This window comes from Capsicum annuum, chromosome 3, assembly GCF_002878395.1.
Source record: "Capsicum annuum cultivar UCD-10X-F1 chromosome 3, UCD10Xv1.1, whole genome shotgun sequence".
In the NCBI taxonomy this organism is placed as follows: Eukaryota; Viridiplantae; Streptophyta; class Magnoliopsida; order Solanales; family Solanaceae; genus Capsicum; species Capsicum annuum.
The window spans coordinates 27,370,010-27,430,957 of NC_061113.1; the positions used below are offsets into that span (position 1 = coordinate 27,370,010).

Below are 60,948 nucleotides of genomic sequence, written 5' to 3' on the forward strand. Positions count from 1 at the left end.
TATATATAGTATCCACTGAGATATAATCTAATCAATACAAGGATGTTCTATTTAATTACTTAGAATTTTTTAAAGAAGTTACTTACACACTTCAATAATATTTATCTTGTATATTAATACTAGATATCGATGGCCCGTGCCAGCATGGGCCCAATATATATTTTTTTAATCTTAATTTAAATTATTAAAATAATTTATATTTTTAAGTATTATGATTTATAATATTTTTTCTTCTGTTTCAATTTAAATAATGTTGGTATAATTTCGAGAGTCAGTCAAATATTTTATACTTTTTAAATTTCTAAAGTTGTTAATTAAGCGATTTACAATGTCTTTTACATTATTTTTCAATAATATATGAATATTCTCCCTGTCTCAATTTATGTGGCACAAATAAAATTTTGACTGTCAATCAAATTTGTTTTATATATATACTTTTATATTAAGTTCTTAATTATTGTGATTTATAATACTTTTTATTTTATTTTCAAATAATATACGTTATTTTGTGTCTTGTTCTGTCCCATCCCAATTTATGTGCACTAATATAATTTCAATAGTCAATCAAATTTTTTATGTTAACATATCATTTTATGTCTCTTTTATTTTTTTTTTATGAAATATTATCAATTTTTCAATACTTAGACGATCATAATAATTAATTAGGGGTGATATAGTAAAATTCCAATGAAAGCAATGAAACACATATGTCTTAAATGACTTGTAATAACTAATTAGAAGCGACATAGCAAAATTACTATAAAAATGTATAATAATTAATTAGCAATGGTATGGTAAAATTACGATTGAAACAGACATACATGTCTATTTTACTTTTTTTCTAATTAAATATTATTAATTTTTTAATATATAAATGATTTATAATATTTAATTAGGGATATAATAATTAATTAGAGATGATATAATAAAATTACGATTGAAGCAACTGAAGCAGACATGTCATAAATGTTTATTTTAATTTTTTATTAAATATTATTAATTTTCCAATAAATAAATGACTTGTAATAATTAATTAGGGATGATATAGTAAAACTAAAGTTGAAGCAGCTGAAGCAAGCATGTAGACCTCATGCTTGCTTTGCTGATATGGTAAAATTACGATTGAAATAGCTAAAATAGTCATAAATGTTCATTTTACTTTTTTCTAATTAAATATTATTAATTTTGTAATACGTAAATGAATTACAATATTTAATTAGGGATACAATAATTAATTAGGAGTAATATAGTTAAATTACGGTTGAAGTAGCTAAAGGAGATATGTCATAAACGTCTATTTTAATTTTCTTTATTAAATATTATTAATTTTATAATACATATATGACTTATAATAATTAATTAGGGGTGATATAGTAAAATTAGTTGAAGCAGCTGAAGCAGGCATGTCGACCTCATGCCTGCTTCAGCTGTTCAACTCCCTCTTACAGTTAAATTACGATTGAAGCAGCTGAAACAGTCATAAATGTGTATTTTTACCTTTTTCTTAATTAAATATTATTAATTTTGTAATACATAATTGACTTACAATATTTAATTAAAGATACAATAATTAATTATGGGTAATATAGTAAAATTACGGTTGAACTAGCTGAAGCAGATATATCATAAATGTCTATTTTAATTTTTTATTAAATATTATTAATTTTTTAATACATACATAATTTATAATAATTAATTGAGGGGTGATATAGTAAAATTGCAGTTGAAGCAGTTGAAGCAGGCATGTCGACCTCCTGTCTGCGTTAGCTGCTCAACTACCTCTTATAAATAAGAGAAAATGATAATCTGACGATCTCCCTAGTTAACTTTTGTTTTTTTTACTTTTCTTAATAATAATTTTATTCCTTGTTAAAAAACTTTGTAATAGACAAAAGTATTTTTTAACTATTTTATCAAATTATTATTTAACTATTTTTTATTTAAAAAAAAAACACATGTCACCTCAAAAAGGAAAAAGAAAACTAAATAGTGCGAGGTTGTAGTTAGTATACGATCAAGGAAGAAAAAAAAAAAAAACAAGTAGGGTGATTGATTCTAGGAGTCCTTAATTTTTTTTTCTTTTAAGTTTCCTTTGCCTTGATTTTCTACCATAGTTAGTTTTTTATGAAAAAGATTTTCCTAATTAGATTAGATTTATTTCATGTTTAGATTTATTTCATGTTTGATCAACTCTTATAGGAAAAATTTGAATTTCTTTATATTGAGCATTCTTTTTTTTTTTACAAATAATAAAATAACATTCACAGTTTAATTATTAAATGGTGTATTCAAGAGAAGATCAATTTTGTGTGTTTTAATATTAGTTTTAATTTGTAAGTTAATTATATTAAATATTATGCATCTTTTATTATCGCTTTCTTTATCGTATGATATATAATATATTATAATTTCAATTGTTGGCTTTTCATTATATGAAGGTAAAGAAAAATTGTGTGTGTGATTGAGACTTCGTGCCAATTATAAGAGGATTTGAAGGCATGTTTTTTTAAAATTTTATTTTTAGTACGATTTATATTATTAAGGTGTTGATTAGGAGTGCATCTTTTGTTCTTTGATTCGATTTTATCAAATTTCGATTCAATTCTTTGATTTATGATCTTAAAAAGTAGACATCGAACATTGAGTTGAACTATTTCAGTTTCATTCATTTTCTTTCAAATTCGTTTCTATTTGATTTGTTGTTTAGACGAAATAAAATGACCTAATTTTCTTGAAGTGCTTTCGGATCTACGAGTCTTGACATTGAGAATTGTAGTGGATGAAGAAGGGGAAGTAGAAAATAAAAATGTTGTATGATTCTTCCATATCTACATCTCGAGTACTTTTGAGTATTTTAATATTAATTTTGTGTATTTTAATGTTGACTTGAATTCGATTAGGTTTAGGGTCTTCCACTAAAAATTGCTGCATTTTTTTTTTGGTGGAGGGGTGGTTTAAACTTAGAACTTTTAAAATTCTTTTATACCAACAAATTTTATACTAACATTGTGTTTTTGTTTAGACTTTTAGAACAGTCACTTGAGCTACCTTAAATTTGTTCTTGAAGTTGTAGAATAATAAACAATGGTATATTTTTTATAGACAATTCAACATATACATAAAATCAATGCACCATGTAGGAATGAATTCTGATGCTTTAGAATACATTATTTTGATTTGAAATATTTTTTTGTCATCTATATGATACTAAGTTCAACTTATTCGATGGAATTTTAATTCCTAACGAAGAAATATATATTATATCATTTAGCTAGAAATGACATAGTCGGTTTGAAACTCACATGAATTCTTAAAATTGGGTAAATTACAGCACGAAGGAATGAAAGTCTTGAATAAAGGATGATATATGCTATTTTTAGGTACAATTTTTACCATAAAGGTTTGCACTATTTTTTTTAACATTAATTGGTACTTAATTTAATGTTATATATATCTATATCTATAATCTATATCTATATCTATATCCACATCTATATCTATATCTATATCTATATCTATAATCTATATCTATAATCTATAATATATTAAAAGTGTGAAAGGCCTTAGAAATATTATTTGAATTTTTTGCCCTTCATTAAAAGTCCCTGTTTTAGACTTATTTTTCCTAATATTTAAGAGCTAAAAATTAATTAAATATATTTACGATAAACCTTTTCTTATTAGAAATCATTAGAATTTAAATATTTTTTTCCTAATTTAAGATTTAAAAATTAATTAAATATATTTATGTAAAAAAATTTCCTTATTAGAAATCATCAAAATTAATGACAACTGATACTTTTAAAAATTCTAAATAAACTAAATTTGGTTTTAATAAGATTTGAAAAATCTAAAAATAAATATTTATCTCTAATCTCTAATCTATATCTATAATCTATCTATAATTTATATCTATAATCTATATCTATAATATATAATATATTAAAAGTGTGAAGACCCTTAGAAAAATGATTTGAACTTTTTACCCTTCATTAAAAGATTTTTCTTTAAACAAAACTGTCTTCTCACTATTTTTTAATTTATTATTTAATTATTTTTTATTATATTAACTAGACTTCCTAAAATATATGGGACTCCTAAAATATATGATAGGAGAATTAATTAACATTTTTCTTTCTACTAGACTTCCTAAAATATATGAGACTCCTAAAATATATGGTAGGAGAATTAATTAATATTTTTCCTTCTACTGTTCAATTAGAAAAAATACTTCTAAAATATGACTCTATTAAGAAAATACTTCTATAAATATTGAAATGTACGTTAAACTAGAGAACAAATCAATTTTCCTGTGGGAGAATATGATTGATATTCTAACTTGATTCGATTGCATGTCTAGATGGTGGATGCTTGATTTTCTGACGCTCAACTTCTTCATTGTTTTTGTCAGCATAATAGAATTTAATATGTGTGTATATATCTTCTTTGTTTTCATTCAAAATCATTCTTTAGGGTCAAAATTTTCGTTCAGACAAGAATTAATTGGATCAAAATTAAAGCTTTGTGATCGCTATTATATTTTATTTTTTTATAGTTTATAGGTCGTAGATGAATGTCAGTTGACTTTAAAGAATTTTCTGTGTAAAAGTTAGGTTTAATTATATTGTTTTGATATATTTATTATCTTATTATTTTATTTTAATTTACAGATGCTAGAGAAATGTAGGTTGATTTTGAAATTTTTTTTAAACAAAGGTTAGGTTTAATTGTATTATCGTAATATCTCTATTAGTTAGTTATTTTATGGTAGTTTACAGTTCGTAGATGAATCTCTATCGGCTTTGAAAATTTTTGTGTGTAAAATTTATGTTTAATTGTATTGTTTTGATATCAATTTTATTGTATTATTTTGCTTTAGTTTACAGGTGATAGATAAATGTTGGTCGACTTTGAAAAAAATTTTATGTAAAGGTTAGGTTTAGTTGTATTATTTTGATATCTCTATTATCGTATTATTTTGTTATTGTTTACATGAGGTAGGTGAATGTGGGATGACTTTGAAAATTTTTTTGGTGCAAAGATTAGATTTAATTGTATTATTTTGATATCATTATCATTGTATTATTTTGTTGCAATTTACAGATGGTAGATGAATGTCAATCGACTTTTAAAAATATTTTTGGTAAAAATTAATAAATAAATTCTCCATCTTTACATACTCAAAAGATATTAAATTTAATTATTATACTCATATTTATTATTTAAAAAAATATTCTATTTAATGTAATGTTTGAAATCATTAAAGGGAGGTACACGCGCAAGGCGCATACACCAAACTAGTTATATTAAAAGCGTGAAGGGTCTTAAAAATATTGTTTGAACTTTTTGTTTTTCATTAAAATTCTCTGTTTTAGACAAAATCGTCTTTTCACTATTTTCCAAATATTTAAGAATTGAAAATTAATTAAATATTTATAATAAAAAAAATTTCTTATTCGAAGTTATCAAAATTAATGATAACTAATACCTTTTTCATTAGTTTAAAAATTCTAAATCAGCTAAAGTTGATTTTAAGAAGATTTAAAAAGTTTAGAAATAAATATGAAAGCATTAGAATAAGAATAATATTAGAAGTGCCAATTTTTTAAAAGTTTTAAGTAAGTAATCAAGATTTTTTAAAGATTTAACTTTACAAATAAGAAAAGATTTTAAATATAAAAAAATAATCGTACTACAAATATGATTCAAATCGATGTGTCTCTCTTAGCTTCTAGCAGCAAGAAAAAGAAGTACTGCATGATAGGCGCAAAAGTGATGATCCATTAACCACTTAAAACTCCTGGTGGTAAACTATATAGCTGTTTATAATAAAATATATGTTATATTTATATTATTATATTAAAATGTGCAGGATCTTTGAGAAATGATTTAAACTTTTTAAACTTCATTAAAAAAATTTGCAATAAACAAAATTATCTAATTTTAAATAATAAAAAATTACACGTGTGATTTAACTAGTTTTAAAAAATATTTGGCTATAAAAATTTTGAATACTGCATTTGGAAAAGGCCAAAAGTGAATATCCATTTTCACTTTTTCCAGCCAACTGCTATTACAAAATTTCAAATCGATTCAAATTTATTTTTAGAGAGAAGATATAAAATCATCCTTCAACTTGTTTGACTTTTTCAAAAAGACATCTAAACTTTGCAGGCGGCCTATTATCCCACAAAACTAATGCAGACCATTATAAATACATCATTTTGACCGATTTTATCTTCCATCTTGATCTAATTTTAGGCGCGTGCAGATCACTTTTTTTGAAAAAAAATTGATTAATTTAATTTAATTATCTTCTCTTTCATTTTTCTCCTCCAACCTCCATGGTCATTAACACCATGCACTGCCATTAACACCCAAAATAACAATCACCAATCCCCAACACCTAAACTTCGATCACCGCACTATCTTCAACTCCCTCCGTTTCTATCTCGCTGGAAAATTTCACGAACAAACATATCTCAATTCAATAACTACCTCAATTCCCCAATGACAACACCCAACAAAAGCAACTTCGAGAACAATTATTTCAGTCGATCAAGTGATATAGGTTGAGATTTAAATTTGGAGTTTAATTGAGGTCGTCGATCGTTGTTTGATTTTAAGACTTCGGGCTCAGATTTTTTGTTTGAGTTTGATTATTCATCTAATTTTAGTTTCGAATTTTTGTTGAAAGGTTGTAGTTGCAACAAACCTTTGAAGAATCTACTAAATTTGATGTCCATCTCTAATCCGACCTACCCATTAAATAAATACTCCGTATTTTCTTTCTTTCTTAATTATGTATTTTTCGTTCATGCATTTGTGAATTTTGGCAAAAAATACATTTATAGTGATTTGTAAGCGTAATTCTTGACATATTTATTGACAAGCATTATGAAGTCGATTTTATTGAGAAGAGTAGCTTTTTTTTTTAAAGCTCCATAATTATTTTAATGGTGGAAATTGGAGATGATGTGATTTTCAAAGAGAAAGATGGGTTTTTAAAATAATTAAAAAAATAAATTAGACGTGGCAATTTTTAATTGGAAGTTGCAGTAAAAATTTACAGATTCATGCATTTTATTGGCGAGAATGCAAACACCGGCTCAAAATTAATTAAAATGACCCATTTATAACAGTCTATTTAACTTTTGAGGGGTAACAAGTTGTCCTCAAAATTTATGCATCTTTTTAAAAAAATTAAACAAATTATGAAATGACTTTTATTTTTTTAATTTTTACGATGAAACGCCAACTTAACACAGAGAAAGTGCACTTGCTATAGCCGAAAAAGAGATTGCATGGCGCAAGTGATTTTCATTTTTATTTTATTTTTTAGAGATTGCATGGCGCATGTGATTTTCATTTTTATTTTATTTTTTCAAACAGAAGTTCAATAACGAATTCTAATGAGGAACGGCAATTAATTCTCATAGCACACAAAAAAGTTAAAACTTTTGTCAACTTAAACTTTTTTAACCTATTATTTATTTTTCACTTAATTCTTTTACGTTATTTTAGTTCGGGACTCTGCCTGGAACCCCTTTGTTGGGATGGATATATGTGAGTTGGTAATAACAACAATGGGAAAGGTATAAATATATTTTCGAACTTTAATAAATGATATAAATATATTTTCTGTTATACTTTGGATATAAATATACTTTTATTGTTAATAAAAAGGTTCAAATATACTCCCGAACATTAATAAATGATACAACTGTACCCTTCATCATACTTTGAGTACAAATATATCCTTGTCGTTAATGAAAAGGTACAAATATATCATTCTCATTAACAACGGGACATGTGTTAGCATCGTATTGGTTGCCCCTTTTTAATTTATTTTATCTATCCTAAATTATAACTCATGATATCCGATCCAAATAATCCGATCTGACCCGTGTAATAGAGAAGCTTCAAGAGATATATCACGCGTCTTTATTCACGCATGCTTCTTTCTTTCACTCTCTCACACACACTCTCTCACTAACCCAAAAAGCTCTTACAAACGCATTAATTCGATTCATGTTTCGACCCATTTACCATCTAGAATCGAGTAGAGATTTGTTTAATATTGTGTTATTGGTTAATGTTTTGATGTTAGATTAATATTCTGATGTTGTTTGATGTTCCTCATAAACGACTGTTGTTTGTTTTTTCTGATTCATGAACGTCGATGAATCAGAAATTATTTCTAATTCATGGTTATTGTTACCTGCTTTAAATCCATTGTTACACCATTATTCACCAACTTCAAAGAGTGAACAAGAAGACAACATTTTAAGAACAAAAACATGAGAAAAACTTGCAAAGTTTGGACATTCCTTGGCCAAATCAAGGTCCTCATTGTATCACAGGTCGGGTCTGATTATTTGGATCGAATATGGGTTATAATTTAAGATGGATTAAATTATTTACAGATAAAATAAATTAAAAATGGTCAAACAATATGATGCTGACACGTGTCTCATCGTTAATGAGAAGAGCATATGTGTACCTTTTTATTAACGATAAGGGTATATTCGTACTTAAAATATAATAGGAGATATATTTATACCATTTATTAAAGTTTGAGGGTATATTTATATCTTTTTATTAACCGTAAAGGTATATTTATATTCAAAATATGACGAAGAATATATTTATACTATTTATTAATGTTCAGGATATATTTAAATTTTTTCCGTAAAAACAAAATTTTGAAGTTGGTTAGGCAGGCAGTACAATTACATTTTTAGGAATCAGAACCCCCACAAGGCGTTACAACTTGCAAGTACATAAAAGCAAGGTGCGCTGCCTTGGATTTACAACAAAACCGCCAGCGCCGTAGTTTTCACCCTGTGGCCATCTGTTTTGAAAAACAAGGACAATTTTGAGTTTAATTTGCATCATCAACTTGCTAATTTTCAAATTGAGAAGTAATAAATGACAGTAATTTTTTTGGCCTAAATTTGATCATAATTATGAAAAGACTTATATAATTTTATGAGTTTTTTCTTAAATAAATTTTTACATCGGGTAAAGATATCAAAAGGTGAAATAATTTACAACGTGAATCTAACTTTTTTTTATTATGGACAAACTGTGGCTAAAAGAATTTTTCCTTCCAAATTATTTCTCTCTACAGAAGTTTCTGTCTTGCTCGCCACGTATCAAAAAGTTGCTGACATCTAAGACGACCTTTTCCCCAACTCTAAAGACCTTTAATTTCTTGTAACTTGGCTGGATTCAACATCCAAAGATACAGTCTTGAGTTGAATTAGTAGTATAATTTAATTACTAATGGTAAATAATTTAACAATATTATTTGCAAACTGTTAATTGGTTAAATTACTACAATTTGAGATTAGTGGAAATATATCAACAAATGATTAACAATTGCAAGTTGCAACGAGGATTATCCGATGTTTCAATTGAAAATTCTAGAAACAAAGTTCTAGATTTTTTTTTTCTTTTGATTGTCAAAAGGGACGCAAGCATTGCATATATATCTTTATTGTCTATCCCGCGTTGTCTAGTCCTCGCAAGATTTTTTATACAATGTGGTACCAAGTTTACCAATAATTTCTTTGATAAAGACACATAAAAGTGATTACAAGAAAACCTTTCTTAATAACAGGGAAATATATCGGTATTTCTTTATAAAACATATAAATGGAGTAATAAGATTCTCTCTAATCATTTCTCTTGTAAAAAGTACTGCTACTAACTTCATGACTAACGTAAACAACTTTATTTTTTTTCAGTATTACTGTATTAAACTAGAAAGGTTGAAATCTTCACAATAATTCTACTAAACCTTTCTTCTGCAGTCGGAGATGCCAAGTATATTCTGCTTAAAGTACCATGAAAGAAGCAGGTCTAACAAAAACATGAACAAAGCCAAAACTTTAGGACAAATTTTAATAACAGCATAATTTGCACAATTTTGAAAGTGGAGTCTGAAAGGATGAAATATATACAAAGCTTATCCCAACTTGGAGAGATAAAAGGAGATTGTTCCCAATATACCTTCCACTCAAAGGGCAATCATATCAAAACATATCGAATTAGCACGAAAAACTACTGTACTAATTGACGACAAAATAGAGCAATGAACTAGAGACAATAGTTTTACACAATTGCTTAAACATTGAAAATTACAAGAAACCCATTCTCCTAAACCGAAAAATAAAAACATACAACAATGTAAACAAACAATAATCAAACTACATTATAACTAGGTTGTTGACGACTAACATCATCAAAACTCCAAAGCTCCATCAAGCCACCACCCAAGACAGCCTCCGCCGCTGGATTCGCCATCGCCGCCACTGATTGCCCATCAACATAAGGGATCTCATAAAACTTCATCAATGACTCATAAGCCATCAGTTCCTCAGAGAGTTTCTGCACTTGAATCTCTGTTTTTTCCTCCTCCTCCACGACCCTTCCATTCATATTTTCCACCTCTTTAATCAGCCCATTTTGATCATTGTTGTTAGCTATTGCATATTCGATAACGGGTTCATTGTTCTCGAACGCATAGCAATTATTATAAAAAGTAGTATCATTGTAAGCAGCGAGAGGAGGAGGCTCTGGATAACTGCAGTGATCATCTTCATTTGGGAAATTAACTTTAGCTTTCTCTCCCCGGATTTTACGAGCTTCTTTGTCATAAGCTCTAGCAGCTTCTTCAGCAGTGTTGAAAGTACCTAACCAGACTCTGACCCCTTTTCTTGGGTCACGAATTTCAGCTGCCCATTTACCCCATGGACGCTGGCGGATTCCCCTGTATAGATTCTTCCTTTGCCTTTTCTTGGCTTTCTGGATTTGCTCATTACCTGTGTAGCAGAAATGCATAAATGAGCACAGAAATAAACTCAAAAAATAAATAAATGGCGGAGCCAGAATTTTCACGTTCAAAATGTATAAGGTAATCACACGAAGAAGCGAAAGGGGCTAAACAGCTAGTGTATATACATAAAGATTAATGATGAGAAGACGGCAAAGGGGTTAATATCTACTATATTTGTAGATAAAAAATATTTTCATAATGTATAAATAGTGTAATTTTTCGACGAAAGAATGTTTAATAAATTACCTGCAGAGGGTTGAGTTCGTTTGGGCTTTGCAGGGGAAACATTTTGGGTGGAAAATGGCTTGGAAAATGAAGAATTTGGCCAGAAATCATCAGAACAAATTGACCATAAGTCTGTGGATGACAGACGACGGTCACGACGAGGAATGATATCAGCAAGAATTGCTCCACCACACATTTTGCAGTGTAGTTAAAGTACTCTTCTTCTTCTTTTTTTTTTCAAAATGAATGAAACAACAAGATTGAATCAGAAATGAAAAATTATTTTTGAGAATTTGTAAAATGGTGTTTTTCTTTTTTTTTTTTTTGGTGTGAGAGAAGTTTTGGTTTTGTTGTGAGTGGGAGAAATGGAAGGGTGGAGGCGTATTTGTAGTGCGGTAGGGAGGGGAGCTCTGTAGGCCTTGTGGTTGGTGACAGTTTCCAAGTGGTGAACTTTCGTGGCGTATTGGGTTCTTTGAATGCTTCTCACATCTATACTACCTACTAGTAATATCTAGTACCTAGTGCCTGTTCTTTTTTTATTGGGGGTACCTAACTACATGTACTTAGGAATACTTTGGTTTCAATGCAGGTTACAGGAGATTCTTCTTTTGTTTTTTTATGAGTGTTCGGTATCTACATTAAAATCCAACTAATTCAAATTTGTATTGGGTAGGATCCATTTCAAGGTAGCGCTCACTATCAAATTTTTTTTCATATCTATGACTCGAACTCAAAATCGTTGATTAAGGGAGAAGCAGTCTCATCAACCGCACCACATTCTTTGATGGTTATAGGAGATTGATTATGATGTGATTAGTTATACTGAAATCTCCTGAATTTAATTACTCCCTTCATTTTAAGAAAATGAACTACTTCCTTTTCTATTTTGTTTTAAAAGGACTTTTCTTTTTTGGTAGTATTTAAATTTTAACTTTTCACGTGGCATGTTTAAGATCATAAGATTAAAGAATATTTTGATATATTTGTTATAACTTTAATTTAAGTTCACGTGATTCAAAAATCTTATTTATTTTTTAAAATTCTATGTCAAGTCAATGTTATTTAAAAAAAAAAAAAAACTAGAATTTCTGGTTCTACCATAACTTATCTCAAAATTAATAAATAAATAAGGGATAAGACCTTTACTATTTTTATTTTTATTTTTGGAATTAATTTTACAATAAGCTTTTTCATGTTTGGTTGAGATACAATGCATGAGATAACTCATTTTGAAATTAGTCATTTCGGAAGTGTAATATTATTTTTATCTCATCTTGAAGGTGGAATAACTAATACCTAAATAACCTGTTCTTCAACTATCAAATTCTTACCTTAGGTGTAAAATTCATGAAAGCTAAGCTTCCATATCGTGTACTCAATCATAGAATCACATAGAGAATATTGAAAAAGAGAAGAGAATCAAAAATTTTATTATAAGCTCATACATGTAAAATATCTACATGAGTGCTTATATAGTAGGTATATGTGTACAGTTGGCAACTAACCTACAACTGACAATTCTAACCAACTAACTGCAACATCCACTAACCTGTAGCTGACAACTCTAACCAACTAACCACAACATCCACTAATTAAGCAAGCTAAGAGTCCGACAACCAACTAACCATCCATTCACAATACTCCCCTTCAACCTGTTGTCTGCGTAAACATCAAAGTTTCAAGCTTGTTGAGTAAAGTATGATGAGGACCAACACTTACATTTTTTGTAAGCAAGTCTGCAAATTGTAGTTTGGTATTGATATATGTAGGTAGAATTAGTCCACTCTTGATTCTTTAATCAAAGTAGCCGCCAATCTCAATATGCTTTGTCCTTTCATGAAAAATAAGATTGCCAAAAATCTACATAGTTGTTTTGTTATCACAGTGTAACACTACAGGAGTGTTGACATCCACATTTAGTTCCTTCAAAACACCTATTAAACACATAATCTCCACAACAACACTCGCCATACTCCTATATTTTGCTTTAGCTAAATTTTTGCTGACTGTGTATTGTTTTTTTTACTTAAGATATAGGAAAATCTCCAAATTTAATGACATAACCAGTCACAAACCTTCTGGTGTTAGGGATCCATCCAATCAGAATCACAAAAGGCTTTTAGCAGCAGGCTTACTTGACTACTTAGTAGTGTCTCTTAATCTGGACATCTCTTTATATACCTAACCAACCTTAAAGAAACTTTCCAATGAGACACTTTGGATTGATGCATGACCTGGGACAAGACATTAACAACAAAACTAATATTAGGTCTTGTTATTGTGAGATATAATAACCTACCAATGAGTCGTTGATAGGGACTACATGTTGAATAAGGAATCAATAGTAGACCATGTCACCTGATCATAATCCAACGAAGTAAGCTTAGCATGAGGCTCCAAAGAAGTATTTGTTGTCTTGGATCCACGAAGTCCAGTGTTTGATATCAATTCCAGAATATATTTTCTTTGAATGAGCAAGATACCATACTTAGAACTCAATACCTTAGACCTTAGTACTTACAATTTCAAGAAAATACTTTAAATTACCAAGGTACATCTTGAACTTGTTATGTTGAGAAGATTTCAATTCTTGAAGTAACTTGATGTTGTGTCTGGAAATAATAAGTCATCAACATAGATCAAAATCACTTCAATTTTATTTCCCTATCTTTTGATGGAGAGAGAATAATCATAAGAGCTCTGAATATCTTGTAGTCAGTAGAGCCTCTGTTAATTTGAGATTTCATTACTTGAAAGCCTGTTTTAGGCTATATAAGGACTTAACTTGTTGCATACTTTGTGCTCCCACTGTCTTTGAAACCTTTGAGGCAATGCAATATAAATATTCAGCTAGATTACCTTATAAAGAAACATTATTGATACAAGTACGATCATGATCGGGGACCAATACGTCAAGACTCGAGCCCAGGGGCTGCCCAACCAAGACGACAAGCCTTGAAGTATCAAGAAGGCCTTCTAAACACTCCAAGGCCATCCAAGATCCCACTCTAAATCCACCCCTATGTATTGGCTCATTAAGGGCTTTTTAGTCATTTTGTGTAATAAGTGTAACCTAGGCTATAAATAGAGCATGTTAGGTCTTTTGTCCATGAGATTTTTAGATGATATTTTAAGAGCTCTTTGAGAGTGTTCATACAGGTGTGGATATCACTTGTGATAAGTGTGGAATCACTTGTGTTGGTTGCTTGTTTTGAAACGTTGGTTGCTTGGGGATTCCGTTCCCTTGAGGTCACCCTAAGAACTTGATGTTATTTGTATGAATTCTTGGGTCTTAGTGTTCAATATACACTTTGGTTCATAGTGTCTGTGCATTGTGTGTCAAGTTATCTATCATTCTATCTTATTATTGTTGTTGTGTTCATTCTCGGTTTTGGGTGTCCAAACCCGACACCTTGTTATGTCATTTTTGTTTTCTTGTCGATCTTATATTATTTGGTATTAGAGCACGGCTTGATTTTGTTCCCATAAGATCAATCTTGGGCTAGCTTGCTTGAAAATACAAAAAAAAAAGGGTAGTGTTCTTGAGTTTGGATCTTGACTGAAAGTTTGATGTGATCTTGTTGTCTTGGCCGAGATTTATTTGTTGTGTGTCTAGATCTAGTAGTGTTTTTGTTGTGTTTATTTGTTTCTAAGTGTTGGCCTTCTTGTTCACTAACACTTTGAGTCAAAAATCTAAACTTGAGCTTGAACTTGTTGAAAGTTGTTGTTGTGAACATTGTTGTGGCCGTGTGATATTGTTGTTGTTCAAGCTTGGACATGTGTTGTATTGTGGATTTGAGGTTGAACATGTGTTGTTGATGTTTGGTGTCCAACTTGAGTCTTATAACTTCAAGATTCAAAAGGTTTGTTCTTGGTGTTCTTTACATCTTCATCTATTGTTGAAGAAAAGTGGATGTTTGATCTTTGAAGTTGAAGAAAAAGGGTGTGTATTGTGTTAGTCTTGAAAAACAAAGTTCCAAAATTTAAGACCTCTCAAGACTTTTACAACCAAATCTCATCACTCAAAGACTTTAACAACCACTTTTCCAACAACCTTCTATGATTCAAGGATACATGTTTTAAGGAAAAGTACCAAGAAAGTCAAGTCTTCTCTTTTAAATTTGAAAAGGGATTACAAGACTAATATTTCCCTCCTAAAACCCAGTCCACCAAAGTTCAAATTGAAAAATTGACCAAGACTTAAAATTGGACAACAAAAGTAGTGTGAGATCGAGACCAATACGTGGCTGCTACGTCATCACGTTTTACTGTTCACGCAATATACTTAAGCTCAAATTTCAGATTTTGTAGTTTTCTTTTGTTGTTCCTTAGTTTCAATTTCGTTGGTTCCAATACTAATTGACAAACTAGTACTCATCTACTAGATTGTTAGTTAGTCTTTGTGTTCGTTTATTCGTGTTTAGCTTTTATTGTGTGCTTTTCTCATTTTTGAGTTGTAGTATCTTTTTTGGTTCAAGTTCATACATTATTTTTTTTCAAATAAGAATTCAATCCGTCCTCGAGCCACAATTGGAACCAAGTGATCTCATTGGAGTATAAACAAGTTATCAACACTTGTGAGGCCAATAGAGTGAAAACTTCAAAAAGTGTGAGCTTGAGAGTGTGAGGACTATTTTGATACATCGTGCGAACTGATTTTTGCTAACCTTAACTACTTGTTGTTATGTTTTGTTTAGCAATTCTTTGTCAGGTACTATGCCAATGGGAGAAGTGACCATGAATGATTTGATGGCAGCCATAATAAGCATGGAACATGATCTTAATAGCCGAATGGATAGAATGGAAATAATGATGGATAGAATGGAAGGACGAATAGAAAGGACGGAAAGCTCTATTTGTAAGAAGTTGGATAACTTGATAGAGCATCCAAGCTTTCCTAATCCAATTCCCTTGAGTGTCCATGCTCCAAACGAGCTACAAGGTAATCAAACTAACTCTTGCACTCTACTAAATGAGGATAATAACCAGCTAAGTGCGAATAATAGTTTGTCTTTAAGTGAGCCGAATGTGCCTTTATTTTGTGATGATAATTTACAACTTGAAATTGTGGATATACTAGTTGATCCTCCTAGTGTTGAATCCATTGTGGCAAGTGATAGTACATTGTATTATAAAAGTCATGAAGACCAACTTGTGTCTGAAAATGGTGATGTTGAACATATTGGTCGGTTGACTAAGGATGACCCTCTAGTTGTTTTTGTTGTTGACCATACTAGTATAGATAGGACATATGATTGTACTAGTGATAGAGTTGGTTTTTATGACTTTTATAATACAATGTACTATCACTTGCCACAATGGATTCAACACTAGGTTATGTTTGTACTAGTGATAGAGTTGGGGGAACGAAGTGTGTCCTAAAACTGTGCTCATGGGCACTCCACCCATTTGATCCCGGTGATCATTTGAAACATGGTGATGTTGATGTCTTTGGGAATTACTTGAATGTGCACGGAATGTATGGACTTCCTATCTCAGTTTTCAAGTCTATTTGTTGTTCCAAGAATAGCCTAGTTGATTCTTTCTTGGGAAGGTATTCGGGTAAGAGGGATGTTTGGGTATATGTGAAGTTCGAGCCACCTTGGCAAAATGCTATGATCCTATTCCTTAAAGTCCCACGACATGTGAAGTATGTACATTGGTGGTTGATACTTTTGTTGATTTTGCTAACATTAACCCTCATGTCATGACGAATATGTGTTCTTTTGTCTCCTCTATTATTTTACAAGGTTCGGATTTGAGGTCGAATTCTTTTCAGGAAGGGAAGGATGATACAAGTACGATCATTATCGGGGACCAATACGTTAAGACTCGAGCCCGGGGGCTGCCCAACCAAGACGACAAGCCTTGAAGTATCAAGAAGGTCTTCTAAACACTCCAAGGCCATCCAAGATCCCACTCCAAAGCCACCCCTATGTATTGGCTCATTAAGGGCTTTTTAGTTATTTTGTGTAATAAGTGTAACCTAGGCTATAAATAGAACATGTTAGGTCTTTTGTCCATGAGATTTTTAGATGATATTTTGAGAGCTCTTTGAGAGTGTTCATACAAGTGTGGATATCACTTGTGACAAGTATGGAATCACTTGTGTTGGTTGCTTATTTTGAAACGTTGGTTGCTTGGAAATTTCGTTCCCTTGAGGTCACCGTAAGAACTTGATGTTATTTGTATGAATTCTTGGGTCTTAGTGTTCAATATACACTTTGGTTCATAGTGTTTGTGCATTGTGTGTCAAGTTATCTATCATTCTATCTTATTATTGTTGTTGTGTTCATTCTCGATTTTGGGTGTCCAAACTTGACACCTTATTGTGTCATTTGTGTTTCCTTGTCAATCTTGTATAAATTATGTACATTTATTTGGAAAAGAGACCAGTTGAGAGAAGTTGTTGCACTTATAACAGTTCTTATTGTTACTATCTTAGTAGCAAGAAAAGGTTTCATGATAGTGTAATTCCTCATATCCTTTTGTAATCAACCTTTCTTTGTATCTTTCTATCTCTCTATTAGCCTTGAGCTTTATCCTATTCACCCATTTAGATCTAACTGCCCCGTACCAGGAGGCAAATCCACAATAGTCTAAGTTTTGTTTTGTTCTAATACACTTTATTTTACATGCATTGCATCAAACTATTCCTTGCTTTTGGAGGCCTCTATGACGCTAGATAATTCAACAACCATCGATAAGCTAAGGCATACACATAAGAATGATAAGAAGGACTCAAATTGTGAAAGCACACAATCCTTATGTTACCAAAAAAGTAGAGACAGGACTGAGGCTTCCATTGTTTCTTTTATGAAAGCACATAATCCTTATGCCACAATAGAGGCCTGGTGGTCCTACTGATTCTACGTTGAGCTATTGGGATTAGAGGTGGGATGTTATGCACATCAGATGTGGTTGTAGGTATACTATTATCTCATATGAAATTAACTGGTAGGAAAACATCAACTGCGGGCATGAGAACTTCAGCTGCAGGCATGATATCCTTAGTTGCAGGCATATTATCTGCTTCATGAGATGAAGAGCTTTAAGGTGATGACGCCTCTGTTAAGGAAGAATTAATAAAATCATCTTCCACCTGTACTTGAGATATTGCAGGCATACTATCTTGAGGCTCAAACACATTTAAAATAGCATCAACAGATGCATTTTCTTTAAAAGAAAAAATATTTTCCATAAAAGTAACATCTCTATTAACAAAGAAAGAGTATGTATTCAGGTCAAGTAATTTGTGTATCAGAAGATTACAGATAGAGAGGCTGATTGTGTTGAAGGATAGCCACTGTCAATTCTGCCATAATTGAGCTTTAATTTCGTCAATCAATAAAAAAAAGAACTTGAGATTCGAGCGACGCACTATTTTCAGCTTCACTGCTCTGATACCACATCAAGTTCTCACTTTAGGTGCAGAATTCACGGAAGCTAAGCTTTCATAGTGTGTACTCAATCACAAAATTGCAGAGAAAATATTGAAGAAGAGAAGAAAATAAGAAATTTTACTATGATCTCATACATGTAAAATATCGACATGAGTGCTTATATAATAATCACAGATCCACAACTGGCAACTAACCTACAGTTGACAGCTCTAACCAACTAATTGCAACATCCACTAACTAAGCAAGCTGACAGGCTAACAAACAACTAACTATCCATTCTCAATTCCAACCAAAAGTCTTCATAGTTTGATTTTCATTTGAATTTTTTTATTTTTTATCCCCCTGGTATTGGTTAGATTACTTGGTGAACAAGTTGTGTTACGATACCCAATGAATCAATGATATAAAGAAAGTTGGATTACTTGGTGAACAAGTTGGGTTACGATACCCAATGAATCAATGATATAAAGAAAAACAGAGTTGACAAAAATAATCTTAGATACTATAAAATATATTCTGGTGTAAAATGTAGGATTAGAAAAAAATAGTTATGATATAAATAACACATTATTTGGTTAAAAAATGACTGATATAAAATTAGAATTATTTGTGTCACACCTGATTAAATTTTTATTTTCAATATAAGTGATGATAAGATTATCTTATACCAAAATTTCAATATTATTTTAGTATATTCAGCTTAGCAATCATCCGGTAAAACATCTAAGAGCGAAATATCTATGATTAACCCTTTCTTTTCTAAATTATCTTTAAAATTAAGGGTAAAATTGTGTAATAAATCTTGTCAAACTTAATACCTATATTACATGTTCTTCACTGCTCATCGTATATTCTATTATCAATGCAATTAACCAAGCATTAATTCGTCGAAGGAAGTGTCTACACTTGTAAACATGAATTATTAATTTCTGTATATATAACGTTACATAAACTTCGTCTATGAACGAACCACAGCTTAATTCTGGATGCTAAAGCTCAACAATCAAAGACTAAAAAACATGTACAACGTAGGATAAAATAAAAGCAATGTACATATATAAAACCAAAATACTAATAGGCAAAGGTGGCAGGAAAGCAATTAAAATCTCTTTTAAATATTGATAACGTGAAGTTAATTCGTATAGGATAATATTAATGGTATCCATAGATCTTAGAAGCTTATTGAGATCGTGATGAGCTAAAAACGTTAAGACTTGACTAGAGCCATATAAACCAGTCATTTTTGGATGATGCTGTGATAGCAACAGTGCCTAATAACTATTAATCAGATTCGACTAATTTAGATTTATGTAACGTAAAACTCATTTAACGAAAAACACTTCTTAATAGAACATTTTCATATTCAGGAGTCCGAAACGAAACTTTTAATTGAAGATGATATGAATCATATTCATTCCATCACAATCCGTATTGATGAATATGTGATTGGATGGATGCAACCACTATTTATTCGTGAACTTTACTAATATCAGTTTAGATGATGAAGACTTGTTTGCTATTATCCTAAATTATTTGGTAAACTTGAAATTTATTTTTCTTATGTCAAAATTGACCGGCATTATAAGTTTGTCATAACATATGTATATGAGATGTTCACCATATATTGCATTCTTCTAGTAACATATATCAAATGCAACATGATGTGCATGTTGACATGGCTGTTAAAATATATGACTTTGTTCAGCGACTTATTGACCAAACAAGTAACGAGTTTTCAAAATGCAAATTAAGGTCGCATTTATCTGCATCGCTGACTAATAGGGATGTGTTTGTTGTGAAAATCTTTGAAAAATATTTTTTCTATTTAATTACCTTTTTTAAAAATGAAGAAAATGACGTTTCTAGTGAAAATAGAAAAAATAAATTTTATGAGTAGAATTTCAATCACATAAATTGTATCCTCCGTACCGTCTAACACACCTCATTTCCTCCCTCTCCCCATAGCCCCATCCCCCGACAATCCTGCTCCCAACCCCCACTTTTACAGTATTTGCCTAAATAATTATATCCAAATATTTTTAAAGTAATATATTTGCTTGTGCATTTAATACAAGAAATTAAAATAAATAAAAAAAATCATTTATTTTTTTAAAAAAACATTTTTTTATTTACGAATATGCCATTTGAGACGTTGAAACATTTGCGGGAAGGCCACAATGATTGTATACTAACAAAATAGATTCCTAGGAAAAAAAGTCTCAACCAGTAATTTTTCCAAACATATCTTATACGTCGGACCAGCCCCCACATCAATTCTCTGGTCACTTTCCAAACATCTTCCTATTTCTTCAATTCGACCAGTCAAAGATGGGATAAAGATTAGCAAATAATGAATCAGTTTTGTAAAGATAAAGCAATGAATCAGTTTTTTTTTAAAAGATAAAGCATACTTGATAACATAATTAATTAATAAAATATTTTAACAACTACTCTACTTAGTTTACTCTAAACAAATATCCATGACCCCAGTTAGATTGTCGAAGATTGCCTTGATAGCTAGATCTTCAAATGGTCAGTTTTTATCATATGATTAATGTCATACTTAATTAATTATTTGTTGAAAACCTTGGACTTGGCATATTGTATTATGTAAACTTTTATTGGATATAATATTTTGAGTGATTGACTTGAAAGTCTATCGTTAAACATGCATGCTGGCTTTGAATCGTTAGCCAGCCTGGCTTCCTCTAATTACAACATGATATATTTCTTTTCTATATTATAGAAAAACTGGTTTCGAACAGCTGTTTATTATTTATTATTTTATTTTTAATTATTTTATAATTTATTATATTATCTTTAATTAATTATTATAAATTATTTATATATTAGAATTAATAATATTTTTTATTATATTACACCTAATTAATTATTATAAGTTATTTATATATTAAAATTAATAATATTTAATTAAAAAATATATATATTTATGATGTTTGTTTCAGTTGCTTTAATCATAATTTTACTATATCATCCCTAATTAATTATTATAAGTCATTTATGTATTAAAAAATAATAATATTTAATTGAAAAAATAGATGACATGTCTGCCTATATTAACCATAATTGTTCAGTGATTTATTAGATTACCCCTAATTAACTATTATAAGTCATTTATATATTAAAATTAATTAATTATTAGAAGTCATTTATATATTAGAATTAATAATATTTAATTAAAAAATAGATATTTATGACGTTTGTTTCAGCTGCTTTAACCGTGATTTTACTATATCATTCCTAATTAATTATTATAAGTTATTTATGTATTAAAAATTAATAATATTTAATTAAAAGACCAGCTGCTTCGTCATTTACTATATTATCTCTGATTGCTCCATGATTTACTATATTACCCCTAATTAATTATTATAAGTCATTTATATATTAGAATTAATACTATTTTTTAATTATATTACCCCTAATTAATTATCATAAGTCATTTATATATTAGAATTAATAATATTTAATTAAAAAAATAGATATTTATGACGTTTGTTTCAGCTGCTTTAACCGTGATTTTACTATAGCATCCCTAATTAATTATTATAAGTCATTTATGTATTAAAAATTATTAATATTTAATTGAAAAAAATAGATGACATGTCTGCCTATAGTTTCGACCAGTGCTTCATCAATTACTATATTACCCCTAATTGCTCCGTGAATTACTATATTACCCCTAAATAATTATTATAAGTTTATCTATTAGAATTAATAATATTTTTTATTATATTATTCCTAATTAATTATTATAAGTCATTTTACTATATTACCTCTAATTGCTCCATGATTTACTATATTACCCCTAATTAATTATTATAAGTCATTTATATATTATAATTAATAATATTTTTTTATTAGTCATTTATGTATTAAAAAATTCATAATATTTAATTAAAATATTGATTTCGACATGGCTGCTTCAAGAGCTGCACCGTGATTTCACTATATCACCCCTAATTAATTACTATAAGTCATTTATGTATTAGAAAATTAATAGTATTTAATTAAAACAAGAAAAATATGCGTTTATGACATATTTGTTGCAGCTACTTCAACCATAATCATCTTTGAGAAGATGATCCAAGACTTTATTGTTAATTGAAGTATCTTTTGTTCCAGTTTTTGTATGAAATAATCCTATGAATATTAGTTCTACATCTTTTCTATATTTTGTAACAGGTCTCAATCTTATCATCAAACAATTAAAATAACTCGACTACACGATACATCACACTTTCTTATCATGTGGAAAAAAACTATATACATCACACTTTCTTATCATGTTGAAAAAAACTATCTTATAAAACTTCACTTCTTAACGAGTACCGTCAAATAGTTATTATTTACAAAGCTATCATTTTAAATCAATGTACATTTATGTTTGTATTTCATCAATATCAAATATGTAACACCCCGTAAAAGTCGTGCATGGATTAGCCTTTAATAGAGTGCTCTTAGACTTAAAAACTTGAAAATTTTTCTAAATGTAATGAGGACTTAGAGTTATTTTAGCTGGCAATCGTCGGGATATAACTTTTCAACCTTCCCGACATTCGTTTTTAGATTTTCAAGTTGCGTTACGATCGGGCAAGCTCATAGTACATCTCGGATAAGTTTCGAAATTTTTCGGAATGCATAAGGCTGCGTTTGGATTTCAAAACAGTAGCAAAACACATAGCCTATTGCCCAGTTTTCAGCATTTCAGGGTCAACTTCAAACGATCATAACTCTATAAATATAATGAATTGGGAGAGATGCTACCTATCAAATGAAAGCTCTTTGAGTCTTCTTTCCAATGCAACTAGTTTCACCGAAATCCAACATCTGAGTAAGGAGTTATACCTGTTTTACTTCATCCTGTCATCTTGTCAGCTTGTCAACTGAGGGACAGTTTCGACTTTGTTTGTTTTCTTAGGGGCATTTTAGTCATTTCACCTCACCCAAATTTCGTCAAATTTAGCCCCCAATTCATCAAAATATAATTCTTTTCTCAAATTTTCTCTCAAGAACACCCCTTAGGGTTTCAAACAAAAATCCCAAATAACTCAAGATTCAACCGTGGGTTTTGGAAGATAATTGGAGATTTGGAATCCCCACATCGTAGGCTTAAAAGATCATCCCTCAATTTCTTAAATAGAGGTACGCGGGGTTTTCTTAAAATCTCATGGGCATAGAAATCATGTTTTAAGAATGGGGTTTTCGAATTCATGCACATACTCATGTTTTAGAAGCTTTAATGATATTGTTTTGACCTTTTGGCTTTCCCCCAAAGTGATTTGAAAATTATATGTATATTTATATATGTGTTTGTCTTGAAATATGAATTAAGAGCATGATTTACATGAAACCCCTCTCTTGATGTAAATTTTCCCATGATTCATGTGATGTAGATTGTTTTGAAATACATCTTGAAAAATCATGATATGAAATGCTTTGACTTTGCTATGTTTGGAATATGATTTTGAACACGAAAGAGAGGGTTGTAAATGTTGAATATGCATGTAATGAAAGAATGCATGGTTTTGCCAAAATGCACATGACCACCATATGTTGATGAAAGTTTTGCATGGATTTAACTTGAGTTTCGGAACATGAAATCTTTTATGCAAACTACATGTTTGGGTGGTCTAAAACTACACTTTTATAAAAGATCATGCTTAATGCATTATGGCGCGGAAATAGGACTTGCAAGTCTTGGTATGACGATACCAACTCAGATAAATGCCATAACAGACACAGACTAGTTCAGAAATCAGATTTTATCAGACTTTCATGATTTAGAAATTTCAGAATGATACATGTTCAGAAAAGGTTAAAAATTGGGCTTAAAGAGATGTTAGGTGGGCCCCGAAGAAGGTGTAAGTTCAGATAACTTATTGTCCAAAATTGTGATTTGTCGATCCGGGTATATTATTATATGCTGGCTTAAGTGTCGTGTGACGTATCAGACTCAGACACTCCAACCCTTGCGGCACACTTGGGTTGGGGGCTTCCCCGCCGAGTTAATGGCGAATTCCATATAGCCCGTGGAATATCAGACTTGTAGGGGAGTGCCACCTAACTCAGAAGTAATACAAAGATCAGAAATTGTTTTGATAAGAATGTCTTATGATTTTCGAATGATGCCCATGTGTTTTCAGAAACTATTTTATTTATGATGTGTTGATGAAAATTGCTCTCGTCTATTATATATATGTTCAAATACTTTATTTTGGATTGCTTTGCGTGCCAGTACATTTGTGCTGACCCTCTCCTCCTTGCAGGTTTTGAGACACAGTGTAGGAGTCTAGATAAACAGTAGGTATTTCAGATCGCAGAGCAGATTGTGCAGGGGTGAGTCTTTTATATTCCAGAAGGCCTGTTTACTTTCAGATATTTATCTTTAGTCATGTTTTGGTCTACTGGGGGCCTTATCCCAGTTTTCAGACAGTTTTGTTTAGTTCATAGTAGAGATTTCGCAGATTGAGGCAGACATTATTATTGACCAGATATATTTTGGATTTCAGTTTTCAGTATTATGATCACATTCAGACTGATCATGTTTCCGTATTAGATTTCCATTTTCGTATTATCTTTTATTATATGAATGTTGTGCATGATTACCAGATAGACAGAGGGCGTCCCAGGCCTTCACGGTTCGGGAATGCTCGTCACGGTCAGGGCCCCGATTCGGATCGTGACAAAATATTATTGCTAAAAGATGTCTATAGTATTGGGTCTGTGCTGACACAGGCCATGCACCTCTAGTAAGGTGGTTTCGACCACCCCATTTACTATACTACCCCCAATCATTTACTATATTACATCTTAATTGCTCCATAATTTACTATATTATCTCTAATTAATTATTACAAGTTATTTATATATTAGAATTAATAATATTTTTTTATTATATTACCCCTAATTAATTATTATAAGTCATTTATATATTAGAATTTATAATATTTAATTAAAAAATAGATATTTATAACGTTTGTTTCAGTTGCTTTAACCGTGATTTTACTATATTATCCCTAATTAATTATTATAAGTCATTTATGCATTAAAAAATTAATAATATTTAATTCAAAAAAATAGATTACTATATTAACCCCTATCATTTACTATATTACCTCTAATTGCTCCGTAGTTTACTATATTATCTCTAATTAATTATTATAAGTCATTTATATATTAGAATTAATAATGTTTTTTAATTATATTATCCATAATTAATTATTATACGTCAACCACCTCTTCATTTACTATATTACCCCTATCATTTACTATATTACACCCTAATTGCTCCGTGATTTACTATATTATCCCTAATTAATTATTACAAGTCATTTATATATTAGAAATAATAATATTTTTTTATTATATTACCCCTAATTAATTATTAAAAGTCATTTATATATTAGAATTAATAATATTTAATTGAAAAAATAGATATTTATAATGTTTGTTTCGGCTGCTTTAACTGTGATTTTACTATATCATCCCTAATTAATTATTATAATTCATTTATGTATTAAAAAATAAATAATATTTAATTAAAATTAAATTACTATAATACCCCCTGTCATTTACTATATTACCCCTAATTGCTCTGTGATTTACTATATTATCCCTAATTAATTATTATAAGTCATTTATATATTAGAAGTAATAATATTTAATTAAAAAAAAGATGGCATGTCTGCCTATATTACCCCTAATTGCTCTGTAATTTACTATATTACCCCTAATTAACTGTTATAAGTCATTTATATATTAAAATTAATAATATTTTTTTACTATATTACCCCTAATTAATTATTATAAGTCATTTATATATTAGAATTAATAATATTTAATTAAATCAGTGTACATTTATATTTATATCTCATCAATATCAAATTTTAGTGCTAAAAATATGTATAGTGTTGGGCTCGTGCTGACACGGGCTATTCACCTCTAGTATACATACATACAATGGAAATGCAGAATTTTTTAGGGGTGGCAAATAGGCGGATTGAATTGGATTTGGACGAGTTAAATATGGATCGAGCAAAAATGATTTGGATTGCAATCCGCCCATATAAATATGGATAAATATGGATTTGGTCAAATATGAATTGGGTAAAAATGGTTTCAACCCACTTTAACTCCTAAGTCAAAAATTTAAAACTTCTATATCATATTAATTTGACTTTTTTTTTCCATTTCTTTTTTTTTTAGTTTTTTCTTTTTAGTTTTTTTTGTCTCTCTTCTATATGTAACCTCTAGTTTTTTCTTCTTCTTTTTTTTTTCATTTTTTTGTCATTTTTTTCTCTCTCTCTTCTATCTCTACCCTCGGTCCTTTGTTTTTCTTTCTTTTTTCTTTTTTTTCCTTTTCCTTTTTAGTCTCCTTTTTTTCTATTTTTTATTTTTTTGTTTTTACTTCTTTCTCATTTTTTTCTTTTTTGGTTGTATTTTATGTTTTATATTTTTTTTATTTTCGAAGAACATGGTTAAGTCGAATACAAATTATGGATGATGATTAAAATATCGTAACCACTCAATATATTTGTTTTCACCATCATTTTTTTCTTTTTTCTTTTCTCCTTTTTCATTATTTTTTGGGATAATACCCACGAAAATACCTGAAGTTTAACCAAATTTCCAGTGGAGCATATTGAACTTTGCGGGGCTCCTATTACCCCCTATACTTTTTTAATTGGAATTAATTTCCCCCCCAGACTTTTTTAAAGTGGAATTAATCTCCCCCCTCAAAAAGTATACCCAGTTTTTTCCGTGAAAAGTGTAGTACACGCGTCGTTTCTTCTTCATTTTATCACTTTTCAACATTTTTTCACAATTACAACCATATTAAATATTCGAAATGATTCTATTGAATTTATGAAGAAAGTATTTTCAAATAATTAAATGGAATCTTCCATTAATTTTCCATTGAAACTCGGAAGATTCAATTAGCGAGTTCCATTAATGAAAGATTCAATAAAACTCGCTAATTGAAAACTCAATGGAAGATTCAATTTCCATTAATGAAACTTGAAGGATTCGTAAAATTCATTAATGGAACTCGAAAGATTCAAAAAATTTAATTTCATGATTCAATTTCTATTAATGGAACTCGAAAGATTCGAAAAATTCATTAATGAAACTCGGAAGATTAAAAAAATTTAATTTCATGTATGAAGCTATTCAATCTTCCGTTAATGGAACTCGGAAGATTCAATTTCCATGAAGCTATTCAATCTTCCGTTAATGCAATCGGAAGATTCAATTTTCATTAATGGAACTCGGAATTAAATTAGCGAGTTTTCGAGTTTGAATCTTCCGAATCATTCATTGAGTTTCAATTAGCGAGTTCCATTAAATTATAACCATTAAAGAATTTTTCGAGTTCCATACATGAATTTTAATTCGGAATCTTTCCATTAATCATAACCATTAATCTTTCCGAATTATAATTCCGAGTTCGAATTCATTTATAATTCCGAGTTCAAATTATAAATGGAACTCAAAAAATTCGGAAAAATCTTTCCATTAATTATAACCATTAATCTTTCCATTAATTCGGAAAAATTCCGAGTTCCATACATGAATTTTTTTTTTTCATGATTTTTCGAGTTCCATTAAGAAGAAAGAAGAATGAAAAAATAAATAAAAATATAAAACTTTAAATAATTATAAAATTAAGGGGTTGTTTGGCAAAAAAAAAGAGTTTTAAAACATTTTTAACACTGTTCACGCGCTCAATGCGCGTGAATCACATGCAGTGTGCCAAGTGGCAGATATATGCCATTAAAATACGAGAAAAAAAAGTCTGGGGGAGGTAATAGGACCCCCGCAAAGTTCAGTATGCTCAACTGGTAATCCGGTCAAACTTCAGGTATTTTCGTGGGTATTATACCTTATTTTTTCTTTTTGATTTTTTTTTATTTTTTTTCTTCAATTCTTTCTTTACGTTTTTCTCTCTCTTCTATCTCTTACTTCTACCTCTCTTTCTACTTTTTTTTTTTTTCTATTTTTGGTTTCCTTATTTTTTTTATGATAACGAAAATACCATAAGCGCATATTGATTTATATTCGCCCAACATTTATAATTCGAGGGTTAGGTGGATCCTCAACCATATATATTTTAGTCTCAAGAAAATACAATTAATTCATATACTTTATTTTGGTTTTTCATCCGGTGTTCAGTGCCTGCATTGGAGCCCCGACTAATCCGGATCGGGCATTGCAGGGCCCATTAAGGTGGCAACGCTCCCAACAAAGTTTTCTCCATAACCAGGGCCGTACCCTCGACTTCTGATTAAGGGTGGAGCAGCCCCATCCACTGCACCACAACCCATGTTGATTTTAATTTATATACTTATTTATATATAAATACAAATGATAAATTGCACATATTGACAACTAAACTATTCAAATACAAATAATAAATTTATTTGAAATATATAGTATGATACAAATAAATTTAAAGTAAAAAAATATAAAATGCATTGACAAAAAAAGATTGAGGAAAAGAATATAAAAAAATAAGAAAAATGACAAAAATGACGAATCAAGAATGAAAAAGGGGGAAACAGAAATACAAAAAAAAAGAATGCAAAGAAATAAAATTGAAAAAGAAAAAAATGATGAAAAAGAAGAAAGAAAAAATGTGTAAGAAACGAGTAAAAAAATTAGTGGAAAAAATGAAAAAGAAAAAAAGGTAAATTAAAAGAAAAAATAAAGAAAAAATAAAGAAAATAAAAGATAGAAAAAAAAATAATAAAGAAGTGAGACTATGGATTATATTTAATTGATAAGAGATGTTAAGAATTATATAAGCTAAATGGGATAATTAGAAATTTATATTTATTAACCAATGTAGGTCTCAAGCGAATACGAATAATGAAATAAGAATGAGAAAGGGGAAAGCGAACAAAAAAAAGAATACAAAGAAAAAAAAATAAAAAAATAGATGAAAGATGAGAAAAAAAAAAGAAATAATAAGGAATGTGTTAAAAAATAAAAAAAAATGAAAAAAAAGTAAATTAAAGAAAAAAAAAAAGAAAAGAAGAAGAAGAAAAGAAACTAGAAAAAAAAAATGAAACTTTAAGAATATGTGGGTGATCTTTGTGTTTAAGTAAGTACTCATATTTTACCCATTTTATTTATATTTGTATGAACTTTTAAAATGAGTTAAAATTCATATTTATCCATTTGTGTTTAAGTAAGTACTCATATTTTACCCATTTTATTTATATTTGTATGAACTTTTAAAATGAGTTAAAATTCATATTTATCCATTTGAAATATGAGTGATCCAATTCACTAAATATGGATTAAATAGATTTTTTTTACGGAATGAAATTGTCACCCCTCCCTTGAGTAGATATATATAAATGATGAAGACGTTTGTGTGAAATTACATTTTCCTTGCCTTGTATAAAACATTTCTAGAACATTCTTTGTATGATTGCTCCAAGTTGTATTCTATCTGAAAAATATCTTGTAAATTTTATAAACAGTTACATAACTATAACTACGATTATTATAAAAAGTGAACAGCATTATAAGAGATTTTTGAGTAAAATATTAAAAGCACATCTAAACTATCTTCTTTTTTGAGTTGCACACTTAAATTAATAGAAGTGTGAGAAGCACATCTAAATTATTATTTATTAGTTTGAGAAACATACCTAAAAGCTCATTAGACCATATATTTGCTTACAAACTCTTTAGGTATGTCTAGCCATTAAAACTCAGTCTAGGCACATATTTTTCTATTTTTTTGCTAATGCATTATTATTTTAGTTTTTAAAATATTTTGAGGTGTCTTTCTCAAACTAATGAGTGATAGTTTATGTGTGTTTCTCACATCCTCAATAATTTAAGTATGAAACTTCCAAAAAAAAAAAATTAGTTATGTTTTTGACACTTCACTCAATTTTTTTTATTAATTATGACATCACTGCAAAACCAATACTAGATAGAATTACATGTTGACAACGTGAAAGTAATTGAAAATAGTCTCGCACTGGGAAGCAAACTCCAAATCTATGTATTTAATTTCATTCTCCTAGGCTAGCAACCCAACAACATTTTATCAACGAGAATGGTCCCAAAAAGTGAGAATTTTTATCAATCGATTCATAAGATGACTACAAAATGAACAATTTAAGTAGCTAAGATTGCATTTAAGGGGAAATAATTTGTAACGTGTTTTTTTCTTTTCATATTCAAAGTTCAACCCGGGACCTTTAACTAAGGCCTAAGGGCGGATGGAATTATCGAGGGACTATATCTTGCTCAACACGCGACCTTTATTGGTAACAAGATTAATTACTTAGATTTAAAATGTTAATGATTTATCAATTTTAGTTTAAGATATAATTAGTTTAACGAATTTTGCAATTTGTTAAACTTTAACAAAAAAATTGTATTTGTCAATGTTAGATAATTGTATTTGTTAAAAAGTTTTCAGTGCCGAAAATAATATTAGATAAATGATTGACAACAAAAGGATTTTCCAACGAAAATGTCACAAGCTTATTTCTTTTTGTGTAATTTTTTAAAGTAGAATCAAATTTAATTTTCTCTTCCATCTAATGCGACAACTAAATCAAATGTCACATTGTATAAAAATAAATTTATCTCGTATAAATACCAACATAAATTCAAGACGGTTTACAAAATGCAAAGCATAATTTTGAAAAGCCAAGTACTCGTTCTATTTCTATTCCTCCCTATAAGATGGCTCCGGCTGAGTTGAAGGAGCTAAATTAGGCTTAGTTGCACGATTTGTTGAGTAAGGTTTATCTGCCCGACTGCCTCTCCATGGGTGCTCCTGTCTTGTTTGTGAAGAATAAGGATGGTAGTCTTCGTATGTGTATAGACTATAGGCAGTTGAACAAGCTTACATTCCGTAATAAATATCCTTTGCCCCGTATTGATGATTTATTTGACCAGTTGCAGGATGCATTCGTATTTTCTAAGATTGATTTGAGTTTCGGGTATCAACAGCTTAAAATTCGGCTTGACAATATTCCTAAGACTGCTTTTCGAATCCGGTATGAGCACTATGAGTTTTTTGTGATGTCTTTTGGGCTGATCAATGCTCCAACTGCTTTTATGAGATTGATGAATGGGATATTTAAACCCTACTTGAATTCTTTCGTGATAGTCTTTGTTGATGATATTCTGGTTTATTCTAAGAGTAAAAAAAGAACATGAGGATCACTTAAAGGATTGTTTTGGGTTTGTTAGAAGAGAGAAAGCTTGATGCGAAGTTTTCTAAGTGTGGGTTCTGGTAGGCTTCTGTTTATTTTTTTTCATAGATGATTTGTGATATATGTTGTGTGTGGATATGGATGTTAGGCTTGATTAAGAGTAGGATGATTTGGCCTTGATTGTTGATGTTTGGAGTTTAGATGCAGACTTGGGACCCGTAAAATGATATGTTTATACCCCTTTTGAATCCTATTGCTTTCCCTCTCTAGTTTAGATTAGTTGTAGCGTCGTTATGATGTAAACCTATGTTTGGGATGCGGTTTTAGTATTTGAAGCATGATTTGTATATTTAGCCTTATTGGGCTAGTATGGTAGTCTTGAAACCGTAAGTTGGGTAGAGTTGACTTGAGTACCCTTGTTTCTAGTCGAAGTTGCTATCTTAGGCCTGGATATGGCTTACTTGACATCTAGAAGATGAACTAGATACCTTAGCCTAGTTTGGGGCATAGTGTGCCTAATTATGAAAATTGAGGATTAGAAGTGGGATCATCTGACCCACTTAGGCCTAAACTTGTGTTAAGTCTTGTGGACTTAGTTGTGGATGTTAGACATAGATGAGGCTAGTAAACCTTAGAATAAGGTTACTTCGTAACTTAGTAACTTGTGATGATGTTCCTAGATTGTGGCTTTTGAGTTATAGTTATGATACTTCTTGTGAAAGTGATATTGGACATTTAGAGATACTATTTCCTCTTAGACTTGATGATTGGCCTATAGAGATGCTATTTTCTCTTAGATATGCAAATTGACCTAGAGAGGTGATATTCCTCGTAGTCATGATGTATGACCTATCGATATAAGATATCCTATAGACGATTACATATCTATCAATATTATGCCTCTGATATGTGAGATACCTCCTATATGTGAGATGATTAGAGATATGCTATGGCTTATGAATATGATTATCGATATGAGTTTCGGCTATGTATATGAGCCTAAGGTTGTGATTCTGATGTTGTGACTATTCCGGATAAATTAATGAGCCAAGGGCTATGTTATAATAATGATTAAATATCCGAGGAGTGTTTATCAGCGTAAAAGATACGATTACAGTTTATGAATACATATATGTTTGTATACACATCTCTACGATATGGGACGAAGGAAGATGTGGTATGTTGCTTATGACTTTATTGATTGAATACTAGTAATGGCTAGGAATCTAATGTATTAGTTAATGAATCTTGCTTAGTTGAAACATGGTAGCTAGCGATGGTTAATGCGTGACTTATGGTGAGGTCGGGTCTAGCATAAGTGAAGATTAGTTGGTATTGATGACTAAGTTTGTGATGTCGATTAGTCGGTATATGATGAGTTGTGTGTTAGCGAGGCTAGATAAGAAGAGATGTTGGTAACAAGAGATGACTAGTTAATAACTTTGAATAGTTGCTAAATGATTAACTAATGAATAGTTAAGCAAGGATTAGTTGATAAACGATGGTTAGATAATGAATGACGTCAGTTAATAGAAGATAGTTAGGTGACAAGTAGTAATGATTAATGGATATAGGATGATTAGTTGATAATAATGAATGGTGGATAAATGACGGTTTTGGTCTAATGATGAACCTTGATTAGATATTAGATGTTGGCTATTATATAAATAGTGGTTAGTTGCTATCCCGTGAATAAGAGTTATGTGAAGGATAATATTTAGGCTAATAACTAGAGGTTATGTGATGACTAGCGAACTAGTGATTCTATTATAATAAGTGTTGTTTAGCTAATAACGAGTAGTTGGTAAGTATTGACTAGATAGATATTCTATGGTGATATGACTATTTTTATGAGTATTTTAGTGTATGTTATTTGGTAATTATTATTATGATAATTTGTTGATATCCGGTAAGGCCGTAGGATACTGCTATGATGAGGTTGTTATCCGATAAGGCCGGAGGATACATTTATGATATGTTGATACCCAAGAAGGCCGGAGGATACTATTGATGAAGTGTTGATATCCGGAAAGGCCGGAGGTTGATTACGATGATGATGGTCCTGATGAGGACGGTTATGATGAGTTATGATATTGATTGTGTACTTTGTATTTATTCCTGCAAGCGCATTGTCTATCACCAGTATGCACCTATATTTATCAGCCGCTATAGGATGGTTACATATATATGGGTGAAGAATATGTCATGGGTTGTTGTATTTTGATCGAAACTTTTGAGTCTGGGGCGGTGGGGGCACGCACAGCTCAGCCAGGTATTTGGTTGTCCGTAAGTTGAGGACTAAGGATATTGCATCTGTGAAGGTCCAGTGAAAGAATCATCCTATTGAGGAGGCCACTTAGGAGACCGAAGCAGACATGTGTAGCAAGTATCCATATCTTTTTATTGATTCAGATAATTTCTTGTCTCTTATTCGCTTGTTCGGGGACGAACGATTGTTTAATTGGTATCTGATGTAACGATCTTTCCGATCATTTATGAAATTTTCTCATCTCCCATATTGTATCTCTTCCCGCAGTTAATATATGTGAATTATGACTCACAGGATGGGTAGTACCAATTCTGGAGGTGTTCGAAATTAATTTAAGTCATTAGTTGGATTATTGAGTTTTAACAAATTTAAACTTGATCGCAGTAGACCATTGGTCAAGACAATCTTGATTGGGTGAGTTAATGTTTTCAATAGACCCAAAACATACTTTTTATCTAATTTACATATTTAATATATTTATATGAGGTTCCAGATAAATTTTGAGAATTTATTAAAAATTTTAGATAGTTTGGATATTTAGTAATTTAATAAGTCAAAATCCAAAAACCATTACTTTTTCCTATATCAGCCAATATGATTATAGTTAATTAAACTAGTAGGTTTAATTTCTCCATATTAAAACAACAACCTATACACAGGAGGAGCAGTTGAGAAGCTTGGACGGAGGCATCGAGATAACGACTTTTAGGTGAACTCGCACAAAATTTCAACCCATGAATGCATGTATTTTATACTAAGATATGTTAATTATATTTATGGTTACTGGGGGAAGATATTGAAGGGAAATTTGGTAGATTGTTGTAACGTGGGTCATTAGAGGGTCAAAGTATATAAGATGTCATTATAGTATAATGATGATCCTTATTATTGTTATAATTATATGGTTGGAAGTGAATTAATTTATGGTATCAGGAGGTTTTAATACGGGTGAAAACAATAACTGCGTGTCATAAAAATTAAGTTAAATTAATTTTTTCCATCATGCATTAATGATGACAAGAGTTAGGGTGGTTTAATTTGTCATTAGTTAATAAATGATTTATATATATATATATATATTAAATAATGGGTTCCTGTACTTATAAAGTACTGCATCTGTTAGTTCTATTTCATCCTTTTAGCTTTAGATTATTATTTGTAAACCAATCACAAGTTTCATAAAACCTGCTTTAGATTATTATGTGTAAACCAATCACAAGTTTCATAAATTAGGTTTTAGGCCTAGAATTTTTAGAGTAAGAAATTATAAAATGTGTGTCATTAGATTTGTACTTTTATGGAAATTATATATTTGGACAGATTTGAATCATTCGGAAGCTTTACGGAAGGACAAAGCCCTTACAAAGTAACTTGCATTCGGATTTTTCGGTTGAGATAGGTTACAGTTTAATTGAAGTTTAGACTCGATTTAATTGTGTGTATGCTCCTAAATTGGATGCTTATTTATTGGTATTCGGACATGCTTGAAATTGATGATGTTTGGATTGTTGAGGCGTGTATAAATGATTATTATATTGAAAATTTACTTGATGGAATTGTCTTATGACTTTAAGTGTACTTGTAAACTTGGTACATTATATTGTATGCTGTGAGGTAGTGTAAATTTGATATTGATATTACTTATTTATGGTGGATCGGGTACCATGCCGATACAGATATGTATATTGATTATACTTGTTTATGGTGGATCGGGTACCACGCTGGTACGGATATGTATATGGTGGATTGGGTCCCACGCGGGTACGGATATGTATATATTGGATCGGGTACCACGCCGGTACGGATATGTATATGTTGGATCGAGTAACACACCGGTACGGATATGTATATGTTGGATCGGGTACCATACCGGTACGGGTATGTATATGTTGGATCGGGTACCACGTCGGTACGGGTATGTATATGTTGGATCGGGTACCACGCCGGTACGGTACATGAACATAGATTGTTCCCTACAAGTCATGACTATTTGGGGAAAAATAAGCCTCATAGCATGTGTGTATTTGTGTTGAGTCTGTGGATGTTTATCGTATGGTTGATACTCTTGATGGTTATGTGGCTCGTTTGTGAGCACTGTTTGATTTGTTATTGTTGTATTGTTGATTCATTGAGTATTTGTTGTGTGATGATGCATGTCTACTTGTTATTTGATTTATGTTGTGTACATGCTATTAAATTGAGTTGGCCTATAATACCTACTAGTACATAGTGGTTTGTACTAATACTACCATATTTTCTTCTTTTGTTGAGTGCAGAAAGTGTTCTAGAAGTTCAGACATGACCTCACCTCTAGAGTTTGATAGCAGATCTTGATCCAAGGATGAGCACTCTGTCTCCAGGCTGCCATGGGTCATCCTATTTATTCTTGTCCATCTTTCGGGCAATGAAACATTCTTTATTTACCTTATTTTTGGATATCTCTTTTAGACATCATCATTATTTTGAAATTCTTGTACGATGACTTTCGGGTCTTGAGGATTTCAATAAGTAGTTTGTTGGATTTCTGTATTAATAATGATTAGCTCTGGATTATTGTTATTATGTTGATTTTATGATATATCATCTTAATATTGACTAAGTGATTGGGTAATGATTCGATTTAGATGGTTCTCCCACAGGAAGATTAGTGTGGGTGCCACTCGTGGCCTTTTGGGTCGTGATAGTTAACTACTTTATTAATGATAATAGGGATAATATTTTTTTTGTTAATATTATTTGACAAATTCCTTCTTACCAACAAGCTAAGTCATAACAACTTATTAGAGATTTTCAATGACTAGCTTCAACTTAACTTTGTAATTTTTCGCGAAGAGAATTGCAATGAATCCCTTGACCCCACCTAACTCCGCTCTTGCTTCTTGGTAATAATAACAGATGAGTATATAGAGAGAGTATATATATAAAGAAACTCATATTAGCTGAAAAAGCATTCACTCATTGTCAAAACACAAACTTCGTCAAATTAATGATCCTCAAGTTTTCTTGCATACAAACAAATCATCAAAAATACGAATTAGTAATAATAATAATAAAAACAAATCATGATGTCAAATCTCATGGGTGATAAATTATTAATGTGAAGTCACCTTTGGTAGAGTGTACTTTACTCCTCCATAACGAGACTTTCCTACGCAAGTTCAAATTAGTCATCCCCCAATGTGGTACCGGACATCAAAATTGATCTAATAACCCTCACGTTTGTAATTAGATTTGGTGTAGTCCTCATCATCAGAAGTGTAAACAAAAGGTGCAACAGAATACAACAATGTTTTCTTCTTGCCATACTCGTTGAGTAATCTGTAAGAAGTTAGAAGAGCTCCTGTTTTGCCTTTATTTTCATCAGTTGGTACATTGCATTCTTCAAGTGAAGAGCTTTCTAAGAAGGCTTTGCATTGTGTGATTTTGTAAGAGTGATCATATCCCTTTAGCTCATTTAGTGAAAATACAGCATAGTAGTAACCTTTTGCATTCGATTGGTAACTTGAGAAGGAGAATGGAGCTGTTTCATATCCGTTTTTCTCCCTTCCCAGGCATGTTATCCTTGCTACGGCTCCTGCGCGTAACAAGGTCGAAAGAATTTAACTTATATACACTAATAATAATATTAGTAATGTAATTTGTAGCTTGTTGCAACTTGTTTTGGGGATTTTCTAGTTTACTTACCATTCTTTTTTAGTTTTACGTCATTTACAAGAGATCTTCATTTTTATGAAATTTGAAAAGACTATTTTCTTCTATTCATTTGTAAGTTACAAGATATATTAATTCCTCGTCAAACCCTTTAGGTGACTCTGTAAAGATAAAGATCTTTTAGAAAAATGACATAAAACTAAAAGGCATTGGTAAGCAGATTACAAAACCAATTCCCTTTTATCTATCTGTTAAGATTTAAGACATAACTTATCTTCATAGAGTAAGATTTCTTTTAAAAGACAAACCATTCACTTCCAAATTCAAATTTTAATTCAAATGTAAAAGTTTCAACAAAATAAACAAAGCTGAAAAAACGTAGTAATAATTAATTTCAGGAAACTTTTTATTTCAAGTGGTAATAAGTATTTAGAAAATATTTAGTTCATTTTGTTGTTAATAGGGTGTTAAATTGTCTTCTTTTCCGTTCTCAACCACTAACAACTACCAAGACATCCCCAAATTTGTTAGAAGAATTAATGTAAATAGTCATCTAGCCAACTACACAAATAGTCAATTAATGAAATGTATAATCAGTGTATAATTTAGGTATATCGATTAGAAAAAGTAAATCATAAATCCGGCTAGCTATTTAATTTGTGAAAAGATCCCTATTACATTAAAATTTAATGACTCACCCTTAAGTGGGAAGCTTTTATATCCAGATTTGCAGTAAATCATTCCTTGAACAGCAATTATATTTGCTGGTGGCACCAATGGTCCCTTTGTAGGCACATCATTGTTGTATGGTTTTGGGGCATTATTACCATAACCATAATAACCATTTCCATAATTGCTACTTGCAGAAGCAATAGTAGCTACTACAAGGGAAAATAGAATGCAGAATGATGAAAGACTTTTGATTGAAACCATTATGTTAATACTATTGTGTATTTATTTTAACTAATTGATAATTTGGGGTTGTTTCTCAACCCTTAATATAAGAGAACAAATTTGTCAAAACTTTGTGGAGGTCATGTATATATGTTGTGGTATTTATTAGAGGGTTGCACGATCTAATGATTTGGTAGACCACTAACTTATTTAATCAGCATTTCAACTTATAATATTAATTTGCAACATTGACAATATATATAATAAATTTTCTATATCATTAATGTAATTTATAGTAGCTTGTTTCACTAAGATTTTGGGAAGTCAAGAGCCCTTTTTTCTTTTTAAAAACTTATTTTAGAGGGTTGAGAGTATATTTGACCTAAGTTTTTAGAGGGAAATGTTTTTGAGTGCATTTTTGATATCTTGATTAGACATATCACATATTGTTGCTCTAGTATAGAAAAAAAAAAAAATTGTTTTTTCCAATTAATTAGTCAAACAAAATTTGCTAGTCTCTAAAAGTTGTTTTTTGCCTTCAAAAATCACTTTATTTTTTATAACCGTGGTGTCCGAGTCAGTTTGCGCGCACCTCAATTAAATTCACGGAATACCTGCTACCTCCCACCAGCAACAGGTCCCAGGTAATTCTGTCCACTAAGGCTAGAACAAATGGGAAGAAAACATCTAGTGTTTGTCTCTCATGGAAATTGAACATGAGACCTCATGGTGGCTCATCCCAACTTCATTGAACCACTAGTCCACACCCAAAAATCACTTCTAACAATGAAACTTTACAAAATTAAGCAGATTTTGAAAATTTGATCAAACAAGTTAGTTATAGCAGGTGAGGTTACTTACCATTCATTCTATGTTGATTTTTAAATAAAATAATTTTTAATTCTAAGTAATATTGGTTTATTTGGATTTGTTGACGCGAACCTCTAATAAGAGGCCACGCGAAAAAAAGATTTTGCAGAATCCCAGTTAAAAATTATGACATGAATAAATCTTTTCTGTAACAACGGTGACATAGATGGGTCAAACTTTGAATAAATGACATCGATGAGTCATTTTAATAGTCCGGTGATAGATTCGAGCCTTTTCCCAGCATGATTTTTTCTTAAATATATTCTATAAGTATGTTCATGGAATTACCTCATTTTTGCAGCTAGCTATGTCCACTTTTAGTTTCTCCAACTGTTCAAAGTTTATTTCTAACATATACAATTGATTTTCATCATATTGGAATATAAAGTGTCATTATATGGTGTTATAAAAGAATAATCCTTCAAAGGGACTCAAAGAATTTGAGTATGCGATCCAAATATTTAAGTTAATTGATGAAAGTCAAATTGGGAATCCTTATATATACAGTGTGATATATAAATTTGGATAATAAATGTTTGTAGCTCTCTTGAATCCCCCCATATTAGATTTTAGACGTATTGTTTTAAATTTCTGTTGTATATGTATATTTTGTTTTTCCTACTCTAATTTAACTAGAGTATTTTTATATGCATGTCTCTTGGTTATAAGCTTACGTGTAGATTGAAGATTCAAAATTTTGTTGTTTTTTTTTGTAAAATGTTCTTCAATTTTGCTCTATAATAATGAAACCCAGAGCAGGAGAAGTAAGGAAAATTACATTCAATAACCTTGAAAATAATTAAAGTGATTTTTAAATTTTTACTTCTAGCTTGTTTTATTATCTTCGAAGTTTAAAATCAAATGTTTTATCCATGATCATACACAAATTTGTTAAACTTCGAAGCTTTGTTAACAGGACAAGTGGAGTTAAAAGTCTAAGATTACTCACCTTCGAGATCATTTTACAAATCACTTCTATTTAAGTTATATTCTATGTTCATAAATATTTGCATGTGTCTCATTGGAAAAAACTTCCGAAAAAAGTTTTATATATGAGTGAAGTCAAGTTCAGGCGTTTTGATCTGAAGTTGAAGTTTACAGACATATGACTGAATTTAATAAATTTTCTCCTAAACTTCAATCATATAAAATTTCAGAACTTACATGTAAGTTGTTTGTAAAACTGTATACACGTTAAATAGTATTAGACTTTTTTTTTTTGTACAAATTAAATCAACAGTGTCCAAATTTTAGAACTAGAAAATGGAACTAGGTGATTAAGTGAAGCAATTTTTGACAAACGCAGTAATTTGATATTTTGTGTTAAGTTCTACGTCCTTGTGATATACATAATTAGTTTCTCTTTGTTGAAGACATCATCCTCAAGGAAAAAACAGTAGTGAAAGGACATCTCTATTTTTAATTCAGTTTTCATTTTTCGATTATCGATGTTCGATATTTACTTTGAAACCCAATTATATTTAAATGCACGTTGCAAGAAAGGGCCCACAACATCCCATCACAATCTATATCGAAATTGGTGTCGAGGACATCCTTAAAAGAATGTTCGAGATGGATGGACCAAATTTTCGAGAGTACACCAACCAAAACGTTATGGACATTGGGCTAGTGCCTACTGGTTTGGTTGTTGGCTACATGCTACCAAACTAGGAAGAGAAGAACCGAATTGTTTGGAAAAAATTAGGTGGCATGAACAATTTTGGAATTGCTTACTACTCCCTCTGTTGGGAATAAGTGAATTGTTGGGGTATTTATTGGTGTTTCAAAATAAGTGAATTATTAAATTTTTTTCCAAATTTGCCCTTATGATTTGACAACCAATTAACTTTTGAAAAGGTATTATAAGGTCAACTTTTTCTTTTTTTTGGGGTAAAAATGAAAAGTTGTGTTAAATTTATATCTTTAATACTTTTTTCTTAATATTGTGTCAAAATCAAACAATTCATTTATTATGAAAAGTAATAGTTAACCTCATTGAAATATAATTGAGAAATAGGTTCCGATTAATATTGATAAGAAGTACTCGTAGCTAAACTAAAAGTAAAGCAACTCTTTTTGCAATCAATTGTAGATGTTAGACTTGAAAGGAAAGTAAATAATGAGTCAGCTTGTGTGGACGAAATTTTATGGATAAATTAGTTGTCAAGTGGTTTATTGTCGTATGTATTCAAATATTTGATCTATTCAATTTTAAGGTGTGTTTTAATAAATAGTTAATAATATTTTAAGTGAACGTTTGATAGTTTAAATAGAAAACTAGTGATACTTTACAAATACACCAAATATTTCAGCACAAAATCCTGCATTAGTAAAAGCTCATTAAGAAGTCATGCAAACATCACTATCTTGTGTTGATAATCCCAAGAAGAAAAGTGCACACTTTTTGAGAAACTCACCAAACAACCCATTCTCCTTTCATTTCCAACCCCCAAGAACTTTGGAGCAGTAACACAACAGTAACATAACATAAACTATGACGAAGGAGGAATACTTCAAATCCAAGAAAAAAAAACACAACCTAGTAGAGAATCAAAAACTCACAATGAAAATTAATTCAACAAAAAATGTTAGTGGCAATATTGGTTGTGTCATTTTGTTAGGTGGTGCATTAGTAACAGCTGTTGCTATGGGTTCTACATTCTTGATTTCAAGAAAGTGCAAGAAATCCACTAAGAAGATTATAAAGAAAGAGTGGAATGATAAAATTGAAGATGAATCAAATAAAGGGCTTCATTTTATTCTTCCTGATTGTTCTTCTCCATGTATGGAACAACAATCAACTTCCAGGTTAGCAATACAAGTAGAGGCGAAGTGAGAATTTCGAGTTTACGAGTAAATGAATTCTAAATTACTTATATATATTAAGTGACTTTTTTCAAACATGAATACTGACTTTTGACTCAAGCTTTCTTCCTAGCGCCGCCCCTGAATACAAGTTTTTAATAATGAGTGTTTGGATCAATTTGTGTGTACTTCGATTATTCCATCAGGCTCCCGGTATCTCATACAGTACAGATACCAGTTAATTCTGTCTACCAATATTTAGGCAGACAGGAAGAAGTTAACTTTTTTTTTATTTTAACTTTTTTTTTATTCTGCTAATTTAGATGCTTTTGACAAACTTGTACCTAATGTTAGTGTAACAATAACAACAACTAATCCTTAATTCCAACTAATTTGGTTCTGGCTTATGTGTTCTTTGCTTCATTTATGTCCTACTTATAACAAAACTGGCATTGATTGTGAGAGATTGAGGGTGTGTTTCTTCATTTCCAGCTAATCGAATATGTTCATTGATTTTAAATTTCAGCAGTGGGACTGACAAGTTGTATCTCAATGACAATTATTCCACCTCCTTGTTCTCCACTCCATGCTTGATCCAGGTATTTACTATCTCATTTTGTATCTCAAAACATGCTTTGACTTGCTTTTTCTTGAGTCGGGGGTCTATCACGAACAGCCTCTCTGCCTTTCAAGGTAGGGGTAAGGTCTGCGCACACTCTACCCACCCCAGACCCCACTTATAGTATTACACTGGGTATGTTGTTGTGGTTGTTGTTAACATGGTTCAAGAATTGAGAAAATGCATGACAAGATGATGTACTAGGTAGTGAAATCTGATAATGACAGCAATTTGGTGCAGGATGGGAAGCCTAAGCTTGATGAAGAAAAGGACACCCTCAATGCTATAGTCTCTGATCATCCAAAAGGAGGAGGGAAGTCTCCATCTTTAGAGTTATCCAAGACCAAGATTTCGTTGCTCCCTGATCCTGATCAGGAACTGGATGAGGTTTCTCAAGTAAGAAACGAGGTAATCCAAGGAAATGAGAAAACTGAGGTACTATTGCGTGTGCATCAAGCTCAAACGACAATATTCAGCAGTCCTGCTTTGCAAATGGATAATAAAGTAGAAATCAAGGCACACAATGATGATAAAGGAGAATCAAGTGAGTTGCAACATACTGGTGTGATCGAGACGGATAATCATGAGGAGGTTCCACTTCAAGAACAAGAAAAACAAGCCACGGGTGATCAAGAAACCAGCACCTGTAATGAGCATGAAGCACTGAACTCTGCCGCTGAATTAATGATGGCAGCTGATGAAGATGACGATAAAGACCATTTGCTGTGTATGTATTTTGAGGAACAATGTGCTGATGCAGAAACTCAGAATGAGCAATTTGCCGAGAAATGTGACGTACAAATGAAAATCAGTGATGAAGAAGAGTGTGCCAAGGAGAGTAATCAAGCAAATTCCTGCTACGAGGAGGCAACAACAGAAAACAGTCCCTGCAGAACTTACAGCATCTTCGTGCCAAATTTGGCAGCCTCTGGAATCAGAAATGCCTTGATAAATGATGAGGATTCTGCTGAAGCTTATGAAGATAAAGATAAGGGCCATACACAGATTATGTATATTGAAGAACAATGTGCTGATGCAGAAACTAAGATTGATCAAATTGCCAAGGAATACAACACAAAGATGCAATTTAGTGATGAACAAGTGTGTTCCAGCAAGAATGATCAAACAAACTCCTACCATGAGGAAGCAACATCAGAAAACAGCCACTGCGGAACTTACATTGTGGATGTGCAAAATTTGGCAGCCTCTGAAATCAGAAATGCCCCAATACATGAGCTGAATTCTGCTGAAGTGATTCAAGTGATAAAAGAAACAAAAGCGATGGATCCTGCAGCTGGAGAGCAGAGCCCAGAAGCAGATTATTCCCCTATCCAGTTGGTTGAGAAGCAAAGCATCAAACAAAATTGTCTAGGAAAAGCTTCAGAGGAAGACAATGAGGACTCAAAGAGGCTATGTATGGACATTGAGGTAATGGAGAAGGATCCAGAAGCATATGGCAAAGAAGTGAAGGGTGAAGTAGAAGATGATGATGATGGCAATGTAGTAGACAACGATGATTCTGCACAGGATGTTGAAAATGACACCTTGGAAGGAGCAAGAAACTCCTCTGAGCAATCCAACAGTGACAAAATTTGTCCAGCTGACTCAAACCAGGAAATTGTGTGGGAACATGAAGAGAAGAAGGTGAAAGAAGAGGAAGAAGGACCGAAAATTAAAGATGATGAAACATGTAGTGTAGAAAACTGCAATTTGAAAAGCACACAGAATGATGTCGCCATCACAAGTTGCCAGCAGAGCTACGATGACAAAGGGGTTTCAGCAGTTAATGCTATTGAGAGGTACCAAATGAAGCTCATGCACCTGGATGATATAGCTATAATCACCAGGGGAAGGAGACTGCTTTTGGGAGCACTACTAGTGCTAATCTGGTACTTCGGTACTTTATGCTTAAAGGCATTTTTCCTTCCGTTATAGGCGTATTCAAAATTTTAAATCAGTGAGCGCGAAATAATTTTGGATTTACTAAGATCATGTGTCAGACTAAACATAAACAAATATATATTTGTACGTGTCATTTGAGCTAAAAGGAATGTGTACGTGCACCTGCTGCGATGTAGATCAAACGCTGCCTTTGAGTGGAGAAAAAGGATGGACATGTATAAGAAAGCGGATGGGGGTACATATTATGAAGTTTGGCTATATGGAGTACAAGATACCAAGCCGTAGATCAGACACAGAATCATCGGCTTACATCTGTTTCTTTGACTTGCTTTTTGCTTTAAACTCATGCGTATTATTAGGACTGTGGACTTGAAAACTGATTCTGTTGTTGAAGTGCATTTTAAGCCTATATCAGTTATTATTCGAAGGCAAATAGATCCAATTCTTATATCGTACTCAGCTTAGTTGTTACAATTGATGCAAACTTGGCAATATAGTACATATATAGCCGATGGCAACGGATGCACTCACATTTTCTGTTGGAGTTTGGGGTGGTGGGGGGAGAAGGAGAATGATGACACTAGAAATAGATGTGAAAAAAAATGATACGATGGAGGATACTTTATCTATTTTGTATACAATGTCTTAACATACTTTTGTTGGAGTTCGTATAGTTGAAAATTCTTTACAAGTATAACTGGTCGCTACTCTTCCTTTATATACAGTCGCCTGACACCATATTACCTAATATTGTTTGTTTCTATGCTTGTCAAGAGGGTGGGAGGAGGAGAAAAAAAATAAACTAGAAGATCACACAGATATGACAAAAAGAACTCAGATTTCACTGGACAAAACTTTCTTCCCCAAGCTTTCAACAGCTGGGCAAGTACTCCAGGCCACTAAACTAGCATTCTAGAAACTGTCGGTTCTCTGACCAACTGCAGCCTGTGGACCATCCCAAAACACCTAGGACCATGTCAACCCTCGAACATGCACCAACCTGCAGGAGGCTGAGAATTCATAAAATAGCACACAACAAGAGAGAAATGTTATATTGAATCATGTTCAGAAGGCATACCAAGCTCTCGAGGTCGGCTTCAATATGAAATAGTGCAACACCCATCCCCTTCTCTCTATCCATCTCAGCCTGCAGTTTTTTTGAAGAAAGAATCCAGTCACCTCACAATTGAAAATATTAACATAATTGAAATGGAAAGCGAATATGAATATTCATCCAAAAAGAAGAACGGAATTTAATAGATAGGCTGCATAACATAAAAAAAAAAGTTTAGATTTTGTTTTAGTCCTCTCCTCATAACAGTTCAGCACGAATTTCCTTCTCTGTCCACTATTTTCACAATGAATGCTCAAAACACTGTTCTTTTAGCATCCGATATCTGAATCCTATCCTATCCAGTGCTGTCCCTCCCACGATTGTTCAATCACTCCAGACATGACATTCATCTCCTCCTTATTTAGCCATCAGCATGTCAAAAAAAGCTACGCATACTCTCTCACTTCTCTAAGATGCAAGTACGAGATCTAATTGACTGACTTAAACTTGTGATATCCTCATTCAACATAGTTCATTATTAGCTCCTGCTGATTATTGCTGTAGTAAAGATCAAAGAGCTGACAGTATCACACTCTTCATCACAAACTGCCTATATAGCCAGCTAATAAAGATGTCTAATTCCTTTTGAATCAAGGTTCAGCTATTAAATATAAAACAAATGGTGAAAATTTTCACAAATGTAAGCTAGGTCCAGACATCAACTGCAGACAGCTTCACAATCAACCCAGACCTTATAAAAATGTCAATTATCAATATGCATAGCTTAGGAGTTCAAGCGGAGATGAAAAATGATATGATGAATGTTCCAACTCACCGCACAAGAACATATGGTGACGCCTACAGCTGCCAATGCTGAAGTAATATCTGCCATCATGCCTAAATGAATTATATTGGTTTGAGATGTCAGCCATGATAAGAAACCATGAAAAGTGTTGGCCAGATATTAAATTTCTATTACTCAACGGATACCGGGTCACAGATAATGTTCATATGTAAATGAATATATAGGGTTAATAAACTGGAATACATGTAGTTGGAACTATAACAAATACATCAAAAACAAAGTCTAACTGTAATTAACAACTAATTCTCACGCACCTCTCTGGTTATTCAAACTTTTGATGTCATTTTGTTGAACTTGAAAATACTTAGCTCTAAGAGGCAGTCAAAATTTTAAACACGTAATTCTGACGAGCGTCTTTCTCACAAAAGAGGTGTGACGTAGTGGCTAAGATCTTTCTCCCTAACTAAAGGTCTTGGATTAGAGCCCTAGGAATGTTAGAACCTTTTGGTTGGGAGCACTTCAGGCCCCACCCCCACTTTTAAGTGGGCCAACCCAGTGTGAGAGATTGGTCGGGCGAGTAGGTTTCGTCTAAAAAATGCCTACAGCAACAGGAAAAAACCAAATACTTGCAGTGCTAGTGGTAATGATTCTTCAAATGACTTGGATAGAACCATCAATACATAGCAAAGTTCGCAAATGCATCTAATATAAATATATATGACCAGTGATGCCTTATCCAATTTGATGCCCATATGCAATAATTAGCATCTGGACAAAACACTACCTTTTCGATCTATGCTGACAGCACAAAACCACTGGACAGAGTGCCCTTCCAAGTTTTGCCATGTTGCAACTTTGCTAGCCAGCCAGCCGTCCAATCCCGGCAGAACTTCCCTGTACCTTGGTATGTTAGCAAGTATCATTTTGCCAACACCATTTCCTTGTGATAATGTCTCCCCTGTGGCCTTCAAACTCATATGCTGCATGCACTTATTATGTTTCCCGTTTACCTTGGGAATTTGAATGCTAGCGCTACGGAGTTGGAAAATATCTTCACTACTCATCCTTCCAGATGATACCTCCATAACATTCTTGAGGATTTTCTCCCACGAATGTTTGGTTCCCTTAGAGTAATCTGCTAATTCTTCCACTGTGCTGTCCCCTTCAGACTCAGCAGCAAATTCCTTTACTGAATCCACAGTTATTTCAGATGCTGATAGTGCAGCTTGCTCTCTCAAAAACTAAAGAAAAGATGAGCTCCACATTAGTTAATTTGTAGTAGCAGTTAGCAGTACATAATAAATTTCCATTCTAACTATGCAAAGATACCTACTTTCATAATCTTGTGCCGGGCGCTACGAGTTTTTGCATGTTGAAGCCACTGTTTATGTCTCTCGAAAGCAGACTTGCTGGAGAGACCCTGAAGAAAGGAAAATAACCAGATGCTTGTAAATTACCAGCATGAGGAACTAATTACTTGAATGCATCAAGTAAAATTACAGAGCTTACAGAAAGAAATGAATGACGTCAACCTACACATGTAGCTTGATCGATAGTCCATCCTTAATTTTTTAATTTTTTTAATGGATAGTCCATTTTTAAATTTATGACAGCTCAATGGCACAAAAAATCCAACGACTTAAGGCTAGACACAACAGACTAAAAGATAAGCAATGCTGGGGAGGAACGGATTCATCAGAATCCCTTCACCGGAAAATTACATTGTATATAGGGACATATTTTCTCTTTTACGTACAAATGATTGATGATGAAGCCCTTGGTGAAAATACAGCCTCCGACTATGCCTTGTGTTGGAAGTAAGTGCTTGATGGTAATATGTAATATCCATTTGGTATATTACATGCATTACTTAAATGATACAAGCACAATAACCATGTTTCAATTTATAACAGCTCCATTGCACCAAAATCCTTAAGCTTAGCTACAAGACATCAGTTTCAGACTAAAAGATAAGTCATGCCTTGTGATGGAGAAGTATTCGATTGTTATATTTATTTTTCAATTTGGTATATTACATGCGTTTATTAAATGAATATCCCAGAACTTCTTTACATTTGGTATCCCACCCTCAAGACCCCAACCCAGGTAAAACCAGGAGCTCAAAAATCCCTTGCCCAGGAGCACAACAGTCGTCCACTTCCACCTCATTCCTTGGTGACACAAACTTCCAACCATATGGTTGGTAGTGGAAGCATATTAAATACAGGCTGACCTTTATCTGCATAACCTTGTAATTTAAATCAGCCAAAACCACAAAATTTGCTTTTCCTTTCATTTGTATTAGCTTAGACTCTTAAGGTTTAGTTGATATCTAGAAGTTTCAAATTACATCATGTGTAAGACGTGTAAAGGTCTCAGCAAGACAAAAACAATGAAAAATGTAGCAAGCCCCAGCCTGCCCACAAAAGGAAGAGAAAAAAGAATAGAAGATAGAGAACATAGGCAATAGAAGTTTCGGAATTCGTAGCAACTAACATTGTAGGTGATAATCTCTACAACTTCTGCGTTTGCAAGTTCATGCATTGGTTTGACAAGATTACCATTCACCTGCAAACACAAGATGCTGCAGTCACATCCAGATTCATGAAGCATTAAAAACCTATAGTAACAGTTTTTTTTTTTTAATAAGGTGAGATATTATTGAAAACAGTATCAAGCTGATACTGGGAAAAGCCCATAGTAACAAGATTGAGACCTTAGCAGCCACCATTTTATTGCCAATTTCAGTGTGTATCATATACGCGTAATCAATGACAGTAGCCCCCTTTGGGAGATGTTTTATCTGCAAATATAGCAAAGTGGTATAGCAATGATGTAACAGGACTCAAAAAAGGGGAACAAATCGAATAGAAAATCACACAGAATTTACCTCTCCTCCAGGCGTAAACACAAAGACACGACTGCCCAACAGATCTCTGGTAATAGTGTCCACGAATTCCCTAGAACTCATGTTTCCGACGAACTCTTCTTGCCACTCCCTAATTGCATTCAGCCAGCCAATCTGCACCAGAAAAGGAACTTTACCCCATAATAATAGTTAATAGATGAAACCCACACAGCTATTAAGGCACTAGACGGTTTAGCAAAAGCAATATACTTTATACCCTGAGAGCAATATTGGCATTGTTAAGGCAGACTATTTTCCCTCCTGAACTTCTATCATTGGTTATAACATGCCCAACTAAACCATTTACAAAACCTTTCCCGCTGTAATGTGCAGCAATGCCTCTCTCAGCTATGAGGTCCATCTCTTCAGTTCTTATCTGCCAAACATTACATGAGTATAATCAAGTAGCTCGAAAATAATCAGAAACAAATAAATGCAGACTTGTCATTAAACCAGAGGCAAATTCTTATAATCATTAAGTAAAATCCGGGAGAAGGTTGGTGTGACTTCAGTGGAGTGCAAGATGCGGGAAGCACGATTGAGATGGTTCGGACACGTGAAGAGGAGGGGCATGGATGCCCCGGTCCTTAGGTGTGAGAGGCTAGCGTTGGATGGTTTTAGGCGGGGTAGGGGTAGGCCGAAGAAGTACTGGGGCGAGGTGATTAGGCGGGACATGGAACAGTTACAGCTCACCGAGGACATAACCCTAGATAGGAAGGTCTGGAGGGCGCGAATTTCGGCAGAGGATTAGGGCCAGTTTGGGTCGCTAGTGTAGGGAATTACTTGGTGGGGGTTTTATTCCTGTTATGATTCCGCCTTCCCTGTTCCATGTTTTATTACGAATCTGTGTGCTTTCCTCTGCTTTCCTCTGTTTTATATTACTTATGGGTGCCGTATTTATGTTATGTAATCTGCTTCTGTGCTTTACTATGTGTTTGTGTGGTATCTCGTGTGGTATCTCGTGTCTTGAGCCGGGGGTCTATCAGAAACAGCCTTTCTACTTTATCAGAGGTAGAGGTATGGACTGCGTACATCTTATCCCCCAGACCCCACTAGGTGGGAATACACTGGGTTTGTTGTTGTTGTTGTATTAAGTAAAATGCCAAAGACACTTCAACAGGACTATTTTTATTTTAAAAAAAGAAAACATTTCGGCAGGATATACATATTCCCCACTCTTAGTTAAACAAAATATTGAAATAATGGCTGAAACAATAGTTTGATAGAGAAATATCAAAGGGAAGTTCAAAATTTGAAAAGTTCAATATATTTGAATTCTTGAAATTTGGTAGAAGATACAGTGGTGTCAAACATTTGGTACATTTCAAAACAGGCGGGTCATACATATTGGAATAACTGATATATTTATTGTTCCTTAGTTCTGAGGGGTGCCATGAGTGTACCTGAACCTCCAAACGGAACATGCTCTCATAAAGAAATGGAATTACAGTTGTATGAAGACTTTGATAGCCATTAGGCTTTGGGGTGGCAATGTAGTCTTTCATCTGTTGCAAAATGTTACAGATAGAGCGATAAAAGTCCGTTAAAATAAAACAAAAAAAGGGATGCAGATAAATTATCCAATACTTACAGCACGAGGGATAGGTGTCCAAATTCCATGTACTAATCCAAGCAGATGATAGCATATCTATAGAGGAAAAACATGTCAGAGATGCCTCTAAATAGTATACAGAAAGAGGGGCTAATTTAGGTGTTGATTAAATAATTTATATGACTTTGGTGCATCGCACCGCAATTGCTTCTGTCAATTTCGGAAGTAATAAAAACTTAGGTAATCTTCATGAATTACAATACATTAGTAAGTGATCTTATTTCAAAACAAAATGCATGATCGCAAAGTAACATCTAATGAATGTCCTGTTTCTGTGAACAAAATAATAAACCACCATTAACACACACACACACCAAAAAAAAAAAAAAAAAAAGAACCCCGTTTTTCTCTTAACTTTGGGAAATACAAGTTGTATTGTAACCCCATTGAACTTTGAATAATATATTTATTTTTTTTGAGAAAGGTAACATATTTGTATATTTATATAAGACTACACATAAACAGTGTAGCACCCCTTAATTACAGATTACAAAAGTATAGAGCATTTGATCCCCTGTCATCTCACAGGGATTCTAATATGTCAAAGATTGTTTCTTGGTATTCTAAACCTATTGCTTTACACCAAAAAAAGAACAGCCCTAAGCATTTTATCTTAATCTTTTGGAGATGGTCGGCTTTGTTTTCAAAACATCTTTGGTTTCTCTATTCCCAAACTGTCCACCAAATGCACACTGAAAAATATATTATTTTTGAAACTTGTAACTTTTTGAACTTTGAAAAATATACAGCATAAACAACCTTAGAAGTTTTGTGAAACCAAACAAAGGTATTCAACTTCAAAAGAGAGCTGTATCTGCATTGTCATAACACGTTACCTGCTGTGCACTGCAAAGGGGCCTAACTCCAACACAAGGTTTTGGTTTTATAATAATCCGAAGCTGGCAATCCAAATATATAAAGTCAACACATAACAGTAGACATAAAGCAACAATTTCTATCAAATTTATCAAGCTTATAACAAAAGAAGACCTGTGCAATTTGGTTTACTTCGTTTATTGAGCTCTTTGATTTGAGCACTGCTTTGTAGATGCTGCAGATAAGAATCATCAAAGCTGATGAGGCAATATTAACTGTCACAACAGTAAGGCAGAATACATGAAAGGCTCCCTAAACTTGTAAGCAATTTTCACTTAGACACCTCAACTGAGGCTTGTACCTACCTGAATTCAAACTAAATTGTATCTATTAGACACAACTTGCTGACATGAAAAAGGGCTTAAATTTCACTATTCGAGTGCGTGAACAACATAATCTCTTTCTCCTCTCTCTCCCCACCACATCCACCCTAAGCTCTCTCGCAGCCACCAATCCCATCACCACATCCGAAAGAGATTCCTCTTAGGTCACATGAAAGTCTGCTATTTTACACCAAAAGCACTAACCTTTGCTTGTTCTTTCTTTAATTTTTCCTGAACTTTCCTCATAATTACCCAGTTAAGTCTAGAAGATTCATGGCAGTGAACAAATGGCCAAGGTTATTGATTACAATGAGAGTGCTTGAATTTTCAATAAAAGCTTTAATTTCTCATATTTGATGAACTCTACCGTTTAAGGCCTCTTAATTCATTTATTTTTCGAGCTCATCTCAATCACTCTGGAATAGAGAAAATGGTTTTCCAAAGGAACTAAAGAAGTCGGTCTCGGAGAACCATCACTGCTAGCGACCACGGTGGGCAGCGAGGGAGTTCCTGAAAAATGCAATTCAGAAAGAAACGTATTTTTTTTCCTTTTTTTTTGCTTAGTAACCCTTCTTTTCACACTAAAAAGCCATTTGGTGTTGTTGAGGAGTGAGTAAGCCCTTCTTTTTATGCTTCGTTAGTGTTTCCAAGTCAATGTGCGTGCAGCAGCTCACACGCTGAGCTTTTGCTAGAAGCTAGTACGGGTGGTTTAACAGGCACAATTTGGCTTGAGTTCAGTTGCTCAATAGGCACAAGCCATGAGGTGTCTAAGTGAATATTCCTGTCAAGGTTAAGAGTCCGACTATATATTCTCCCCCACAATAAAACCCTATACGAATGTTACTAACAGGGACACATTTCTAGTGTGAACAAAAAAAAAAATTAAGATCAGAAGAACCAGACACTTCTTCAATAGCTTTGCTTTGGAAAATGCACAGAACTGCCCAAAAGCCATGCCTAAGTTTCGAATGAGCTGGAACAGATCTATGCAATTCAACCATAGAAACTTTTAAAATGGAAAAGGATCCAAGAAATTGAAAAAGAGCATTATGGTCTGACAAATATTGCAGAAAAATACCATACTTCGCTTCAATGGATTTGGAAAGAAATTGGAGAAAATGATTTGTGGATCGACAACTGGATATTCCCTAGATCCCAACAGGAGTGCTAACTGTACAACTTTCTCTCCTCTCTTTACACTCCAAAATGCACAACCATTATGAGGAATCACAAAAACAAAAAGAAAGAAGGACCATGTTACAGGACAGAAGAGCAACATGCTTATACAATGGTTGTCATTATCAACAATTTATCAGCGAATAGTAAACCAGAGGATAGGGCAACGTTTTTATCAAGCAGATAATAGAACTTATTAGGTGGGCATCAAGCGATGGTAGAATTTCACTCTTTCCTTTGAGGCTGTGATAACCCGCCAGTGAAAAAAGTACCATGCCAAATAAAGAGAAAGTAAACTGCAAGATACCAGGGACGGATATAATCAACAAACTAAATATGAAATTAGTAGCACGAAATAGGCATATGCCCACCTGTAAGGTTCCTTGCATATTGATTGTATTTCCGTCTTCACTGTCACAAGGTCAAGGAATTGGTCTTCCTCTATTTTCTTCATCAATATTCGTTTTGCCTACGGGAAGACACCACGCAATGAGGAGGGGTTGAACTGATAACTACATAAGAGTTGCCATAAACACCACAGTGATCACAGATAACGTTCTCACTCCGCAGCTTATAAGTAAAAGTTGCATGTCGCTGCGTGGATGGTGGGATGACGGAGGTTTTCAAAGTAACTAAATTAAGAAGGGCGAGGGATAGGTACCTCTTCGAGTTCCTTTTCATGTTCTTTATAAAGTTCTGCAATTCTACGCTGCACTCTGGCATAGTCTTGAGCATTTGTATACATAAATGCTAAGTTTTCAAGCTCTGACTGCATACGAGAAGTCAAATGTTCATCAACTAAGCAGATATAAAAAATAAGTTAGAGGAAAAGAACTGTACATAATAAAACAAGTGATAGTAAACCCAAAATTTCAAAGCCTCTTTCACTTCCAAAGAATGTAGCCCACCCAGACTAAATCCCTCACCAGGCAAAAGAAAAGACAGTTCCATTAGGTATAGGATAAAGGGGGCAACTAGATGACAAACATAGAAAAAGTGAGGACTAAAATGAAAATCACTTTATGAACTGCATCATATATCTCTTTGCAGATTTTGATCACATATATTGCTAACAAATATGCACGAGTACTGTTATAATTAAGCAAATCCAACAAAGAATTAAGAAAATGAGATCCTCTATATACATTAACAGCTATACAGTTCTAAAGGCCACACAGCAAGTCACTAAGGGGAAGGAAGAAGAAAAGGAATTTTCAGTTAGGGACATATCTTGCATGTCAAAGCATTTAAGAATCTTGAAGAAGCTAAAGGGAAACCTTGATTTGGTATATTCCAAGAAGTTTCGCCAAAGGAGCAAACACCTGCAGCGTCTCTGTTGCGATACCAGACTGGGGAGGGAGGGACGACATAGAACAGCAAGATTGTTAGAGCATTGATAGAAACAGGCAGAAAAAGAAACATACAATTTACATACCTGCTTGTGTGGAGGCATATGTGAAAGAGTGCGCATGTTATGTAATCTATCAGCTAATTTGACAATTATAACACGGACCTGAAACAGAAACATTTTAGATAAGGTATTGGGAAGAAAGTAACGAAATCTGTGCTAATTATTCGAGGCATTACCTCCTCTGTCATGGAAAGAAACATCTGCCTAAGGTCATCAGCTTTGACATCCTGTACATGGCTTTCATCCTTGCACTTGATCTTTCCCAGCTTAGATACCTAGCACATCCCATTTACATCAAATGAACAAGTTCGTTTTAATTTGTTACCTACATAAACAAATCAACACACACAAAAAAAAAAAAGGAGAGAAGAAGATTCTACAGTAACTATATCTTCTGAGGCACTACCTTAGTCTCCCCTTCGACAATACGGCGAACTGTTGCACCAAATTCCTTCTCTATTCTTTCAAAAGTGACTACATCTGTGTCTTCTACAGTATCATGTAATAACCCAGCGGCAACTGACTCCCAATCCAATTCCTCAAAAAAAGAATAGCAAATCAGTTTATCCCTTCCTAGCCAGGAAAATACAATAGTTAACACAACTTACAAGCTGTCCAAGGATCTGTGCAACTGCAACTGGGTGAATAATAAAAGGCTCTCCACTACGACGCTTTTGACCATCATGTGCCTCAAAAGCAAGCTGTAATAATGATCAGTAGATAAGATTGTTTCTTTTAAAAAGATGATTTAGAAGGAGATTATGGCATGCCAAGTATTTGGTAACAGATGCTTAACTTGCAAGGAATTCAAAGCCGAGGAGAAGATCAATTATGTTGAATGTTGATGATATGATAATATACTTACATTCAAAGCCTTACGAACCAAGTCCAATTCCTTGCATGAAAGATACGAAATCGTAGGTTTAAGATCCTGCACAACAGATAACTGATATTAGCAAGATACAGACATAACAGACAATTGATATTAGCAAATGACAAAAAAAATCAAACACTTAGAAGTGACGTTTTGTATCTTAATTAATGTAGAAAGAAATGCACACTAAAGACAACACCGGCTTTAGATTCAACATCGAAAGAAACATCTGCAATATTAACATAATCTTTGATAGGTAAAGGAGGCAGACAAAAAAGCTAAACATCTTTTTTCTTTCATGCGAGAAGGAAAGCACTTTTTGGGGCTGAGGGTACTCCTTTGGATGGTTTAACGTGACTAGAAGACCAAGTCATGCTCAATCAAATAATGGACACTGACTACGATTTGGATTGTCTCCCCGGCTCAATGGAAAGACAACCCCATCTACACTTCATCAAGACGAATAAAAGTTTTATGTATGGGAAAAGAAAAACAGTAGAATGTCAATTAGACGTCCTGAGACTGGCTGGGGATTTCTACTTCTAGTCAGAACATTTAGCAGTTTAAAATTTCCCATTTTTACTTTCAGAGAAATTTTGGTTATTCACAACTGGTAAATCTTAGTGCTTCTCAATTTCTTTTTTTTTTTAAATAAAAATAAAAAAGCAACTGTAAATCACAATTCTTAATCGTTCCATTGTGAAAGAGAATAGATGTTTAGACAAGCTTTGCCATTGATGCTAGGAATCAGAGATGATTTAGCTAGAGGAACACAAACCTCCCACAAACTTTCAGGAGATATCTCTGCATATGACTCTGATGAAAATGATAAAGAGCAACACAATTTCCATTTGCTAGAAGCAGATGGCAGAAGCATTGAGCCAGGGACTCCACGTGGAACTTCAACAGGATAGCGTTCGTCCATATCAGAAGTATAACATCTCTACCAAAAGTAAACACTAGTGAGGTAAAAGAATGTGATAGATATAACATTGCTTCTCAAGAAAAGCAACTATAATCCTTTATGCATAACTTCTCATGAAATACACATATAATGTATGCTCAAAGAAACATATACATGTTTCTGCGGATCAAACGTAAACTCATTCTCGTTGAGTTCTTGACTCACCTCTAGAGAAAGGGTTTTGGGAAACTTGATAGGGTCCAAAATGAAAGGCTTATCATGCATTTGCTGCAGTATACCCATTTCAATTTTCTAACACGTCATTTTATAAATCTCTGACATTTAACACTATGCTATGTTAGGCGTAAGTATTCAAGAAGCGCAGATGTATATTTAGAAGCTCTGATCAATCAATTACACCTCATTCCAATTTGGTTGGGGTCCAATTTATGAATTTTTGCCATACATTCCACTCTATTAAGGTGCACTGAAATTTTATTACCAACAAAAGAGATTTCAAGATACAGAACCTTTTTTTTTACCTTTTCTTACCTCATTCATCAACCCTAGCTAGGTTTAAACAGGAAAACCCAAAGGCCGCACTAAATATAAATGCGTGCATAATCCAAAAACATAATTCAATAATCAGATATCATACTGAATCTTCTCATAGATAGCACATCTGTGGCCCTAGACAAATCTTATCTTTCCTGTAGGCTTACTGTGAGGTCTAAATACTGCCCACACTTTGACAACAAGAAGTAAATGAAAGAGCTCACCTAACATAACCTGGAGGCCAGGGTACAGCAGAGTTGAAATACGATAAGCTAAGTGATTTTTTCGGTTTATTTAAAAGCATTGATTGGTAGAGTTACATGGTACCTTTACGGGTGGGAGCTAGTAGGTATGCAGTCAAATATTAGAGGAACGCTCAAGCTGTCTTGAGCAATATTGTTATGAATAAAGACTCTTTGTTAAACTATTATATTTTGCTGAACATAACGATTTGGATAACAGGCGGGCGGAATGGGAAAGAAAACATGATTTGTCTCAACTTAAATTCTGAAACATATCAAGAACTACTGAGGTCAAGCTCTCTAAGTTGGCCTCCTCAAATCAACAAAGAACAAGATCTAAGCAACCACTAAAAAAGAATCGAACAAACTAAACTTGCACCGATATACATATGCATATATGAATATTCTCATGTGAATATGAACTCTTCTACTGAGTAAAAGAAAGTTCTACATCGGATGTTTAAAGACATCCAATGATGTCTAAAGGTTTTGAGCTACTCTACTCATTGGCTTAAGGTTTCTAGTAAGATGCCCAAAATCTTTCATGTGATATTGAACTCAACCTTTACTAAGTTCATCTTACATTTGTAAGTCAGAATTCAAGTCTACATGGGAACTCAGAATTGATCGACATGTGGAAGGTTGTTGAGCTATATAGAAATGTCCCACGGTGTGTATCACAATTCAAAGACATTAAAGTGAGTTTATAAATCTTGTGTAAATCCATCCATTGCCTTGAAGTTCTGAATTGGATTCTCATATTCCTCCATTTGTTCCATAGATAAGTACTCCTCCATTTCAAGTTGTTTGTCTGGTTTTGCCTTGGCATTGAGTTTAAGAAAGTAAAGAAGACTTGAATCTTGTGGTCTTAAACTAAAGATATATAGAATGTACCAAAATACCCTTTAATCTTGTGGTCCTAACTCTTAAACATGCCATAAAAGTTAATTAAAGAGTCGCCAAAAAGGGAAATAGGATTTCTTTTTGAAACTAACTAAAAAGGAAAGTAAGAAAACAAATTGAAACGGAGGGAGTAACACAATATAAAGGACCAAATTTCCTACACACTCCTCTATGGAAGACTATTAATTAAACATATACAAAAGCAAAAAAGAAAAGAGACCAATCCATAGCAAATTAATCCTCTGACTCACCACAAACAAGTTACTATCACATGAAATGACCAACATGTTGTGGTAAAGTACAAGGCAGCAAAGCCTCTGAAGCTAAAAGCTTAACTAAAATAAAGCTTTTTGGACTCAAATTTGCTTTCACTCAATGTGATTAATTTCAGAAAGTGCAAGTTGAGAGGTGAGTAAACTTACACATAGGCGGAGACGATCTCTTCTTCCATATCGCCCAAAAGGAGGAGAGCAACACTGAGAAGGATGAGTTGTGCTAGCAAGGAACCCAGTCAAGGCCCTTGGAGCCTTCCAGGCACAGGAGAGGACACTGCAGTCGAGTCTTCCACTCACATCTCCTTTCCAAGGCTTACATACATTCACACATTCGATAGAAACTGCACAATTGGGACAAAAACAAAATAAATGGTTCATACATCAACATTAGCTCCACCACGAGTAATACTACTAGATTTTAGTTAACCTTCTTAGTAAACCTTCAGTTCCTGAAAACCTCTAACTTGCCCTTGCAACACAACTGATTTAGCAGTGGAATAAAATTTACATAACTTAAATAGTCTTAGCACGACTAATTCGCAATTAAGGAGTGTGCATCGATTGATTAACACGCCATTCACGCACAAAGAAATGAAATTAATGAATGGTTCACACATCATTCACGTTAGCACCACAAGTAATTTTAGTAGCCTCCAGCTACTGAAACATTTGATTTGCTTTTGCAACACGAATTATTTAGCAGCGGAATGGAAAAAAACGGAATAGACTTCACATAACTTAAATAGACTGAGCGCTACTAATTTGCAATTAAAGTGTATGTATCAATTGATCACCATGCCATTCGCGCACAATGAAATGAAATTAAAAAACGGTTCAAACATCATTCACGTTAGCTCCACCACGAGTAATATTAGTAGGTTTTAGTTAATCTTCCGCCACTGAAAACCTCTAATCTGCCCTTGCAACACAAATTATTTAGCAGTAGCCTAAGCGTGACAAATTCGTAATTAAAGTGTATTTATCATTTGATTAACAGGCTATTCACGCACAATGAAATGAATAAACGGTTCACATATCATTGACGTTAGTTTTACGAGTAATATTAGTAGATTTGAGTTAACTTCCAGCTACAGAAAACCTCTAAGTTGTCTTTGCAACACAAATTATTTAGCAGTGGAAATGAAAAAGAATTTGATTAACACGCCATTCACACATCATTCACGTTATCTCTACAAGCAATATTAGTAGATTTTAGTTAACCTCAGCTACTGAAAACACTCAAATTTACCATTGAGAATGGAATAAAGTTATATAACTTAAATAGCCAGAGCGCAACTAATTCGCAATTAAGGTGTGTGTATGTATGTATCTATCAATTGATGAAATGAAACTAATAAACGGTTCACATATCATTCGCGTTATTTTTACGAGTAATATTAGTAGATTTTAGTTAACTTCCAGCTACAGAAAACCTCTAATTTGCCTTGCAACACAAATTATTTAGCAGTGGAAATGAAAACGAATTTGATTAACACGCCATTCACACATCATTTAGGTTATCTCTATAAGTAATTCTAGTAGATTTGAGTTAACCTCCAGCTGCTTTTATATAACTTAAATAGCCAGAGCGCGACTAATTCGCAATTAAGGTGTATGTATCAATTGAATTACCTGACATTGAAGTAGCAGAAGAAGCCATGTGTATTCAAAACGCATCGGAACACAGTATAGAACAGAAGAAATTGAAGCCGCTTAAGAAAAATCAAGCCAACGAGAACAAAAACTGGCTCTTGTGGAAACACAGAGACGGAGCAAATACATAAGCTTATTATATTGGGGCAGAGAGTGAAATCGCAGCAGGGATTGTTGTGTTGAGGCGAAAATGGTGGAATAAAGAGAAATAAGGGAGGAGGAGGATAAGCAAATGGTGGAGCGAGCGAAGTGAATATGAGAGAGAAAGAGAACCAACAAAATGGTGAGGAGATAATCTAGAGAGAGATACAGATATTTCAGTCACGCAGATTTCAGCCTTAACACCACACGATTAATGAAAAAGAAAAAGGAAAAAAAAAACCGTTTGATAAAGATTTTAATTTTTCTCAACATTTTATTCCTTTTTATACCCCGTTTCTTTCTGTTTTTTTCTCTCCCTTTTTGGGGCTTTGCCTTGCAAAACGTGATTTGATTTCTCATGATCAACAATTACAATATATGTTGAAGTACAGAGGTTGTTTTCGATTGACCCCGACTCAACAGTATAACTTCCAACAAAAAATATAAAAGAAAAATTAAAAAAAAAAATATTACATCGCTAGATAATAAAAAAAATAAGACAACTACAAGGTAATACTGTAAACTAGTTATTCGAAATCAT

The 60,948-nt window shown here is 32.5% G+C and overlaps 4 protein-coding genes across 7 annotated transcripts; 1 reads left to right on the forward strand and 3 right to left on the reverse strand.

The window, feature by feature from the left end:
• Positions 1 to 10,118: 10,118 nt before the first annotated feature.
• Positions 10,119 to 11,388, reverse strand: LOC107864060 (ethylene-responsive transcription factor ERF071-like). Its single transcript, NM_001324883.1, is given in 2 exon segments — positions 10,119 to 10,829; positions 11,090 to 11,388. Coding segments are annotated over 2 exon segments (795 nt in total). The 5' UTR covers positions 11,265 to 11,388; the 3' UTR covers positions 10,119 to 10,209.
• Positions 11,389 to 36,932: 25,544 nt separating this feature from the next.
• Positions 36,933 to 38,556, reverse strand: LOC107866422 (protein SEED AND ROOT HAIR PROTECTIVE PROTEIN). The gene is made up of 2 exons (XM_016712492.2): positions 38,304 to 38,556; positions 36,933 to 37,528 (listed from the first exon to the last, which is right to left on the reverse strand). The coding sequence occupies exons 1-2, from the start codon at positions 38,536 to 38,538 to the stop codon at positions 37,158 to 37,160; spliced, it is 606 nt and encodes a 201-aa protein (XP_016567978.1). The 5' UTR covers positions 38,539 to 38,556; the 3' UTR covers positions 36,933 to 37,157.
• A 3,135-nt stretch (positions 38,557 to 41,691) lies between these two features.
• On the forward strand, positions 41,692 to 45,104 carry LOC107864059. Of its 2 annotated transcripts, none has more exons than XM_016710312.2 (3): positions 41,692 to 42,177; positions 42,701 to 42,773; positions 43,034 to 45,104. In XM_016710312.2, exons 1-3 carry the CDS (start codon positions 41,864 to 41,866, stop codon positions 44,726 to 44,728), a joined length of 2,082 nt encoding a protein of 693 aa, XP_016565798.1. In that variant the 5' UTR covers positions 41,692 to 41,863; the 3' UTR covers positions 44,729 to 45,104. The 2 variants fall into 2 exon arrangements, with proteins under 2 accessions (XP_016565798.1, XP_016565799.1); XM_016710313.2 differs by having other exon boundaries at positions 42,704 to 42,773.
• Positions 45,105 to 45,288: 184 nt separating this feature from the next.
• On the reverse strand, positions 45,289 to 60,743 carry LOC107864057 (putative GTP diphosphokinase RSH1, chloroplastic). Of its 3 annotated transcripts, none has more exons than XM_016710310.2 (24): positions 60,246 to 60,743; positions 58,761 to 58,954; positions 56,513 to 56,677; positions 55,726 to 55,791; positions 55,469 to 55,561; positions 55,267 to 55,398; positions 55,037 to 55,135; positions 54,885 to 54,962; positions 54,727 to 54,798; positions 54,111 to 54,218; positions 53,821 to 53,918; positions 52,065 to 52,125; positions 51,911 to 51,973; positions 51,054 to 51,110; positions 50,866 to 50,967; positions 49,680 to 49,838; positions 49,445 to 49,576; positions 49,271 to 49,357; positions 49,051 to 49,122; positions 47,888 to 47,974; positions 47,339 to 47,795; positions 46,585 to 46,646; positions 45,774 to 45,842; positions 45,289 to 45,695 (listed from the first exon to the last, which is right to left on the reverse strand). In XM_016710310.2, exons 1-24 carry the CDS (start codon positions 60,271 to 60,273, stop codon positions 45,600 to 45,602), a joined length of 2,637 nt encoding a protein of 878 aa, XP_016565796.1. In that variant the 5' UTR covers positions 60,274 to 60,743; the 3' UTR covers positions 45,289 to 45,599. The 3 variants fall into 3 exon arrangements, with proteins under 3 accessions (XP_016565796.1, XP_016565797.1, XP_047265182.1); XM_016710311.2 differs by having other exon boundaries at positions 46,585 to 46,634; positions 60,246 to 60,643; XM_047409226.1 differs by lacking the exon at positions 50,866 to 50,967 and having other exon boundaries at positions 60,246 to 60,643.
• Positions 60,744 to 60,948: the final 205 nt, after the last annotated feature.

Coding starts and splice junctions, on each gene's coding strand:
- LOC107866422 (XM_016712492.2), bottom strand. CDS start 38,538: ATGGTTTCAATCAAAAGTCTTTCATCATTCTGCATTCTATTTTCCCTT. Junction 37,529..38,303: donor TAAAAGCTTCCCACTTAAGG/GTGAGTCATTAA, acceptor TGTTACGCGCAG/GAGCCGTAGCAAGGATAACA.
- LOC107864059 (XM_016710312.2), top strand. CDS start 41,864: ATGACGAAGGAGGAATACTTCAAATCCAAGAAAAAAAAACACAACCTA. Junction 42,178..42,700: donor GAACAACAATCAACTTCCAG/GTTAGCAATACA, acceptor TTTAAATTTCAG/CAGTGGGACTGACAAGTTGT. Junction 42,774..43,033: donor CCACTCCATGCTTGATCCAG/GTATTTACTATC, acceptor AATTTGGTGCAG/GATGGGAAGCCTAAGCTTGA.
- LOC107864057 (XM_016710310.2), bottom strand. CDS start 60,273: ATGGCTTCTTCTGCTACTTCAATGTCAG. Junction 54,799..54,884: donor ATATGCCTCCACACAAGCAG/GTATGTAAATTG, acceptor CTCCCTCCCCAG/TCTGGTATCGCAACAGAGAC. Junction 51,111..51,910: donor CCCTTTGCAGTGCACAGCAG/GTAACGTGTTAT, acceptor TTTCCTCTATAG/ATATGCTATCATCTGCTTGG.